Consider the following 64,216-nt stretch of genomic DNA (forward strand, 5'->3'; position numbering starts at 1 on the left):
GTGATGTTAGGTGAGGTTAGGTGAGGTTAGGTGAGGTTTGGATGGTTATGATGGGAGGAGAGGTTAGGTGAGGTTAGGTGAGGTTTGAATGGTTAGGATGAGAGGAGAGGTTAGGTGGTTTTGGATGGTTAGACCCAGGTCATGATCTGCCATTGATCTAACGATTTACGGAAATCGGGTCTCGGAATGGAATCAGGGTCCGGGCTATGAAGTGACCCTAGCTTATTTTGTCCCGATTGATGATCCGTAAAGTCAGATCAAGATATTAATGACCTAAAACATATAAATCAATGATAGAGGGGGTTCTCACATGGATTTAACACACTAATTTATTTGTTGATTAAAACAAAACAAAATGGGGTGTCTACACCGTGCAGCAGGATCTCGCTCAGTTCCTCAGAGCCAATGCAGATGTCTTTGCCTGGACTCCTTCAGACATGCCCGGCATTGACCCGTCGATTAGCACCCACGAGCTCGGTGTCGATCAGACCTGCAAGCCCGTGAAGCAGAAGCGGAGACACTTTGCACCAGAAAGGCGGAGAGCCATCAAAGAAGAGGTGGAGAGGCTTTTGAAGGCCGATTTCATCCGTGAGATCCAGTATCCGGACTGGCTCGCGAATGTGGTGATGGTGAAAAAGTCCAATGGGAAGTGGAGGACCTGTATAGACTTCACAGACCTGAACAAGGCCTGCCCAAAGGACAGCTACCCACTCCCAAAAATAGACCAGCTCATTGACGCTACAGCAGGTCACGAGCTGCTCAGTTTCATGGATGCTTTCTCAGGATACAATCAAATCAGAATGTACGAGTCAGACATCCCGAAGACATCATTCGTTACCGACCAGGGGACTTATTGCTATCGGGTGATGCCTTTCGGACTGAAGAATGCAGGAGCCACTTACCAGCGTCTCGTCAACAAGCTGTTCAGAAATCAGATCGGTCGGAACATGGAGGTCTACGTTGATGATATGCTAGTGAAGAGCAGAAGTGCTTCCAACCACGTCTCCGACCTCGAAGAGGCCTTCCAAGTCTTGAGGGAACACAACATGAAGCTTAATCCGACCAAATGTACGTTTGGCGTCGGAGCAGGCAAATTCCTGGGCTTCATGGTAAGCCAGAGAGGAATAGAGGCGAATCCGGAGAAGATCAAGGCAGTAATGGAGCTGACTCCTCCCAACACTATCAGAGAAGTACAGCGGCTGACCGGGCTGGTGGCAGCTCTGGGGCGGTTTATTTCTAAATCCGCCGAGAGATGCCTCCCGTTCTTCAATGCGATCAAAGGTATAAAAACCGCGCCCTGGACTCCGGAATGTCAAGCAGCGTTCGAGGAGCTGAAGCAGTACTTATCCTCCCCCCCTTGTTGTCCACGCCGGAGCCAGGAGAAGAGCTGATTCTGTACCTCTCAGCGGGACCCTTGGCAGTTGCAGCAGTACTGATCAAAGAAGAGTCTAACCAGCAAAAGCCGATCTACTATGTCAGCAAGGTCCTCCACGATGCAGAGACCAGATATCGGCGAGTAGAGAAGCTCGTGTGCGCCCTCATTATGGCGGCCCGGAAGCTAAGGCCGTACTTCCAGGCGCACACGATCAAGGTCTTGACAGGGCAGCCTCTCAGACAGATCCTCCACCGACCAGACACTTCGGGCCGACTTGTCAAGTGGGCCGTGGAGCTCAGTGAGTTTGATATCAAGTATCTACCCAGGCCGACGATCAAAGCTCATATTCTCGCTGACTTCATAGCCGAGTGCACAGTTCCGGACCCAGACCCCGGGCTGGTAGCAGTTCCGTCTCCAGAAGCAGAGCTGGCTGTACCGGAGCCTCGAGTCGTTTCCAGAGCATCACCGCCCCCCGGGACTGAGTCCGTCATCGTGCACCCAGTTTTCGAAGAGCCGCTCTGGGAAGTTTATGTGGACGGGTCATCGAACAAGACAGGGTGTGGTGCAGGACTAGTTCTCACTGGACCAGAGGACTTCGTCCTGAACTATGCCCTGAGGTTTGGTTTCCGTGCGTCCAACAATGAAGCAGAATATGAAGTGCTCATAGCCGGGATGAATCTCGCTGTGCAGACCCGTGCTCAGAGGCTAAAGGCGTACTGCGATTCACAGCTGGTCGTCTGTCAGATCCAGGGAGTATATGAAGCCCATGAAGAGCGGATGATCAAGTACTTGGGAAGGGTTCGCAGTCTGGCCGGTCATTTCAAGAGCTTTGAGGTCGTCAGAATCCCCCGAGCAGAGAATGTAAAGGCAGATGTGCTATCAAAGCTTGCAGCATCAGGTTACACCGCCCTCAGAGAAATTCGCATGGAGTTTCTGAAGAGGTCCAGTATCGAAGCCCAGTCCGTCGTGGTGATGCAGATTGACGATGAGCCGTGCTGGATGGATGAGATAATCAGGTATCTGCGCAACGGAGAGCTCCCGGGAGAGAGAAAGGAGGCCCGCAAGGTCACGCAGCGGGCAGCGAGGTTTTCACTGGATGGCGGGACTCTATACAAGAGGTCGTATACCCTCCCATATCTAAAGTGTCTTCGCCCCAGTGATGCCTTGTTAGCCCTGCAGGAAACCCATGAAGGAATCTGCGGAGAGCACCTCGGGGGCAAGGCCCTGGCCATTAAAATCCTCCTGAGAGGTCTGTACTGGCCTACATTGAGGAAGGACGCGCTGAGCCTTGTGAAAAAGTGTGAGAAGTGCCAGAAGTTCTCTCCGACCGTCCACCAGCCACCCGTTCCGATGGCCCCGATCATCAGTCCTCTTCCCTTCGCAGTATGGGGAATGGATATTCTGGGCCCCTTTCCGCCGGCTTCGGGAGGCCGTGAGTTCGTCGTTGTCACCATTGATTATTTCACCAAATGGGTAGAAGCAGAGCCTCTGGCCAAGATCACAGAGCAGAATGTACAGAATTTCTTCTGGAAATCAGTGGTGTGCAGGTTCGGAATCCCACGGGTCCTCATAACGGACAATGGCAAGCAGTTCGACTCGAGGAATTTCCGAAAGTTTTGTTCTGACCTGCAGATAGAGCAGAGATTCACATCTGTGGCACATCCTCAGACGAATGGGCAAACAGAGGTGACGAACAGGACCCTCTTGCAGGGGATAAAGAAGAGACTGGATGGCAAGGCCGGGCGTTGGGCAGACGAACTGTATCATGTGCTCTGGGCGTATCGGACTACTCCGCGTACGGCCACAGGCGAGTCACCCTTCAATCTCTCCTTCGGAACAGAAGCAGTGATCCCGGTTGACATCGGCGTCCCCTCCCCAAGGATCGTCCATTTCAGTGAGCAGCTCAACGGGGACGGACTCCGTGCCAACCTTGACTTGCTTGAAGAAGTCCGTGAGGAATCTCAGATCAGGGCGGCGGCATATAAGCAGAAAGTATCCAGATATCATGACGTCAAGATCCGACCAAGAGAATTCTGTGCCGGCCACCTAGTCCTGAGGAAGGCCTCCGTTTCCCAGCCAAGAAGCGTGGGCAAGCTCTCTCCGACCTGGGAAGGACCGTACCGAATCAAAGAAGTCATCCGCCCAGGAAGCTATCGGTTAGAGTCCCTTGACGAACAGATGCTACCACACGCCTGGAATTCTAGAAATCTTCGGATCTACTATCAGTAATTTTGTTTGCCTTCATAGGCTTGTAAAGAACTGCTGTAATCATCCAAGTTCTGGAATGAATAAAATAAGTTTCCCGAACAAGTGTCCCTCTTTGAGTCACTTATATAAACATCAACATACAGTAGTGGTGCACTCCGGCTCATCCTAGTGGCTTGGAGATCAGTTCCAGCCAGGACGCCCGCAGTGGAAACCACCTTCAAATATTTCCTAAGTGTTTGAGTACCAAGCTTCCAGCTCGGTTCTCGCAGACCTAGGACGAGCAGTAGTGGTGCACTCCGGCTCATCCTAGTGGCTTGGAGATCAGTTCCAGCCAGGACGCCCGCAGTGGAAACCACCTTCAAATATTTCCTAAGTGTTTGAGTACCAAGCTTCGAGCTCGGTTCTCGCAGACCTAGGACGAGCAGTAGTGGTGCACTCCGGCTCATCCTAGTGGCTTGGAGATCAGTTCCAGCCAGGACGCCCGCAGTGGAAACCACCTTCAAATATTTCCTAAGTGTTTGAGTACCAAGCTTCTAGCTCGGTTCTCGCAGACCTAGGACGAGCAGTAGTGGTGCACTCCGGCTCATCCTAGTGGCTTGGAGATCAGTTCCAGCCAGGACGCCCGCAGTGGAAACCACCTTCAAATATTTCCTAAGTGTTTGAGTACCAAGCTTCCAGCTCGGTTCTCGCAGACCTAGGACGAGCAGTAGTGGTGCACTCCGGCTCATCCTAGTGGCTTGGAGATCAGTTCCAGCCAAGACGCCCGCAGTGGAAACCACCTTCAAATATTTCCTAAGTGTTTGAGTACCAAGCTTCCAGCTCGGTTCTCGCAGACCTAGGACGAGCAGTAGTGGTGCACTCCGGCTCATCCTAGTGGCTTGGAGATCAGTTCCAGCCAGGACGCCCGCAGTGGAAACCACCTTCAAATATTTCCTAAGTGTTTGAGTACCAAGCTTCCAGCTCGGTTCTCGCAGACTTAGGACGAGCAGTAGTGGTGCACTCCGGTTCATCCTAGTGGCTTGGAGATCAGTTCCAGCCAGGACGCCCGCAGTGGAAACCACTTCTAAAGAATCTATGTGTTTGCATACTTAGTTCCCAGACTCGGTCAACGACGCAGCACAGAAATAATGCGTACAAAAAATAAGAATGCCGTACAGACAGTTGAACAAAAGTGTATTTGTATTCAGTATTCGTATTACAAAATTGCTCTCTTCGCCGAGCTGGCTTACAAAGAATGGGCATTACAAACTGTGCAAAAAAACATATCACCAAAAAGAAAGAAGGCTGCTACTCAGGCCTCCTCGTCGGCCACCACCTCGGTGACGACCTCTGTGGGAGTGAGGGCTGCAAGCTCGCCGCCCTCCGCAGAGGAGACGGCGGCCACAGTCACCTCCGCATCTACCTCAATAGGCCGGGAGGAGTCCGGTTCGTCTTCCTCCTCATCTTCCTCCTCCTCCGGAGGTGCATACGGGACGGTTAGCCCGTCCAAGGAGATGCCGGGGTGAAGCCTCTTCACCTGCTCGGAGCAGAGAAGGAAACCCGCCCTGTAAGCCTGGAGGCCTAAGTCGAAGTGCTGAGCCTCCTTCCTCTCCTCGGTTTCCTTCACGGCCTTCTCCACGGCCGCCTTCTCCTTCCTTCCGGCCCTCTCTGCCGAACTTAGGAAATCCTGCACGGCCTGGTTTGTGACCCTCTGCAGTTCGTCCTGTAAGCTGTTGAGTTCGGCTTCTTTGATCTGGACGGCTTCAGTGAGCTCGCCGTTCTCCTTCTGGAGCTGGGCCTTTTCAGACTCGATCCTTGTGATCGTCTCAGAGAAGAGATATCGCTTCTTAGCCATATCCCTTGAGTAGACCTGGAGTTGATAGAGGGCGGAGCTGATTGCCGCTTCGCAGGTCTCCGGCACCTCTTTTTCGACTTCTAACCGGTCGCGTGGGAGGACGCCCTTGTACATCAACTCTGTGGCCACCCGGGTATCCCCCAGACCGGTGTCCGTTTTCTGCACGGCCCAGTTCGGGCGGAAGACGTTGTCGCCTCCAACCGATGCGGCGGCCGGAATACCTAGTACTGCCCCGCCGTGTTTTGGCCCTGTCGCCGCTCCGGACTTGGAGCTCTGACCCGGGGTATCTGCCCGGCTCGATAGGGCAAGCTTATGCGTCGCCCGGCTGCTTTTCAGAGGCTTAGCCAGTGCGACCATCGGCGGAGTCGACTCCGGCACCTTCCTCTTCTTGCCCTTTGTTTGGGGCTGCTCCTGCGCTGGGGACGCGCCAGAGGTCTGCTTGATTCTGTCCAAAAGGGACATCTGCTTCACCATTTCTGCAAAAGAGAACGGAGTGCAGTCAGAACTATGAAAATTGAAGAACACTTCAGAAAAACAAAATGTTGGCCTAAAAAATCTACGTACGTGCCGGCGTCGCACGACTGACCCCGAGTGCGACCAGCTCGGCCTCCTCTTCGAACTCTGAGCAGTGTATTTGACCTCGCTTGAGCTCTTCTTTGATCAGAGCGAAGGTCATATGGTCATAGTCCTCGAGGGCTGGTTTCTTACTAAGGCGGCGAGTGTCCGGCGTTCTCCATTGTAATGAGAACGGCCAGTGCGAGCCCGGCACGGTGTCCTTTACATAGAAGAACCTGTTCTTCCATGTGTGAATGGAAGAAGGTATCCCAGTGATCATCCTCATTTCAGGCCTCTGGCTAATGTAGATCCAGCCGCCGTCCTTATGCCTCTTCAGGTGCGCACACATCCTGAAGACGGGCACGGTGGGGTTCCTACGGAGCCGGACTTCAAGAAGGTACAAGAAGCCGACCAGCGTTCTCCAAGAGTTTGGGACGACCTGTGTAACTGCCAGCCCGTAATAATTCAGTACGTCCGCAAAAAAGGGGTGGAAGGGGAGCCTAAGCCCGGCCCTTAAGGCCTCTTCATATACGCAGAGGTCTGCACTATCGTTGCTGGCCCGATCCCCTTCGACAGCCGCCCTCAGAATGTACCGGCTAGGAATACAGTATTTGTCCCTGACGATCTGAAGCCTGCTCGGCCACAGATGGTTCACCTCGTATAGGGCCCCGATGTTATACTGTGGGTTGGCTTCCATCTGTGCCTCCGCTATCACCTCGACTGGCATGCGCGACGATCGAGGAACTGCCGCTTCGACGTCCTCATCATCGTCGCTGGTCTCTACCCGGTCCGGTCCGTCCCCACAGGCCGGGATTGTGTCTAAGTCCACACTCATTTCCTCACCGCTCTCCTCGTCTATTACGATTACTAGCTCTTCGCCCTCAATACCAGCCTCCACTATAGGTGAGGCCGGCACCGCCCTCTCCGACGCCCCGGACCCCGTGGTGGTACTGGTCGAACCGGACTCCTTTGAGCTGGAGTCCGTCTCCGAACTAGTGCTAGACATAAAAAAGGGAAGAAAAGAAAAGCTAAAAAAGATTACCGAACTGAAGTGTTGGACGAGGACCTCCGGGCTCACTGATCCGAAGCGGGCAGAAAACTTGAATAGCCGAACAGAAGAGGAGGAGAGTAAAAGATGAAAAGTAAGAAATGAAGAGTAAACTTCAGTATTTATAGAGAGGCTGGGAAGAGCGGGAAAAATCCCGCCCCTTTCCCGCCAGCCGGAGTGCGCCACGTCGCCTATCGCATTAAATACGCCGTTCGCATTAAATGCGCCGTCCGCCCTAAATGCACCGTTTGCATTAAATACAAGGCACAGGTCCCAAAGCGCTAGAAGACAAAAGACCTGTCCGGCTGTCCGGACAGGATATGGCGCATTCAGAAGACAAAAGACCTGTCCGGCTGTCCGGACAGGATATGGCGCGTTCGCTAGACGACAAAAGCGCTAGAAGACAAAAGACCTGTCCGGCTGTCCGGACAGGATATGGCGCGTTCGCTAGACGACAAAAGCGCTAGAAGACAAAAGACCTGTCCGGCTGTCCGGACAGGATATGGCGCGTTCGCTAGACGACAAAAGCGCTAGAAGACAAAAGACCTGTCCGGCTGTCCGGACAGGATATGGCGCGTTCGCTAGACAAAAGACCTGTCCGGCTGTCCAGACAGGATATGGCGCGTTCGCTAGACGACAAAAGCGCTAGAAGACAAAAGACCTGTCCGGCTGTCCGGACAGGATATGGCGCGTCCGCTAGACGACAAAAGCGCTAGAAGACAAAAAACCTGTCCGGCTGTCCGGACAGGATATGGCGCATTCAGAAGACAAAAGACCTGTCCGGCTGTCCGGACAGGATATGGCGCGTTCGCTAGACGACAAAAGCGCTAGAAGACAAAAGACCTGTCCGGCTGTCCGGACAGGATATGGCGCGTTCGCTAGACAAAAGACCTGTCCGGCTGTCCGGACAGGATATGGCGCGTTCGCTAGACGACAAAAGCGCTAGAAGACAAAAGACCTGTCCGGCTGTCCGGACAGGATATGGCGCATTCAGAAGACAAAAGACCTGTCCGGCTGTCCGGACAGGATATGGCGCGTTCGCTAGACGACAAAAGCGCTAGAAGACAAAAGACCTGTCCGGCTGTCCGGACAGGATATGGCGCGTTCGCTAGACGACAAAAGCGCTAGAAGACAAAAGACCTGTCCGGCTGTCCGGACAGGATATGGCGCGTTCGCTAGACGACAAAAGCGCTAGACGACAAAAAGCGCTACAAGCAAAGACCTGCCCGGCTGGCCGTTCACAGCCTTAGCCGAACAGGACCACATAACCTCCTGAACCAAGGACGTCCAGGAAGCCTGGCCGCCCAGACCTCTGGTCAAAAATTTAGCCGTACTGGATAGCCGAAACCCTTCTGCCCGGCCTTACTCCTTCAGGCCAAACTCCAAGGCCAGGCCAGGGCGCCCGGAGTCTCCTGTCCGGCCACTATTTCTCCTAGCTGAGTCTGAGCCCGGCCTAAGCTGCCTGGAGGCCTTAAGGCCGACCCGACGCTGTCTTTACCTTCTCTTTGCTTCTTCTAGCCACTTTCATGGCTTGAAGAACCAGGGGGCAACTGATGGGGTCCGGACTCAGCACTGAGGGAATCCGGACTCAGCACTGAGGGGTCCGAACTCAGCATCCAACTAGCTGCTGGCACGTGGCCCTCACAAGGACCGTTGGAAGGCCAACACCTGTCTCCACTAGGTGTGGCACCTGGACCAATCAGGGACCTCCACCTGCCCTTCTTAGGTATGAGACCTGGTCCATACAGAGCCCACCACCTGTCTTGGACAGGTGGCTCAGAATTACCACCTGTCCTAGACAGGTGGCTCAGAATCACTATAAATAGCCTTCACTTGTACTAAGGTGAGGGTCCTGAAAATCTGAGAACCAAAACTCTAAGCTTTTGCTCTGACATTGCTCTGCACTCCTGCTCATACTGACTTGAGTGTCGAAGCGCCCGTCCGGAGTATCACTCCGGGTTGGTCCTCTGACTCTTTTCTTTCTTGTCTGTACTCTTGTGCAGCGCAGGACTCAACCAGCCCCTCAGTCGTGGCTTGTTAGCTCGGACCACCCAGCCCTACCATAACCTGTTACCGATTTTAGGCCTAACAGTCCCTATATCCTTGAACTGAAAGCATGGAGTGCATAAATGCGAAAGAGTTTATGACAAATGACGTATCGTATCTTATCCATAAATTAACACCGATGAGTAATGTAAGCTTCTTTTTTTCTTTACCTATTTTAAGGATTACTACAAAGTGCTAGATATTGACTATGATGTAACAGAGGAGAATATCACCCACAGAAGATTAATATAATTATTATTTTTTGCTACCCATAGAAGTGGCACCCTGGCAAACCTAAGGGTGACAATGCTGTGACTTCAAAGTTCCAAATGATTAATGAAACTTATAATGGTAATTTTCCTGAATTCTTGACTAATCATGTTGGATGTGAGTTGCTTGATAGATCAGGAATGCACTTGTGAGAAGGATGATGAAGGCATTAAATTATACTAATCTATGGTGGCATCCTGGTTCACCACATTGCAGATCAAGAATCATTTCTCTCGTCCCAGTGTCTTATTCATTTTTATGAGGCATAACTGGTTTATGAGGGATAGAGAATCGAAGACTTGTTATGCAGAGAAGGAAACTTTATCGGTGGACTTCATTATTTCTCGATTTTGATGTTAATGGCAATTGTGAGATTGATAATGCATTAACAAAGTTTCAATCCTCTGGATGGACAGATTCACGATAAAGTAGTTGGAGAGCTTGACATACAATTTCGGTTATTTTGTTATTATTGGCCAACCATTTCCACAAATCATGCTAAGCATGATAGAAACAATATAAACTCTATGGAACTGTTGTAGTTTTTCATTTCATGGAGGAATCTCTACAAATCTTCTAAAAATCTTCTGAGGATCTCTTTTGAAAACCTTGATCTACTATATATTAGATTTTTCTTAAACACCCAGAATGCACTAAGCTATTTCACTTGTGAGATATGTGCATATATCTTTCAATTCCAGCATTGTGAAATTTTGAAACTTAATGGAGTTGTGACAAATAGGAATGTGAAGAAGGTGTTACTTGTCCATTTCAAAAAAGAAGGGTGTTACTTGTCTTGTCACTAGGTCACACAAAAACGTATGGGCTGGGATGAATTTGGAATTAAAGGGTAGTGGAGTGTGACACAATAAAACTGGGGCACTATCCAAGATTGAGGCTGATACACTCATAGAAATTTAAGGATGCTTGCCTGAATTTCATCTCATATTTTCCATGATTGTAGACACCCCATTTTGTTCTGACATAATCTAACATTAGTCATTTGTTGGGGAGTACTTCGATGATGATTACATCTATTTATCAATGAGTTGACCTCTTAATGAGAGATAGATTTTAAGTTTAAAACTCTTTCAAAATAGTTGTGTTCAAATTTCATTTTAAAAATAATTTAAATTTATATTATGAATTATTCTTCTAATCATTCTTCAAATTATTTTCAAAATTTTTTGAGTTTATGAAACATTTCAAAATAGATCTTTTGAAATAGCCTTGAGATATGTTTTATCAAATTTCACTAGAAATACCCCAGAAAATGGTTTGAAAAATCATCATGTTGATAAATTCCTTCTTCTTCTTCTTTGGTTTGACCTGTGGATTGGGGAGTCTTTGGTGTGCCATGCATTCCCGAACCTATTCCATCTAGCGACCGATAGTGGGGTAAGAGTCTGTGATTACATGGAGGGGGATGGAGGAGGTTATTTTGGTCTATAAAACTTAGGAGGAACCTCCTTTTCAAAAAAAAACTTAGGAGGAACCTTAAAGATAGTGAAATCGTCAATTTGTCCCATCTACTAAGTCTCCTAGCATCCCGTTATTGTTATCTTTTTCCCATGATTATCAAGTGTCAGGCCCTTATCATGTCTAGATCCTTCTTTGTTCGCTCTTTTTTCTAAAAGTTGACAGATGAAGTGGGGACAAACAAAAACATCTCAAGAATTTGGCAATCGACAGCGCCCCCTCAGCCTCTAGCATTCACATGGACGGTGGCAAGCAAAAGAATCAACACGCACGACAGTGCGAGTGCCTAAAAAAAGGAAGTTTTCCCTTACCAATAGATGCATTTTCCCTTACCAATAGATGCATACTTTGCAAGAATGAAGAAGAATCAGTTGACCATGTGCTGCTTCATTGCCATTTTACTTTCCGAGTATAGAGGGCGATCACCAAATGTTTTGGTATGTATTGAGTGTTCCATAGATCCATCAAAAAATTGCATTGGGTGCTTCATAGATCCATCAAAAAACAATCTTTTATTGGGGTGGTGGCCCGTTTGGGAAGATGAGGAAAACACTCTGGAGAATGGTGCCATATGCAATATTTTGAGGTATTTGGAGAGAGAGAGGAACATGAACATTTTTTAAGAAAAAGAAAAGAGGATGAGGAGGATAATATTGGAGATCAAAATTCATCTCATATCATGGAGTAGGGATAACTTCACACTATCCTCATCTCCATGGGGACATACTGAGAAATTGGAAGACGATGATATGGGAAAGAGAGGCAAAGCTGAAAATAACACCATAGTGGCACCTGCCTTCACATGGATGGATAAAGTTTAATTTTGAAGGAAGTTCTAAAAGGTAACTCAGGAAAAACTGGAATTGGAAGAGTATTCCGGGACAATAATGGTCATACAATCTTCTCCTTTTCAGAACCGACTAGAATTTGTGATGCTATTGAGGCGAAAGTGAGAGCCCTCCTTTGGGGTGTGATGGAATGTGAAAGAGGCTCCAAGACCCTTGGTCATTGAAGGGGATTCCGCAAATGTGTTGGCATAGGCAAGCAACAAGGCGCTTGGATGGTGGAGCTTGGCCAACATTATCTTAGAAATCCGAGATCTATGACGGTTATTAAAACTGAACTTCTCTTGCATGAGAAGATTGGCAAATGACATTGCAGCCCAGCGTACGAAAGGAGCGGAAAAAAATCGGAAAAAAATCAGATAGCACGGTGTAACACTCGCAGAGTAAGGATCTGTTCAAACACATCCGAGTGACTGGATAGAGCATTTGGGGAGTCTGTACTATGCATAGATTGTTCGGTTATGGGAAGATTATAGCCTGGAAATACATGAGCGAGGACACCTTGTCCACTGTCACTTGATGTAATTTGGTTGCAGAATTCAATAAAGTTACGCGTTACCCTTTTGAGAAAAAAATCTAATAGAAGTATAACTTGGAACATTTATGAAGTCTCTAACTAATGTGTTCTTGAGTAAATTATTGGGTGTTCTTCTTTCTTTTCTTCTTTTTTAAGGAAACTAGCTAATTCATAATTGTTGAGACCTTGAATATCATGTCCGAGTTTGTAGTCTGCCCACTTCCATTTCTTTTTTTAAAGGTTACAAAAACTTTATTAATGAAAGCAGTCCAAATACAGAGAAGGGGACAAGGCGTCCCAATTAGATAAATGCACTATCCCAACCCCTATGGCCCCATCTATGAAACACTGAACATAGGCCACTCATCTCTCCTCACTAATGATTACAAGTCTCTGTTGTCTCTCGTTCCGCCCCCTCCTTGGCCACCCTATCAATAAAATCATTTGCCTACCGCCTTATGTGCAAAAATTCCATGTGTAGATTTGGCATAGATCTCGGATTTCAGAGTCTATATTAGCTAAATTTCACGGTCCAAACGCCTATTGCTGCCCACTTCCATTGGTGGGATCAATGCCACCCCCTTTCTGACATGATTTTAGATTCCCGTTATTCTCGCAGCCCGACCTTGTATTGTCACAGGCCCATTGATTCCATCAATGTATGTAGAGCTTTTTTATTAATCTTTATATTGACCATCCAAACCTATGGTTGCTCTGCCATAATTTAACTTCGAGCTACCGCTTTACAAACATATTTAGATTGCAAGTTTACACACAAATCTCACCAAATATCCAATTGTGTTGCATAAACAAACTATCCGTTAGGGTAATTTCATAATTTTTCACTTTTTACACAGAAAAATTACCTTTGCATCAAATATCCAATTGTGTTGCATAAAAAAACCTAGCCCTTAGAGTAATTTCATAATTTTTCATTTTTTTACACAGCAAAATTACCTGCAAAGCTAATGAGAGCCACAATAAGAATCTTATGTGTGTCTTAACACTACAAGGAACTTTTATAAAGTTTCTCAACAATGTGCTCTCGATTATTCTTCTTCATCATCTTTTTCTTTTAATGAAAGAACTAGCTTTTTTTCAATGCTCTAGCTATTTGTGATGGTCAAGAACTTGAATCTCATCTCTGAGATTCTAGTCTTCCTACTTCCATTGGTGGGAGTAGTTGCACCCTGCCTGACATGATTGTTGATTCCCACTTCAGTATCATAGACCCACCCTCTATTCTCACTGCCCCATTGATTCCATCAATGGGTGTAGGGTTCTCCTTTTTATTATTATATAATATATATAGCACTTATTTACATTGACCACCAGAAGTTTCTCAGATGTACACTAGTGAGTCTCTCTATCTGATTCCGTATCGCCTGGTAGCTCTACCACAGTTATAACTTCTAGCCACCATCTTAGAACCATCTTTAGATTGCAAGTTTACTCGCAAATTGCACCCAAAATCCAGTTGACTTGCACACCCAAACTAACCTTTTAGATAGCAAAATTACCAATCTAACTAGACATGTCTAACTTTAGAAGGAACTTTTATACGTGTCTGAACAAAGTGTTCTCTAGAAAATTTTTGGGTGTCACTTTTCTTCCCTTTTTTGTACACAAGAGCTAGCTAATTCCTGGTCACTGAAACCTTGAATCTCATCTCCAAGATTCTACTCTGCTCACTTCAGTTGGTAGGAGCACTGTCACCCTCCCTGACATGATTGTTTATTCCCCTTTTATTATTATTGCCCCACCCTATATTGTTACAGTACCATTGATTCCATCAATGGGCCTAAGGTTCTCCTTTTTTGTTTACACCTCTTTACTTTCTTGCCCTTAAACCAATGTAAGACTTTCTTTTTCACTTGATGCACCCCACATCTATTATAAGTTACCCCAACTAACTATTTAACTAGAAAATCTTCAAACACTGATTCGACATGCTCGAAATCTCACTTATCTGATTTCATGGTGAGCAGCCTTGGCGTAACTTTCTAACCAGAAAAAGGGGGAGCGCCGATAAGATCAGGTTCCATGCCATAGTGCTCCAATTAGACATGTGACACGTGTACGGTGATTACAGCAGTTGATCTTGGCACCTACATGGATGGGGGATCGCCAAAATTAAAGCAATCAGGGGATCTTATTTGCCTTTCCTATTGATTTCACCCATTTTTAGTTCAGCATTTTCTTGATCATCAATGGGTTGGACTATAAAACGAGTCCTTTCTTTTTTGTTGTGTTTAAGACTACAGAACTAATCTGCTGACTGTTATTTTTGTTGTTGTGATCCAAACAGAGAAGGACCCACTAGGTCAACAGCTTCGATCATTATATTTTTACAGTTTGTGCTTGAGATTATTGGGACAATGCAGCTCTTATAAGTTCTCTTTCATTTTTGCAATGGCTAAAGTAACTACCAAAACAGAATAATATAAAAGTAACAATAATGAAAAAGAAAGGGAATAATTCTAAAATAAATGGGTGATATTTGATTAATTTACACAGTTGGGCGCCTACGGTGTCTGCATGTGAGGATAAGTGGAAGGTGTCTATTGAGTTTATTGGTAATTTATATATAATTATGAAGAAAATGATATGTGGACTCCCTTTGTTTCAATGATGGAATTCCTATGATTTACACTTCTAATTAGCTGTTAAAGGCTGTTCAAGATTCCAAGAAAAGGTATCAGCAGAACAAGTGAGTGTGGATACCACTGTTGTAACTGCATTTATCAAATGTTGGGGAATGCCATGCGGCCTCAAAGGTTTGTACATGCACTCTATGTAAGATCTTTTGTGGGCAATCATTGATCTAACATCGACAGTCTAGATTGAAAAATGAGATTAAGAGAAATGACTGGAGTTACCTATTTACCACAATGGTCAGTAAAGGGTATAAGGCAAATTAGTGCATCGCATCCTCTTGAGACACAGATGGTTTATCACATCCTCTTGAGACATGGATGATTAGCATATCCCTATTCCACTACATCAGCTAAGTTTGGATAGTGCGGTTGGTTAAAGAGAGTAAGGTAAATAGAGTTCTATTGTGAGTAGAACTCTAGGATCCCTTTTTCTATAAATATGGGGTTGGTTCTGCTGTCATATAACCTGACCAAAGGAGATCTTCCCACTAGAGATATTGCAGACCAGAGAGACACTAGAAGATCCAGCCTAGTCAATCACTCGATCACTGCCATGGCAGATTGAAACAAGTCTCCAATCCTTCTTAGAAATTTGCATGGTTAGATTTCTTTTTAATGGTTGCATTCAAAACACATGCAATGCTTTCAGCTTAAAGATGTGTCTACCTATGTTTGAGGTGCATTTGCAGACCTTGCGTATTCGGCTAATATTCCTCTCAAATGTATTTTCCTATGCTCTACTTTCGAACATTATCCTTGACCTTCTTTTAACAGATCATCATTGAGTAATCTTTGGCTTTCTGGCCCATCTTTTCTCCCTTCCCCCCACCTTTTTAAACACTACCAATCTGCCAAGAATGATTTAACAAATTAGTTTATACATACATTGTAAATAACAACTTTTAAAAGTAGGGGGGCACCAAGATAATCCGGATTGCCAAAGGCCTCATGGGCTTGGCAGCCTTTTTCTTAGGTGGGTCTGTTCGGCGCAGGGTATTCTTGCCATTTATCACAAGCAGCCTTCTGTCTTGTGATTGTGATTGTCTTCTGTTTGTCATTGTGATTGTGATTGTGATTGTGATTCCCTCTTTCAAAGCCTCTCGTTCTTTCCAGTTAATGTGTGGCTAATACGTTCTTCAAGTACGATGTGGGGTTGATACTTTGAAAATATATAGACTGACAAGCTTTTTATCCGGGCTTAGGCACATGATATTTGTGCATGATCCATACCTTTTGTTTGATTATATTATACCTAAAGGGGCTCTTTAGTATAGGGACATTTGCCACGAGGATAGCAACCCAGCCCTACACACATGATATTTGTGTATGATCCATTCCTTTTGTTTGATGATATTATACCTAAAGGGGCTCTTTACTATAGGGATATTGGCCACGGGGATAGCAAGCCAGCCGAGGTTTATTTTATTCATGGATAAGCTTTGCTATCCTCATTCGTCGAGAACAGTCCTTATGAGTAGGGCATACTATACAAGCATTGTAGTCAATCTCAAGACATGCTATCCAAGGATTTCTATCTCCTTAGAAAATAGCCAGAATAGCTTCATATTCAATTCCTATGATTGAATGCCTACAAAAGTAAAGTGAATGGAATATATGAATCTTCCTCCCAATCACTACATTGACTTCAAATTATTTATTGGAGCAAGTTGCAAAAAAAAAAAAAAAAAGCAATTAGGCTCAAAGAAAAAAATATGTTCCATATTACACTTTATTGTTCATTAGTGAGATCTGGACGACACAGATATTGAAAAATTGATACCTTCCATTGCCCGAGCTCCGAAGGAATAATTTGCATGCTGTGTTATATGGCCCTTTTCAGCCATATTTACTACGGCTCAATTTCTTTCAGGGTAAAATTGACAAATTTTACAGTCATTTTTACACTTAAAAGAGAGTAAAATTTGTTTTACCCCCATTTTACATTGAAAGAAACGAAACCTAAAATAATAAGGGATTTGCTAAGCAATTTCGCGGAAAGCGATTTGCAACTGATTTTTGCATGAGAGAAGAATCACATCAGATGAATAAAATGAATAAGACAAAACCTGTTAAAAAGTGAGCCCATGTAGCTCTATTCTAATGCAAAAGGCAGCCGCGAAATGGCTTTCCACAAAATTGCCCAGCAAATCCCAAATAATAAAGAACATTTTCATCATTTAAAGGGTAGATTTTCAGTAGGTAGATGCTCTATGGATTTTTATTTTTATTTTCACTACTAATAAGAAAAGACGGGGGCATGAAGTCGTCTTAGACGTGCAGAGGAGAGGGGAGGTAGCGACAGTGTCACAGGTAAGGAGAACATGCAACATGTGAAAAGATTAGAAAGGGTGGGTGACCCACTCATCACTTTCTCTTTACTTTCTTCTTCCCTTATTGGGTTTAGTTGGACATGACATTGGGATTCTTCCTTGTGTCCCCCAACTATAGAAAGATATGTGAAGGAAAATGGACTAGTTTTTAACAAATTTGTTATAAAAATCTTTTTAAATTATTCTTATAATGAATACTAAACCATGTTATAATAAAATTACAAAGATGCCTTTATAATTTGTACTAATACATGCAAAACATGTGAGAGCATTTTGCATTTGTTGGGTCCTAATCGGATTCAAACATGTATGTGGATCTCCAATATGGATCCACATTTTTTCAGATCCTAATGGGATCCTGAAATATGGATCCTTAAAGCATCTATCAGAATAAAATTAGTCTCCAAGATCCGATAGGATCTTCAATCTAAATCCAATTGGGAATGTATTTTGTGATTGACCTTTAATCATAGAACAACAACATCAAAGGATCAGTTCCAGTTACAACCAAATTGCAATCTGTAAGATTGCGAACTGAAAATTACAAAGGGTAATGTTTGCATCCAAAGGTACCTTAATCCCATGTTTGGCAACTATAATTTTTTTTTTTTCATGTAATATTAGCTTACTGAATGGCGAGAGAGAGCAGGAGAGGGAGAGACCTAAAAGGGACTGAAAAACAAGGAAAGGAAAAACTCCACTCTGAATGCGATTTATTTTTTCTCTGTTTTTTAGCCCTTTCTCACCCTCTCTTCACTCATGCCCTCTTAAGTCTCTCCTCGCACCCTCTCCTCCCCTCTCTCACAACTTGATGAAACTAAAATTCCATGTATATAAGCATCATTTTTGCTAAACATGATCTAAGTCCCATTTTGTTTTGGATTTTGAGAACCAATTGTTAAAATCCAAAACAGGGATTTTGGTTCTAGATTTTGAGAATCAATTGTGGGTCTGTTAGAGAATATCAGATCTATTCATATCTGACAGTTGGATCTAGGGAGTTAGATTTGGTAGGTGGAGCAGTTAAGATAGATTAGGCTTAACATCCTCCAAGCTCATCCTTATCTATGCACTATAACCTTATCTGTAGGTTAGTAGAAATCTGAAACTCTTCAGAGTCCAATGTCCAATGTTTGGGAACCTAGTAGAACTCACCCTTAAAAGCCAGCTGTTAATGGGAGGATACCCAAATCCTTATAAGCCCTCCACATCAGTTGCTCACCAACTGATGTGAGATCTTTGCTTTTGAGTGGAACCCCAACAATCTCTTCCTCCACATGGGAGTAACATGGGATCTAAGAGATCTTCATCGAAGGATTTTGTAAGTTGTCAAGGGTAGATCGGAGTTACCCTGGTTTGATACCACTATTGAGACCGCGTAAACCTCACCCTTAAAAGCAAGCTGTGGGAGAGTGCCCAAGTCCTTAAAAGCCCTCCACATCAGTTTCGCATCAACCAATGCCGGATTATTGCCTTTGGACTCAAAATTAAATGTAAATTCGAGTCCAATAATCAGTTTCGGACTCACAATTAGTTCTCAAAATCCAAAACAAACAGGGCCTAAATAATTACTCGATCCAGGCAGCCGAGTTCCATCATTCAGTGTTCATTCATTGGATGTACACTTTTCAGATCGATTAATATTGGCTACTTGATTTTTTTAGACCAAAACTTTCAAGCATGGCCCATGCAAATTAGAAGCCAGAAGCTCTCAGTCTCACATATATTATAGTTTCCTCTTACAAAGTCACTAGAAGTCATCATCCTTCCGTGATGAGGAAAGGAAAAACGCATCTAAACAAAATGAAAAAGTCATCATCACACCATCATGTCTCCTATAATGGAATTTGGCTTTGAATTCAGAGCCCACATACTTCAAAGATAAGTTGGTTCTAGTCAGCCAATAGATGATTCTTTCTTATAGTGTCATCATTTATCAACCCATTATAGATGTTTTTAATATGCAACCCACGCACTTTTATTTTGATAATGGCACTCCTCACTTTCATAAACTTCTTTTCTAATTGGTTGTCAAATGTTGTTAAGTTTTTTGGAACTTTAATAGTATTTAACAACTAAATAGAAGAGTATAACCATAGTTAACGGAAACTTCCTAGGTTGATTGGAAGTTCGTTTCCCTGGAACTCACTTTGAAAGCAAAGTCTTCTTTCCCAAATTTAAGGGAAGACGTGTTTTCTCTTAGGGCTCGTTTAGATACCTCCCATTCTGTATTTGGATTTGGAATTGAGTTTTGAATACAAATTGAATAGATCCCGCAACTCATGTAGAGGGACATAGAGAGGCAAGGGGGTACTTCCTAGTGGAGGGGAGAGGTTGAGGAGCAAAGAGGTTGAAGAAAACTGCTAGATTTCCAATTTCTTATTTCCACATCTTATTTAGAAATCTGATTTTTTTTTTCCAGTGTCAGCTTCGGAATTAGAAATCCAAGAATTTGCCCCGATCCAAATTACAATGCAAAAAGGGCTGCAAATGTGAGAAATCCAAATCAAAATCTTCTCGGCATCCAAACGGAAGTAAGAGTAGGATTCCTATTTAGTAGGTGATTGTTTCTTCTGCAAAGAATATCTTATGCGGCTGATAATGCTAACCGAGCATATTAAAAAAGGAGTGCATTTAAAACTTGAAAACTCATCTCAAGTTTCCAATGAAAATTAAATAATACTCAACGCATACATGAATAAAACATATAAAATTGTAAATTCGTAAAACTTGTAGTTCTAATTAATCATTACGTCTTCTTTTGTACTTGTAATCCTTACCTCCTATTTACCCTTTCACGATCTACTCCTCTTATGTTAGCTTTCAAGGAGGTACATTACATGATACATGTTGACGACTTTTAAATTATTTTCAGAGCTTCTCGCACTCCTTCCTAATAAACAACGACGACTATAACTGAAGAGAGGAGTGTCATCATCAAAACAAAAGGGTGCCAATAAAGAATCCTCCTAGATTTCAATGCAATGCAATAACTCAATAAGGCACATATAGGGGTGCAAAATTTCTGTAAATTGCATCTTACAAAGGCTGAAATTGAAGCAAAAATTAACTCATTTTACGTGTAAAATTCCAACGTAAAGAGCCCAAATTCCAATCTGGGTGTACACCCAAAACGCACCCTGAATAATTTTGTATTAAATGAAATAGATTAGATAGTAATCAAATACTTACAAAAAAAAAAAAAAAAAAAAAAAGATAAAGATACGAAAAAGTTTCGTCTCTTTCCTTCAACCCCGAGACAAGGGCGACTGTTCGTGAACGATCTTCGAAGAAGATTTCCGAAAAACCTTAATTGGGCTCGGAAAATACCACCCTCTCTTTTCATGCATGTGAAATTTGTTACGAACACTCCCTTTCAAACTAAAATTCCCTCCAGAAATCTTGGCGGGATCTGAATTACAACCAAACCCAACGGATCTCGATCTTACCATCTTCTTTACATTCTTCTCTTCCTCTACCTTCTTCTCTTCCTCTACCTTCTTCTTCGCCTTTTCAGCCTTAAATAACGACCAGAAAAATGACGAAAATGTCCTTCTTCTTTGGTTTTCCGGCAAGGGTGGCCGGAATTTGGCGCTTTTCTCTCGCCGGAGGGAAGGTAATGCGGCAGATCTCGACCGTCGGAAGGCCGGCTCGCTATCGATGAGAGAGGAGATCAGTCCGATGGCACCGATTCCGGTGCCGGAGATAGAGGAGAGAGAGGAAGAGGAGGGGCGCACGTTAGTGAAGTCAGTGCAACATTGGCAGGGGCGCACGTTAGCGCAGTCAGTGCAGAGAAGACTGAGTCGGTTCTTGAGGCAGATGGGGCAGACTCCGTTTCTCGATTCGGAAGGGTGTTTTCGACATTTCCCATATTCGTCATCGTCTAGAAAAGACTCCATTACTTTTCCGTTCTCTACTCTCTGTTATCTTCCGTTTTCTGGGAATTGGGCTTAAGTGTGGGTTGGGTTGGGCTTTAAATAGGAAGAGGGGAGTGGAGATTGTTTTGGGATGAGCGCCGTTAACTAGGGTTAGGTTTAGTTTAACTGCGGTTAAGGGATTTGGGTTAAGATGGTTCGGGGCCTGGTAAGAGTCGGTAGCTGGAGAGGCGCACGCCTTTTGGGTTTTCACAACATAATTTACGGAACTGCCACTGGTACTCGTTTTGTTCGTGTTTTTTAGAGCGAGTTTGCCGGGTAATTTCCCACATGAGTGTTAGCTGCTGCTTTGCCAGTTGCCACAGTTAAAACTTGCCATTTCCACTCTTTCTATTTTGCCCATTTAGCAAAGGTAAATCAAACATGGGACATGGGTGAGTTTGCTTGTCATAATTTTAAACAAACAGGGCCTTAATACGAGAAGCATTAGTAAGGTTCATTAATCATCCTCTATGATTAAGGAGAGTGGGAGAATCAAAACCTTCTCCCACGAGAATGAAGTGTGGCAGGAGTGAGTGGAAAGATCAATTTAAGAAAGAGCTGGAGAGTTAGGACGTTGAGACAGATGATGATAGATGCCCTTGATTATTATTGGTTCTTGAGATTTCTTGTACTTCCACTTTTCTTTAGACATAGCTTCTAAGGGTAGGTCTTGTCTTTGATCTTTTGGTCTGTATCCTTATTCTTGTGATAGGGTTAGTGATTTGTATGCTGATTGTATTACCTTTCTCGTTCTAATAAACCAGTAGGAGGCTCCACCAAAACCCAGCTTATCTATCCAAAAAAAAAAAAAAATGATTCATCAAGTCATAGCTTTCAATTATGGTTGGAAACAAAGGAACATGGAAACGTTGGAGTCATACCCCATTTTCCAATCACTCTACCATTTGAGCTTTTTTTTTATAAAACACTTCCAAAACGGGATTTTGTTTTCAAAAGATTTGGTCATTTCCACTTTGTATTTTGCATTTCGTGGGAATTCAAGGTCACTTCCATTTGCATGTGTCAAGGCATAGGGTTTCGTCGTTTATTTTCCAAATGAAAGCCCGTTTTGCAAGCATCTCTCACACACACACACCATTTGAGCTAAAGATACACCATTTGTATGAATCTTAATCGTATAGAATCCAACATAATAACATATTCTACCACATTTTAAGTTATAACCCAACAAAAAAAGTCACATCCAAGATGCAAATAAAAAGACATGGATTAAGGAGCACAAGCACATTGTCAATCCCTTGACGAGACAAGAGGAAGAAATTTTGAATGTATAAAACTTTTAAGTTATCACAGCCAACAAAAAACCGCCACGTCCAAGATGCAAATAAAAAGACATGATTAAGGAGCACAGCCACATTGTCAATCCCTTGGACAAGAGGAAGAAATTATGAATGTATAAAACAAAAGGGACAATATAGGCTAAATCTGACTAGTAACATGAAAAAATGAAAATCCAAAGGGGGAAGAAAAATGGTGTGGTAAGACTAGATTCCATCAAACGTGAGATGACTTTGCCCCCTCTTCCCCAAACGAATTCCCACCTTTCCTCCTTCCCTTCTTTTATGTCATGTGAAACCCTGGTTGAGTCTCTTCCATCCGGTTGGCTAAGGTCCTTTTTGTTTTGGATTTTGAGAACGATTGAGAGTCCAAACCTGATTATTTGACTCAAAATTAGATGATAATTTGAGTCCAATAATCAGTTTTATACTCACAATCGGATCGTTTAACTTAGAGTTCAATAACTAGTTTTGGAATTGATTTTGAGTCCAAAACTAATTATTGAACTCGAAATTGTGTTTAATTTTGAGTCCAATAATCAGTTTTCGACTCAAAATCCAAGACCAACAGGGCCTCAAAATCCAAGGTCAAATAATTACTTTTGGAATCAAAATCAATTCTTGAAATCCAAAACGACCATTTGTTTTGGAATTTGAGAATTGATTTTGAATCCAAAACTGATTAGTTGACTACAAGTTGTGTTAAAAAACAATTGCCCAATTGTGTTTTCTACTAAAAACTGATCGTTGGAGTTTTCCCCATGTTTTTCTATTAAATTTAATTCTATACCATTCAATAATAAAAAAAACTCTACAATTGTACAATTTATTTTTGGTAGCGAAGGGTGTCCCCACCCCCTCAAGGGTAGGACTATTTCCCTACAGATGAGCGCAATCACCCGGAAACCACGCGCATCAGGTAAGCAAGGGGGTATTCGAACGCTCGTCACTAGGGAGCAAACCCATGACTTTACTCCAAAAAGCCACACCCTTCCGGGTTCATAATCTTAAATAAGAGCGGTTTCCTAGTAATGAAATGGTACAATTGTACAATTTTGAGTGCTAAAAATGGTTCATGTTGGATTTTGAGAATTGATTTTGAACCCAAGACTGATTATTTGACTAAAATTGAACTGCACACTCAAAATGATTGGAATCCAGAACAGAACTGATCATTTTGAGTTCAAAAATTGAATTGCACACTCAAAATGATTACTGGAATTTTAACATTTCTAACAATTTGATCATTGAACATGGGAATTATTGCTTATTTCCACGCAGCTATCCTTTTGAAAACCATTGATTAGAAAGTCGATATAATCTTAAATAAGAGCGGTTTCCTAGTAATGAAATCTCCATGACAGGCACTACCAACTGGGTCATGCTAACTGCATGTGGGTGGGCCCAGACTGGTCTTATTCTGTGACTTTCTCGGAGTAAACAGTGCCATTTACAAAATAAAAAATAGAAAAAGTGGGTGGGAAGTAGCGTACAAATGTGACTATCTTGGTGGTGCATTTTACACGAGAGAGCCTGAAATTGGTTATTTTAACAGTGTTTCATTAAATTAATTTGTTCACTGAGATGGGTGACTTCATGTCTCTGTCTTATTGATATGGAATTCCCGACCTCAAAATACACATGGCCTTCAGAAATCGTGAAGGTCATCTCTCCTCTGACTACACGTTTGCTACCGTCACTTTTTCATATTACTAAAATGCCCTTGTATGATCTTAGATGACGAGTGTTCTTTTAACGAGTAGCTGCTAGGATTGGGCCATATCGATCATCTCCAGGGGATAATCCTAACCCTCCGATGTACGGGGTACAACTCATTTACGGGTTAGGATCATCCTATTGGAGATGATCTACGGGTACAACTCATTTACGTTGGGGCCCAACAAATGGCTAGTTTAGATCATCCTGTGAAGTGGGCCACAATGTACTTTCTGAAACATACCAGATAAACTTCATGGGCACCCATTAAATAAAATCTCCTAATTTGCATTAGAAGACTGATGACAAATCTCTTTCAGAGATTTTATATGCTATCCACACCTTACCTTAAGTCCGATATTTTTTCAGAAAGTACAGTGGGCCCCACTTCATAGGATGATGCAAACCTTTCATTTGTTGGGCCACAACGTAAACAGGTTGTACCACATAAATAATTTCCATAGAATGCTCCTAACCTTCCAATCGATAGAGATTTCTTTAACGTACAGTCTAAAAACAGCGAGTGTTAGAGCATCCTATGGAGATAATTAATGGGTACAGCCTATTTGCGCTGTGGCCAAACAAATGAATGATTTAGATCATCCTATGAAGCTGTCCCACTACTTTTCTAAAATAACTGGACTTGAGGCGCACAAAACATAAAAATCTCTTTCACCAAATATTTCTTTTATTTCTTACTGATACAAGATCTGGAGAGTTCATCTACTGTAGATGGATCTCCCGACATGTCTAAGATACTTATATCTGTGGTAGTGCATAATTCATGAGTGGTGATACAAGCGTAATGGAAAAATCTATAATCAAAAGGGAAATGATATCCACATTCTTCAATAATAGCACTTCAATCTTCTTTTTTGGAGGCAAGTTGGGTCAAGCATAGCCCTACTGGATTAAAAGGCAAAGTTATAATCTTACATAGATGCTTCTCATACAATCCTCTTGAACAATAAAGTTCTTGAGGAAAAGAGGAGATGGGACTATCAGCTCCTTAGGGGCAATCTACCTTGTAAAGATAGGCGGCAGTGGAGTTTGCTTCTCTCCAGGCATGAAAAAAATTTCCAATGTATGAATCAATCCAATGAAGATTTGATTTTTTTTTTCTTCCCTCCTCAAAACGTGAGAGAATTTCTAATACAGCTTAAAATCTTTCTTTTATTAATGTGTTTCTTTAACATAAGATATATTCCTTAGACGGAAACAATTATTCAGGTATAAATTAGATAGGCCACTCAATACAAATTTTTAGCAACTAGAAAAAACCAAATTTCGAAAGCAAATTCACCTAGGATACATTTGGTTTTCATCGAAATAGTGTTTATCGGGGGAAGGAAATTAAAATAAGGTTATTTTCATTCTCTCCAAATGAGTGGCCAAATGATAAAATAATATCATTCTCTCAAATGATTTTGGCACTCATTTTTCAATGGCATATGTATGAAGCATAAGCAGAGAAAGCTTATCTTTTTTAAATAGCCATTGATTATCCTAATCCTTTCATTTGTGGATAATTTGGGCCATGCCACAAACAAACCATCCTTTTTAAATAGCATTGGTTATGCTAATCCTTTGATCACCACCTTCTATTTTCTAACCATTTATTTAAAGAGTGCAAATTAAAGGGTTAATATCATTTGACTGCTCATGATACTTAATTTAGAGGGGGACTCCCTTAACGTAATCATATGGCTAGATGGATCGCACACTCCCCCTTAGAGATTCCTAGAGAGGTTAGACAAGAGTCACTAGAGAGGGCCACTCGGTAATCATGTGGCTCGTTGGATCGCACACTCCCCCTTAGAGATTCCTAGAGAGGTTAGACAAGAGACACTAGAGAGGGCCACTCGGTTCGATTTCATCATACTTGGAGGTTCGCAAATAGGGAGGCGGATGGACACTGTCCTGAAGTCATTTTACCTTACTTTTGTCCCCATTATTTTTTTATCCGAGACAATCTTATCCCTCATAGGTGAGATCCCCCGGTGTCATCTAAAATTCCAGTTGCTCCCATTCTCTAGTTTAAAGAGTTAAGCTAGGGTCGATTAGTAGGGACACCTAGCGCCACTGTAATGTACGTGGAAATCAGGCCCATTGAATTCTTCTGACATCAAGTACATCAGCCCCACTTTAGTCATTGTTACAGAGGCTTTGGGTGTCCTTGGTAATCCAAAAGGGCGGATATGATCATCATCCAACGACCCGACTAGTCCACTACAGCTGTAGTGGGTCCCACCATTTGACGGAAGCTGCTTGGGTTCTCTAATATCCCGACTAGTCCACTACAGCTGTAGTGGGTCGCACCATTTGACGGAAGCTGCTTGGGTTCCCTAATATCCATGAAATTATCCCAAGGGTGATAATATTTTCACTCCCCCTGCAGTACTTGCACACCCCTCTTATAACATGAATTGACGTGCTGCATTACGTGCACACTCCCTTATAACCTGATTTGAAGTGAAAGTGGGCTACTTTATGTCAAATCAGGTTATAAGAGGGGTGTGCAAGTACTGCAGAGGGAGTGAAAATATCATCACCCTTATCCTAAACATGAATAAATAATGTGTATTTTTTGTGGTTGAGCGTGGAAGGTCAAAACCTACGTATAAGTTAACAATCAACGACAAAAAAATGCACATTATTGATATCTTTTGCATGCATGATTAGCGGAATCCTAGCCCCACCGTAGACCCAAAACAAAAAGTCTGTCAAAGAACGGTTTGGATCAACCGAGGTGGGTCCTACTACAAGGCCAGGGCTTATATTTCGTTCTCGTGTTCTTGAAATTGTTATTGCCACCTACGTTTCGGTACCCATCTCTTAAATTAAGACCATTTTCATTGACTCATACAAATCTTCGAAAGCTCTATCGACCCTTTTGACTTGTCAAAGACTCAAAAATGGATTCCTTTTCCCCCATTTTCTTTCATCCATACCACAAATCCCTCCACTTTCCGACCACTGATCTCCCAACCAGGTAAAACTTTTTCCCTTCAACATTCCAAAATCCTGCAAAAAATTCCGTCCTATTCATGCTCTATCCTCGAAAATTTTATTTCTCCTTTCTCTCCACTCATGATTTTTTCATTCTGTTTTTATTTCTAGGGTTTATTTTCCTTCATTTGATGGATGCTCTTCTTCTTTCTGAATTGTTTCGGAAAATTCAGGTTATTATTTCATACATCTCTGAAAATTCGTGGCTGAAATAACCTAATGTAATGGTTTATAGACTATGTACGAATATGCAATATTTTAGTGTAGAGATCCCTATCTAAGACTTAAATACTGACATTTCCATGTGTAGAAGAGAGATGATTTGTTACAAAGATTGTTTTATATAACACTAGGTTTCTTATTGAATAGGATGGACCCCACTGTGACCACTACTTTTGTTTCGCATGTATATTCATTTTTTTTTTTCGTTTCCATGAAATGTGCTAATGATGTTTCATGCTGTCTCCAGTGCTTGGGAATGGATTAATAGAATATAAAAGCATGATAGATTGATGTGTTTAAAGGAAGCATGATTCTTCCCTGGGAGCCTTCGATTCTTCCATGGGAGCCTTCGATTCCCGTTTCGATTCCCGATCTGGCAACCACTTTAAGCAATGCCAGTATCAGAATTAACTATTCAAGACATGTTAATTGTGCACTATGAAAAAAATAGAGGTTAGAACTGTGTTATCAGGTCTACAACATAAATGGAAATATGCAACTTATTACTTCATCTATAGAGTGAGCTGAATCGAGACATAATAAAAAAAGAATAAATGAAATGAGAAGATCTGTCCATTAATGGTTTGATTTTCTAAATGTGCACTTAATCCAATCCCATCATACACCCACATGGAAAAGCTGCATGGCTTTAAATGTAGCATACATGTAATCACTTGACTATCCTTCTAGATTAGTCAACTTGGGTGAGTTAATCTGTAGCTGAGCAGACATGATTTTAACATTTTCATGTTTTCATACACAAGTGTACCTAGAGGAACTTGTAAATGAACCAGGAGATGAAAGCTATGATCATTAGTAGAAGACAGGGGGTCCCTTCAACATCCTTTGGTTTGTATCTCCTTAAATTACACTGAAACAGAACCTAACTACATTCTGTAGCATTTCTCTCATCTTTTCTTGGTCAATGCTAGGTCCCAGGAGTTTTTTTTTTTTTTTTTTTTTCATATTCACGGATTTGATCGTGTCATTTCTATGTTTATTTTGTTGGATTTTGGATGTGGTCAGGCGATATATCAATCACCTCTCACTCGACTAACCTTCTGGCTTAGTCGGCTTAGGTAAGATAATCTGGAGCTGAGCAGACATGAATTTAACAATTTTCATGTACAAGTATGCCAAGTGGAACTTTTAAATGAATTAGGAGTTGAATGCTATCCTCAAAAAGGAGAATTGGAAATTTTCTAATAGGAGATAATAGTGTTTTCCCCTGGAGATAGAAAATTCGTCCACTGGGTTTCTTCAATTTTCAAATTCTTCCTCGGCTAGTTAAAAGAATGAAATTGTCTGATATCATGTTGATACTAGGCGGTATAGATATCATTTTGGTAGAAGTTGATCGTTGAAATGATAATCGATATGACAAACGTAAAAGCTATTGATTCTTTTTAAAATCTGAGTCTTTAAAAGAGAATGTGGTCTGAAATTCTTATGCGTAAATTGAGCTATCAATCCCTTATCCATAACTGGACAGAAGTACAAGGTATCAATTCCTTATGCATAACCTGAGATCGGAGAAGGAAGAGATAAGAGGGCCCTATGGAGAATGTGGTCAGAAACCCATAACAGAGCCCGACCATAATGACCGAATTGATTCTCTTCATGCATAAGGACAATAGATTACCTAGTAGAATTTTTTTTTAATTAAATCATCACAAACCTGCTCATCAGTGGAAGATAGGGGATCTCATTATACTGAAATTGAACCTAACCACATTCTCTAGCATTTGTCTCTCATCTTCTCTTGTTCATTGCGAGGGCTGAGGGGTATTGTTTCATATTCATGGATTTGATTGTGTCATTTCTATGAGCATTTTGTTTGGGTTTGGATGTGGTTAGGTAATATACCAATCACCTCTTTGTTCTTGCTAATTATACTTTTACAATTATGAGTGAAACATCATTGCAGTAATAACCATTTATTTTGTATGTTCAATTCATTGAAAATGTGTTCATCATCCTTAACCTTTTTTGTTCGTTTTGTACATTGTACTTTATAATACCAGTTTAACTAGGTTCTCCTCAAATCTAATGGTTGAAATTATTGTCTGGTAGGCTCTACCTAGTTACAACATTTGGGAGCGATTTGAATCTTCTCATGATTAAGTTGCCAGCTAAATTGTTCCTAGGAATTTTGTTCTGGGAAAACTCAAGACAAATGCACGATCTTTTTAACGGCGGGCTGGAATATTCTCAGGTGGTTATGCAGAATTTGTCTTCAAGCAAACCGACACCGCCAATATAATGCCATCTGCTACAAGCTCTATGCGCAGAAATAGTGATGATGGGGTTCAGTCTCCAACTTCTAATTATTTATATAGGTAATACTCAAATCAGGCCTTTAGGTATTTCACGCAAATTTATGCCTTATATTCGCATGTGGTTTGTGATTTTGAAGTATTAAGTGGAACACCATTATTTTCTCTAGGAATCACACTGAAAGGAACTATGGTCCTAGAGATTTAAGAGGAGATGAATACTTAAATTATTTTCTGGATCGGGAATCTGGGGTAATTGATCTTCACACTTGTATCCAGGATTTATGCTTTACACTAATATTTAATGAGTGCTGCTATGGAGACCAAGAGTGGAACCAAATAATTCCCTACATGCCACATGGCATGGGAAGGGTAGATTTGCCATTTCAAGGTATAAAAAGCCAAAAATCAAGGAACAAGATTGCTAACGTGCGAATAGGCTATTTGTTCGGTTCCACTCTAGGTCCCCTACTCGGTTACCATATCATTATTCATATTTTATCCTTTAATCAGCAGCAAGCTCATACAAAAGCTTGGATTGGGTTACGGTCTTTCATTTGAGTTTATGGCCAGGAGCTTTTCACACGAGCCAAGACACAAAAAGAGGAGATCCTGCTACTTCGCGAACAAATTACTGATGCCTACAGTAAGGTATGAAGTTCACTGGATCTATTCACTGACACTCATAACCATGGTTTTAAATTTCGGCCGAAGTACCGAAATTCCGGTTTTCGGCCAGGACCAAAATTTAAACCGGAACCGGAATTTAAAAATTTCGGCTGAAATTATAAGATTTTCACCGAAATTGCCACAGAAATTTCGTTTTCGGGTGAGGCCGAAACCAAAACCGAAATTTCAATCCTTGCTCATAATGCTTTTGGCAGAGATGGTCAAATGTCTGCTTCTCACTTGCATGGAATAATGTGCTATTTTTGGCTTTTAGGAGCTGGAGTTACTGAATGAGAAACATGCTCTGGAAAGGAAATTTTCTGATTTACGAATGGTATGTATACATCTTGGAAAATCTTCATATATGTAAAAAAAATTGTGGCTTCACATATGAGGAGTTCGTAAATAAATATTATTTTAAGCAACAGGCACTTGATGAGAAGCAGAATGAAGCCACAACTTTGGCCCTAAAGGAACTGACTCAGAGAAAAGGTTACCTCGAGGAGAATTTAAAATTGGCAAATGACTTAAAGGTAATATATTGCTTTGTAACCCTAGGGTTCTTAATCTAAAAGATCTATGCATTTCAGGCTCCAGCTTATACATAGATGTCTGGATCTCCTTTATGGTCAATGAAGTCTTGTCAATATGTAGCCTATATGTACTTACAACTCTTTTTGAACCAATCAATCAGAAATCAATCATAATGGGGAGCATTCCAAAAATGATAATAACCAAGACAAATAATCAGTATTAGCATCAAATTATTGAAAATTATGAATTCTTGAATACATGTTGGAGGAGATAGGAACTGTGCGTAGTGGATAATTGATGCAATGACAATTATGCACCAAGTGATGAACTGATGAACATATTAAGCTCCTTTTTAGAGAATGTCGGTGTTGCAAGTGCTTGAAAAATGAAACAATTTTCACTGAAGCCAACATATAAAAGACCAATAGGCTTAAATGACGATTTTTCTACTAAATCAGACATATAAATAACATACAGATTAACAAAAATGCTGCAAAAGTCAAGTTGGATGAGAGGGATGCTATAAATAACATACAGATGGACATGTGCCTAATGATAATTTTATTGTTCTCCAGGCTGTAGAGGATGAGAGGCATATCTTTACCTCATCAATGCTCAGCTTGTTGGCTGAGTATGGTAAACGGCCACGTGCAATAAATGCTTCTGCTATTTCCAGTGGTGCAAAGGTATCAATTCATAAATTAAGCTTTGCTGTTAGTTATTAACTCCCTGAGTGTGCTCATTTTTCTACATTCAGATGCCTTTGATCTGGTATTTATATTTGAAACTCATGTTGGTATATACATTTTTTAGTCTTTAAAATGTTGTTTTTTGTGTCATTCTTTTGAAATTTGAATTTCAGTAGGGAATAGATTGAAAGATCTTGATTCCATGGTACCTGGTCTAGTTATTGAGGAAGACATTAATTTTTGAATCAAATCTAACTTTCAGTTTTATTAATTGTTATCAGATTTTATATCAACAATTGCAATGGAAGATTAGAAGTTCTCATGTAAGTGTCCTCTCCGGTAATTACATGTTATCATTCTTCTCCCTAAGTTACCTGAAAAGAAATAGAACGAATTTTCCCATGTAAACTTACTCCCTAGTCACTCATTCTTGAGTGTAATAGACGTTCATATGTACTTAGGCACATGCTTATTTCCATACATGGCACAAGTCAAAAGTCAAACACTTGGTCTCTTTGTCTGTGCCCTCCTTATGTCAAGAGGTCTTCAGTTTTATGACCACATAATATTTATGCATTTGGAAAGCTTCATTTCTTATTACTATTACTCACAATATCCTATAGTTAGGATTTTTTCTTCCGTGAAATTAAAATGTAAATGACACTGAGGCTTTTTGTATCTTCCTTTGGTCCTTGATTGTTCCGTGTGTTTGTTAGAATAATTTGCAATTTATCATCATGTAAGGAATTTAAAAGTAATTTTTTTGGCTGTAAGAATTCTTTCTATTGTAGATCTTAAGAAACCACTTATGGTCACATGCAGTGGCTCATAGTATCTTTTCTAACTAAGGAGTTAAAGTATTTATATTAATAATTACCGCATGTGAGCATGCTAGCCAATGAAAATCTCCTGTGCATGGGCTCCCAAGAACGCTAGGCTTTTTGTATCTTCCTCCTGTACTTGATTGTTCCATTTGTCTATTAGAATAATTTGCAATTGTTCATCCAATACAACACTTCCACTGCATCCACCTTGTTTTCGCTTGCCGCCTGAACCCTTCACATCCTATGCAACCCTTCCCATTACCTATCAGCTCTTCCTCATTGCACCTTTACCTTGATTTCTCCTACTTCCTCGCTTGTTGCAAAATGCCTTTTTGTCCATCCTTGGGATTTATTTTGCAGAGGGCTTATATTCCACTTTTTCAAAGGCACTTATACTAGACTATATTCCATGTAACTTATTTCCCTCTTTTCAAAGGCACTTATAACTTATCCTTGATGAATTTATTACCCTATGTGTTTTTTTTTTGAAATGGTATTACCCTATGTGTACTCACTGTCTTCCATTGGAATCTAGCCATTAGAGATCACCTTCTAATCATGAGCCCATCTTTCATGATACATCCCTAGATTTCTAAGAAGATGACTAACTACTATCAATGGATTTCTGGCATACCTCATCATGGGGCAATCATTCTTCACTGCCAATGCTTATTAACGTTTTGCTACGAAGGATGGTTGATGCAGGGAAGATAATTTCCCACAAATATAATATTCAATGCCAGTAAAATTTCCCTCTCTTCCACCAATATCTTCCTATTAAATCCTCTGTAAAGTCCAATGATTTAGTCACAAACATTAAAATAATATAAAATCTCAGAATGAATTCTTGATGATTACAGTAAAATTAAAAGAAATAGAAGACAAGGATGTTAATAATTATTTTATCATTCAAAAAAAAGAAAAGAAAAAGAAGACAAGGACGTGCAACTCCCTTCACTGTGATCTTAAAATGCCCAACTTATAGAAGTAAAGTATAAAAATGCAAGATAAGTATCCCTAAAATAATAGAAAATACCTCTTAAACTTCACAATATCCGCTAACCCCTCTCTTTTCAAGCCAGTGGATAGATATCAACAGTGCTTTGAAAATCTTACGATTTACGATTCAAATCTTACGTTTCAAATCAAATTTTATGGATTTTGATTTGAATACCATGATTGAATTTTAATTTGTATTAATCTTGCGATTTCGGATCGAATCTTATGATTTGATATTAAATCGTACGATTTTTGAGATTTATCCTAATTAAGTTTTGTATAAAAGAAAATAAGACTTTCTTTTGAAAGACCACTTTTTCCTTCTGCGTTAGAAGAATGCTTCGAAAACCCTCCTGTGAGAATGAAAAAACAAAAACAGAGGAGAGGTTCTTCTATCCATGTTTATCTCAATTTTGAAGTCTAAATGACCCTTGCTAAAATATGTTAAGCATTGTATATCATCACTTTAAAAATTACGAATATCGATAGATACTGATTTGTCATAACTTGAACCCCAAGTAATAACTTAATTAAGTGAAGATTTGTCACACTTAATTGCTAGTACCCAATCAATAAGAATATTGTATAAGGATGTCCCATATTTCAATGTGGGAAAAAGATTGGTAGTACATGCTAGTCAGAAGTGAGATGGGTCCTCTGTGAAATGATAAGGAACCCCCTGTATTGGTATTGGTCCCAACTATTGCATCAAATGCGAGTATAGTTGTTGCAAGAAGAGTGGCAAATGGGAGTATAGTTGTTGCAACAAGAGTGCACTACAAAAGTCGACCTCTTCTAATAGTATAATTCAACATATTTCAATTGTACTCAAGTTGATTATAGTGCACTTTAAATAAGGCCCTAAGTTGCACACTTAATTAGCGATAAACAACTAATATTGTTCCCTTGTGCAGCATTGTTATATGCATAAGTTGCATCTAGGGATCCCAACATGGATGCTTGTCACTCCCATTTCCAAAATTTTAAAAAAAAAAAAAGGATGCTCGTCACTCAACCTACATTCCATATATGAAGATTCTTCTGCATTTGACTCATCAAAAAACTTTTGTCTTGAGTTGCTAAAATTTGGTAACTGTCACTAACTCTCACTTAAACCTTTTAAAAAAAAAAAAGGTAACAGGATAACTTTATTAAGATATCAAAATAGGGGGACAAGATGTCCCACAACATACAACCCATTACAGACTGCCATCACAGACAGTAGAATACACCGAAATGGTTTAAAAATCACTATAATATCTCATCCGTAAAGGGATAAACAATCCTTGGCTCTGATAAATGGACACCCTCTTTGGCCAAAGCATCCACAGTTGAGTTTGCGGATCGGCGCTTATGATTAAGCTGAGGATGCAAGACCCGTATTAAGTTTCCCTTAAACCTTTCTAAGTTGCTATTTTTTTAAAAATCACATCATTCAATTGATATTGATTGATATAAATGCATAGTGTTTTTGTCCACAAGTGATTATATATTATTGGGATGTGGAAAATTGTAAGAATTGATATTTAACCATCTAAGCAGTCTGGTATGTATGCGTTATATATTTCTTTACCAATTGGATGAGAAGCTTATCTTAATTAAATAAATCTTTAAATCCTTTATTTGAATTGACGCATTTGAATGTGCTATCTCTGCTGGACTTGAACTTTAAAAGGTTGAGGTGATTTCTTGCCAAATTCTTGGTTTCGCACAAACGGTAGTCAAAAGAAGCTTTAGAATAAAATTGATTTGCTTTTACTACAGGACAGCATTATAGATATGAACGATCAACTGGGAAATCAACTTGGGGGCATATCCCTTAGTAAAGACCATCAGCCTTCAAGTGCCTTGAAAAGTCAACCTCCTCAGCCATCCATGGTATTATTGGACATGATTTAATGCTATTAATTTATAATATGCTTATATCCATTAGCTTAATTTTATAAAAAAATAAATTGTCCTTTGTGTAGGCCTCCCATGCCTTCGAATTTTATCCCCATCACTCTCCGCATGAACAGCGTTTGGAATCAACCTTTAGCTTGCCAAGATTTGTTCAAGACTATAATCCAATGGATAAAGAAGTAAATAATTTGCTAGGTGTTGAGACGTCCCATCCATTTACTAAAGAAAATCTCAGGGAGTTGTCGTCCACTGCTCACAAGTTAGTATTCTAGTCATCTTTTAATTGTTGTCTGCCCTCAATTTGATTTGTTTATAAATGTTATCTTTTTTGGAAACTATTTGTCTGTACCACACCTTATCATTCCGAAACAAACTATCTCTCTTTTCTATCATGCATATTATGGCTAGAATACAAATGCATGATTGGTGTCACATGCCCCCATGAAAACACCTGAGGGTAGGAGAGCGATAAGGCACATTGATGCGATGTCTTGGGAGCTCCTCGTCTTCACGGAAGCAAGCTCGTTGAAGCGTGGATTGATTCTTGGTGTTTCATGTCAATGTGACTCTAGTAGAAGCTTCTGGGAAGTTGGAGTACTTTGGCTAGGAGGATGGGAAGTGAGTGAGGAATAAAGAAAATTAAAAACACAGAAGAAAAAAAAAGAAAAATTAAATAGAAGAAGAGTGAAGGATCTAGATAGAAAGCAATAAGAGGAGAATCGGTTTCTTTCCTTTTCTTCTCTATTCTCCGTACACCAAAATATTCGCCTACCTCTATCCTTGGGTTTCTTTATTTCAGATTCCCTTCCCCACCCCCCACCCCTCCTTCCTTTCCTTGCATTTGTCGCATAGAGAAATGGAATTGCTTGCTCCTTCATAATTCGTTGCCTATTTCTTCTATTTGAGAGCAAGGAGGATATGCCTCACTTTCATTCCACACAGATTATCTCGTCCCATTTATATATCTGGTCACATCCCATCCCATCCTTCCCCAAAGCGCACACACTGATACGCATTGATCCTTATCGATGTGGTGAGGAAGGGGACTTAGCCAAATGACCTATAAATAATCACTGAAAACAGTGTGGCTCTCAAGAATTGACTCTAACCCTATAAGATCATTTTCCCATGAAAGATTTCGCTAGTCTTATGTATTTATTTGGAATATAAGTTAGTTCCACACCACATGGTTATGTACACACTAAACAAAAATATGTTGTAAATCTATTGACTTAAGCCTGCCACTCATGAAATGATAGTAGGTATGTTGCTTGAACTCAATGCCAAGCTGTTCACTAGTACAAGAGATCCAATTTTTTTAATTCAACTATGTTTTGACAAGACTATTGGAGAACTAATATACCTGATTATTAGATTATGGAAAAGGTGATAGTTAGATAAATTGAGTTTAATTAGCTTTCACAAAGTCCTTTTTTCAAATGGCTCAAAACCTCACACGTATAGTCGTACTATCTCAGCAGGTTTACTGTTTTCTTCGTCAAACCTTGTCTTTTTCATCTACTTTGACTATGATTTGTCTGTATCACCAACTGATTGAAAATCTTGCTCATTTACGGTACAGAAGTTGAGTATAGAGAAGTTCTACTACATGTAGCAAGATAGTGTGACTCCAATTAAATTAACGTGACTCGTCTTTTTATGAAATGCGGGATTCGTTACAACATTAATGATAAAACTTTCAGATAAAGAGGAGTAGGTGAATTAATGTGTTGCCCAACTGATTGAAAATCTTGCTCATTTGCTCATTAATGTTGTAACGAATCCCGCATTTCATAAAAAGACGAGTCACGTTAATTTAATTGGAGAAAAACTAAAAGCAACAGCCACCTTGAAACATGTTTTCTCTTTCCTTCAAAATCTGTAGTCTATGAACTGGTGGCATGTAAATTACCAGAAAGTGGTACCATAAATGAGGAGAGAAACCTTTGATCCTAGATAGCCCTAATTCGGTGATGTGATCCAGCCATGAGAGTTTCTGTTTTTAGGATAATTTCTATTTTTTGTCCTGTTTTTATTTTTTGGACCAGTTTTTATTTTTTGCATGTTGCTATCCTAGATGTAGGGGCTGTTCACATCAGCTAGGGTCTACACCTCATCTATTGACTTGTCAACCTTTTACCCCTTACCCATGCCATGACCCACATGTACCCACTTAAGTCACTAGGTGGCTTTGTTTTCTCATTGGTGGCCTCATAGGGCAGCTAGGGTCTACACCTCTCTCTCTCTCTCCATAGCTGTCGGGGAGCACGGCCCCTAGGCTGCATCCAAAGGCCATCTCTCCTTCCTGCCCCCTTAAGATCACTCCCATACTGATTTGTCTCCTTTTTCCCCTCCACAACAGTCAGATTTGCTGTTCCCTCTTATATTACTGCTGTATTTCAGCTAGTTACAGAAGATCCCGTCCTTATGTCCCCCTTCTTTTCAGTCTCTTTGCTGTCCTCATCTCCCTTGCTGCCCCTTCTGTCACTCCATTTTTATCACCTTTTCTCATCATTATACGAGGCACCGGTGGCTGGTATGGTTCCTGGACGGATTGAGGCTACTATCTCTCCAACTCCTCTTGGGTTATCCTACACTTCGGGATTCAAAGCCGAGGCACGCACGATCGGGTGAGATCAGTCCTACTTGCTTCATCTGCCTTATTGACACTCATACTGCTGCAGTGCTGCCTTTTCCCTTTTGAATAGACCTCCCCCTACGCATATCCTTATTGTGATTAACCTACCCTAGTTTAGTTTCTTCTGGGTTATTTTTTTATCTTTTCACATTGTGGACAGATTGGTCCTATTATTTTATCTCATTTATTGATCTGATTCCCTTTGGCATGACTATGTGTTTGCAAACTATACTTGTGCAAATTTAACCTATTAATGAATTAACTCAAAAACTTTAAATCTTTGCAAACCCTAGCTGCTAGTTGATTAATTTTTAGATGTTTAAACCTGTTTATGGAATGAATGTGTGGCTTTAATTGAAAGTGTAGACACTTTATGCTCCAAAAGTTCTATAAAAGACCCCGCGAGCCCTAATTTATGTAATGAATGTGCAGCTTTAATCCGAAAGTTCTCTAAAAGAACCCACGAGTGCTAGGTTTGCACCATGATACAAAAAGGAAAAAAATGTTCATGATAATGTTTATTATGGTGTGTGGAGGTCTTGGAGTGAACATTGCCTGCTGGTTAGAACATGAAAATTATCACGGAAAATGGAGTGAATGTGGAGTGGAAACAAGATGTTGTGGAAACAAAAAGAAGAAAGTATGGAGTTAAGCAAGGTTAATTAGGCAATTGCAGTGCTTACAACAAACTCTACAGTGCATATTTTAGGTTTTTGGATTTAAAGGAATAAGCATCTTGTGAGCATGAAAACGAGTATTTTCTTTATAATGGTCATTTTCTTCATCTTAGAAACATTATGAGGGGTTATGTATTAATTAATTTACCGTTACAAGGGATTAAACATGGTATAAGCAAAAATCAGGTCTATACATTTGGATTTGGATCTTGGAGCATGTCTTATTATTCCAAATATATGCAATTCTAGTTATTGACTGATACTGGGAACATAAAATTCTTGTTAACGTAGTATTCCGTGTCTTCACAGAGAGGTTGAAGGCCCTACTGGATTCAATTTGGAGGGTAGGCTTGGCAAGACTGAAAATGTTACCAACGATATGCACTTTCAAACGGCTAGTATGCATGAAGAACATGCATCTTCTGCCATAGAAGGTAATTATGTATTTATGTGGTAATGCGTGAATGAGTTCTCACCTGGAAATAGATTGACTTATTTGTTTCTGGTAGGAGAAGGCCTCTTGCCAGGTATAGAAGGGTTCCAAATCATTGGTGATGCCAAACCAGGAAATACCCTACAAGCATGTGGCTATCCCATTCATGGGACTTCTCTTTGTATCTTTCAGGTATTTGATTTCCCCACGTGTTGCCTTGACCACTAGTGGAATCAGGTCTTTTCATTTTAAGTAATTTCAGTTGGTATTTTGTGTAAAAGTGTTTTTTTTCCCATGAGTTATGATGAAATGAATGTTTTGTTTTGTGTGAATGACACGGGATCGTGTATCTAGTGGGTCCATCATCTTCAGAATGGCACTAGACAGTACATTGAGGGTATGCATTGAAATGAACGGTCATCGATCAGATTTATATTGATAATGTTTTGAGAGCACATGTTAATTAAATTTTTTTTTACTTTTGTCCATTTTCTGAACCAGGAGCCACCAATCCAAATTATGTAGTAACTGCTGATGATGTCAATAAACTTATTGCTGTTGAGTGTATACCGATGGATGACGGCGGGCATCAGGTTTTTCACTAGCTCCATATGCAAGTACTTTGGTGGCTACTAGTTGCTTCCTTCTAATATTTTCTTTGATTTTATTATTATCTTTATTCAACACCAGCTGAAATATATTGGAGTTATGGAGCCTTATATCACTCAATATATTTTTGCATGTTCACGTATTGGACTTTGGAAATGGCAGAAACCTAGCTTAGGCGGTATTTGGTCAGTCCATGCTTGCCAATGTCTTCTCGTATTTTTATGATGCAGCCATTCTTCCACTTTACTTGTAATTGATCTGTTAGAATATGTGGGATCTCATAGTCATATTGTGTTGAATTCACACCATTGGATCATCATGGGGCTAGATTAGGCAAGTGGGTTGAATGGAGTAACCTAGCTAGAATAGGTAGCTAGCATAAATTACCAATTAGGCTAATCTTAGTAGGTAGGTTTTCTAGAATTATCTCTTGCCTTGTTATGTTTATCTCTTTCTATGTTTAACCCTTTTGACTGTTCTATATAATCACTCATTAGGGCTAATTGTATTGTATCAAAGTTTAGTGAAATATTCTCTAAATTTATCATGGTATCATCGCTTATCAATCGAACCTCGGACTGACTACAACATCAGAGATCTCATTCTCCGGCGGACAGCCGATCTAACCATGGTTGTCCGCCCGGCAAGTAATCCTAGTTTTTTTTCTTTTTTTTTTTTTCTATGAGCATAGCAATTTTATTCATTCTCAACCATTGACCATTGTTGCCTCGCTCGCTGTTTCCTACCAGATCTGCCCAGTCCTCATTGATCCCACTACTACAAATCCAAACCTAAAACTTGTCAACGAGCATCTCCCTCATGCTATTTTTTTTTTCTAGACCTTGAATCCACTGTCATCAATGAAGCAGGAGGGATTTTCCATGTGATTTTCATTTGAACTACTCAGTCACCGTAATTCGTTTCATCTCATGTGATTTTCCATGTCATCATGTGCATCCAATTGATGTTCTTTGCTATCCAATCCAATGTGAGTTTTATTCATTGCGATGTTATCTGCCTTTTATTCATTGCCATCTTGTGCATCCATTTGAGTATAAAAGGGAAAAAGAAAAGAAAAGCAGCAGTGATAAATAGTTGTTGAGGCACCCTCTCATCATCTTTTCTAAATACTCATGTCCAAGAGTTCCAAGAGTTGATAAGTGCACTCCTATCTTTTCATTGTTTTGAAATTCCAAGATGATGGCACCCCAAGATGATGGCACTGTTCCATTTTAAGAGTTCTCACGTTTTAGAATCTCCTTTGCACCCTTACATCTTGTCCCCAAATTTGATATTCTCACCCTCTGAATAAAAATTCACAAGTCTAATAATGTCACGCCCTTTTCAATATAGCCGCTAATTGCCGTCCATCTCTTCGTTTTTTTTCTCATCTTTGTTGCCCATTCTGGCATTGGTCCATCATAGCCGATTTCTTGCCCATTCCGGCATTGGTCCAGGACCCTTTTGTTGCCCATTCCGGCATTGGTCCATAGTGACCCTTTTGTTGCCCATTTCGGCAAAGGTCCATAAATGACCCTTTTGTTGCCCATTCCTGCATTGGTCTACAATGGCCCTTTTGTTGCCCATTCCGGCATTGGTCCATAGTGACCCATTATCATGATCTTATCTTTTTATCCATTCATATCACCCTTCAGTAAAGAGTAGGGACTTCACATAATCTATGTTGAAGGAAACAAAGTGTGCATTCAAACTGTTTCTTGATAAAATATTGAATTTAGGGAAATCTTCCACCATGTCCATTTTAGAGTTTACTTTCAACTAAATCAATCATTTACTGTTTATTTTTATTCACATAATCGTGAATCGCCATTTTTGGTGATGGCGATCCGGGTCGCAAAAGAACCATGTTTGGGATCGTGTGACCCCGGATCGTGGGCCGGAAGGTGGGATGGGGACCCTGGTAACATTGAGCTAGATTCCTACTTTTTATCCCCCTCTCCCATCATTTTCTAGCACATCTTGTTCAATACAACAAGGATGTTGTTCTTGGAGTAGTTCTTGTGTCTCCTTGCTTGAAGACACATGCAAGACGTTATCCCTTACAAAAAGACCAAAAAAATAAGAAAAGACTCAAGATCTGTAAGTTTCCTTTCAGATCTGTATTTTCTTGTCATATTGCAATTCAATTACTGCTGGAATTTCAATTTTTGAGAGGGAAAAAAAACAAGAAAAGATCAGATCTAGCTCAGATCTGATCCGAATTCACCAAACCAGTCCAAACTAGTTTCATTACTGCGCCTAAAAGGTCTGATCTCCAAGATCGTCGTAGAAAACTTCTGAATCCGCTGCATCGGAATCCGTCAAAACAAGAGCCTAAAAGCAGCCAAACTGCTGGAGTAAAAATATGTCACCATAGCACTCTGATGTTGGCAAGGGGGCCCTCACATAGTCAGATGCATCTCAAAATTTCCAATCCATGTCATTTTACATGCTGATAATTATGGTGGATTTTCTAGAATTTAGGAGATCATTAACTGAAATTTGAAAGACACCCTTTTAGGAAAGGAAGGTCCAGTCAGCACCATTTCATCTGGAAAGAAGTTTGCAGACAAAAGAGATTCTATATCTGATTCCGAGGATTTTGGTTGGATTTAGACTTCTATTTTCACGGGTTACAAGTTGATAGGATGACTTTTCCATGGATTATCAACATTCGTAGTGGACGACTTCCATGTAGTGGAGTTTTCTTTCAGCTTTGCTGTTTTCAGTACTTTCTACATTACCTTCTATGTATTTGTTCCCTAGTTTGTCAATGTGCCCTCTTTTTCTTCTTAGTGTGATTGATATTGGTGTGCTGAAACACTTCCAGTTTGAAAATTTTGACCCAGAAATTTCTACATCTGAACTTTTTGTCCTATTTATACTTGGACTTTCAAATCTTGATGTAGGATTTTTTTCCTGGGAATATATATATCATCGATTACCGTGTTTTGAACTTTCTCGAAGATGATGTTGTTTCACTGATTTACAATGTTCTAAACTCTTCTCATAAACTGTCTGATTACTGGTTTGTTTTTCCTACTCAGTCTTACTCTTTATTGTTCAGACGAAGTTTTGATCTGAAATTTAAACAAAAAATTTCAGCCGTGTAATTTTTCATGGGTTTAATAGTGAGGTTGTGACTGTAAATCTATTATACGCTCATTTGCATCTGCCTTCCTGCATATTGGTTTCCATGTTTGATTTTATGTTACTTGTTTCATATTTCATATTTGTCATTGGAAACATTTATACATAAGCTACTCTAATTTCATAATGTTTATTTCAAATGCAGTGCAAGTGCTTTATTTTCTACTAATCACACACATCTAATGCTAATATGTTCACTTTTTTGTAGGGGGAATTGGTGAGGATTTTTGCAAACAATCAGGAGAAAATAGCATGTGGTATGTCGTTTACATTGAAAGTTATTTTTTTCTGTCTAGTCTCTCACACACACACACACACACACACGTGCAAACCAAAATCGATGCAGGACCCACATGAATGGATGATCTAAGCTGTTCATTTTTTATGCCCAATGTGTAGGCTGTCCTCTCAAAAAGGGGGCCATTATGATCCTAACCCTTCATTTGTGATCCCCATTTTTGGACGGTATTGTATAGAGAAATTCCACAGTTTGAAGGGTTTGAATCATCCTATGGTCCTCATATTTGGCGGGCAGCCTATCTATGGCGGGGACCGAAAACTGAATGGTTTAGACTTTAGACCATCCATTCATGTGAGCCGTACTTGGATTTGAGCTACCTTGCGTGTGCACCATATACAAACCCATTATATTTGTATATGTACTCCATCTATTCTCCTACAAAAAGTCTTTCAAGTGACGTTGTCAAGTTTTCTGGAAATGATTCTTCTTTAGCCTTGTTCCATGTCACTAATTTTGAAAAGCTATACAGTATGCTACGGCTGCAACACACTTAAGCATTTGGCATTTTTTTCAGAGAAGTTCACTTACAGTAAACTAAAATTGAATGAATTGTTGAATTACTCATTCAGATATCCTATCATTGTAATCGCAATGGGTAGTGCCTTTAATATATGGTGTCTAATCAGTGTTTATCAACCAACTATTCTTTTGAAAGCTAATTATCCCCATTGACTTCAGATATGACCATGATGTGATAGATTTATAAACTTATTTGTTCCTATGCTCACAATTGAATTCAGTACCTAAAAACCAAAATGCATACACTTTCACATATTTCACCTAGTTTTGGCTGTCAAGTCTTTCTAATATGAATGGTTCTTCTTTCTTTTGCATTGGTGACTATGTTTGCATCACAAATCAATCTGTATATAATAGGACCGTTTAAATTATTTTACAGGCTTAAATATACTTTAACTATCTTTTGAATGGGCCTTTTTTTTACTCTTTACATGGGAAATGATATCCACACTCCATTGTTTTGATAACGGTACTCATTTTTTACACTTTTTTTTTTTTTTGGCTATTGATAGCTTTTTGCCAATTGTAACTTCTTTTAACATGTAATTAAATGTGTAAAATGAAGAGAAGAATTCCATTAATAAAACAAGTGAGAGCAGATATCATTTCCTTTTCATATACTTCTGAAATAACTGTGAGTACACACTTCTGGTATATACTTGTTGCCCTCCCCAGACCCCGCAATGGCAGGAGCCTCGTGCACTGGGGTGCCTTTTTTTTTTATACTTCTGGTATAACTGTGAGTACACACTTATGCAGATCCAGATATGCAGCACGAGATTGAAACCCATTTCTCTGCAGGCCGAGCTACATTTAATGTCCTACTTCTGGTAGGTTTTGGTTTAGTTTTAACTCTTGCTTATTTTACAATCTGAATATTTTATTTTCCTTTTCCTATTTTCTGTATGGCTTCAACATCATCCAACAATTATTTAAAATGCTAGCATTAGTTAAACTGCTACATGGTGGCAGGGAATTCGTTGTAGGTAAAAATATAATGGATCCCACATAGTTTTATGATCCAAACTATTCATTTGCTGGACCACGATTTAGATAAGCCTTGCCCCAAAAATTATCTCCTTGATGTGATCCTAGGAGGAGAAATAGAAGAAAGAGGGGGAAAGAGAAGAAGAGGAGGAAGAGAAGAAGAATAGATGAAGGGAAAGAGAAGAGTCGAGGAGAAAGTGGTGAAGAAAGGAGAAAGAGTGAAGGAAGAAGAAGAACAGAAAGGGAAGAAGAGGAGAAATAGTGGAGAATCTGTATTCTCAATTCATCAGAGTTCCAAAATCTCTAATACATGAGGGCCTTATATATGCAATTGAATAAAATTCCATAGAAATAAATGAAAATCCCTAGCTCTGAATAAGATGGAAAATAAAATCCCTATAACTAAAACATGAAAATAAAAATCCTAGAAACTAAATAAAATGAAAATAAATTCCTAAAAGTCCTAATGGGCACATATGCCGCTTATGGGGCCTACAATATGTATCATTCTCCCCTTATTGAAAAGAACTCGCCTCGAGTTCTAGTCCACCTGGATCAAATATGTGAATGACCCACTCTTGCAGTCAGTGTAGAAGGTCGTCAAAGTCACCTTTGATATGGGCCATCAAAAGCGGTCCATCCCGGGTAAGTGCGACAGACTGGAAAGTGGCAACCCGGCTGAGGCCAATCATAGACTATAAATGGTCACTCGTGGTAAACGCATAAAAGATCTCGGCCGAGTCAAATGTAAAATCCATATGCAACACCATATCCACATGAACAACGTCTACCAAAATCTCCTCTGTAACAGTGGGACCATCTACAGCATTGGTATCCTCATGCACAATGCTCCTCTGCTAAGGGAGAGTTAGAGGATCATCTACACTAGTAGACGCCCTCCCGGTCGGCCCTAATATGATGTTATGAAGGAGAGCTCGCGGCGATTCTATTCTGTTAAGGAAGGGCGCCAACAATTGAATCCTTCTTCCTGGCCATGATTCCCAAATAAGCAAAACCTCACTGGATCGAGGCTCATTGCTATGGGGACTGCATGGCCTCTGTATCTGCAATCTCTATAATAGGATCAGACTCAGTATGCTCAGCAATTGGATCATTAGTGTCAGCCTCATTGCTAAGAACATTCGGCCCATCACTAGCATCATCTGCTTCTGGCATGTCATGGGGGTCAGTAATATCGGTCGTGGCATCTTCCTCCCCTTCTTGAGATGTAGCCTCATCAACAGGGAAAGAAGGAGACATGTAGGCTAAGCATGAATTCCTAGTAGTCGTAGCCTCCTTGGGAGCCTTAAGCTCAAGATGCATATTAATGCGATTCAAGGTTACTTTAATATTAGCTACCATGTTTGAGTGCTGATCCAAGTAGCTTGAGTGTGTTGTTCCCAGGCTCTTCGAGATTATACTTGTCTTTGCCTCTGATGATATCGATAAGCCGTTCGAGCATAGACCTTCGCGAACTCATCACGACCATCTTCCCATCGACTAAAATGAGGCAAGCCTATGTCACCGTGATCTAGCAAGAAGTGTCTCCATTTTGACTTGGCGTCTCTACATACTGCATCCTTGACTCGACGAATGGTCATTTGATGATCATAACCATAGTACATATGGTATGTATCAAGAGCCTTGATCCATTGTAGACACTCAATCCCGCAATCTCCATAGGGGTAGTAGCAGGCATCGTAACCGTAGAAATATGGAACCCATGGCCCCGGATGGAATCTGTGGAAAATCAGCCGTTAGATCTGTCCGTGGTGCTGAAAGGAACAAAATGCCTTCCACAGATCTCAAATCGGGCTCCCGGATGATCTGGATCAACGATCAGACCAAAATCGACTACTTGATGCTCTCACTATGGACGGCAGAGAATAGACTGGGTATACTCGTCACGTCATTATGAACAACTCTTGTGTTGACGACAAGGCCACATTTCGAGCAGAAATGGCCCATGTGAAGAGAGAGAAAGTGTAGAGAGAGAGAGAGAGAGAGAGAGAGAGAGAGAGAGAGAAGAGTAGAAAGAGAGGGTATAATAGAGAAAGAGGGGATATAGAGCGAGGAGAGAACGAGACCAAGAGATGAGAAAGAAGGAAAATGAGAGAGAGAGAGAGTAAAGAGAGTGGGTGAATCGAGAAGAGAGAACTATTACTGTTTCAAGGACCATATTACCCTGTGGGGGCGTGCTAGACCTATTATTTTTTATTACTGGTTTTTGTATTTGTGAGTATCTAGGTGTAGTTTATAATTTTTATCTTTGTTTCTTGTAAGATCTTTAATTGGTTTTAACCTATGGGCTTCATTTTCTGTGGAATACAAAAGCATTTTTCTCTCTCTTGCTTTTCTCTTGTTTCCGTCCGTACAATACATACTAAAGTTGGATATAGTTATATGATATGAAAGTGCATATGCATACTGTATAAATATTTTTAATATAAAAAAAAAAACTAGTTTTAAAGCTGAAGGTGTAAATATATTAGATAGTGCTCCCTACCTAAACAGACAATGTTTTTGTTTGGTTGTGTACACTAATTTTAATACTACACTTTAATTCTAAAGAGTAGAGACTACTATTTTAAATATATTAATATTTGATTTATATACTCTCTTTTTTAAAGATCTATTTGATTTATATACTGACACTTCCTAATATGATTTTTACTCCAATTCTTTGCTCTCACCTGTTACTCTCCAAAGTTGCTAAAGTTATTTTATTTGCTGACCATTTTCATTTAAAAATATGATCATTTATACTATCTATCCTGCTTTTGCATATGTGACCTCTTGGTATTCTATGTATGATATCTTAACAAAATTTATCATATCCAACCTTTTATTTTTATTGTAAAGTCTGTTAGAAGAAAAAAAATTCACCTTCTTCATGAAATTTTTCTAAAGGATTCATTTAGCCGACCCCAACTAGTTTGGGACAAAGGCTTTGTTGAGTTGAGTTGAGTATTCTGTTAGAAAATTGTTTAACATCACATGTTCAACAGATGGATTCTTTTGAGGGCTGGGAACCAACACGTCTGATTTTGAAACAATCCAGCTACCAAATTCAGAGCAAAAATATGGATGTGCTAATTGAAGAGAAATATTCACCTGACCTATCTGTATGTTGTTCTCTACTTGCGATGTTCCTTTCATACTGTCTTTAAGAAGACATTTTCAGATTTGGTTAGATTTGCAAACTGGTAATTTTTAAGTTGGTAATTCTTATGTTGCTTAGGACTTAAAAATTCATGACATGATTTTCTTCTTGGTTGATCTTGCAGATCAAAATTCCAAGCGGGCTCTCAACACAGTTTGTTTTAACATGTTCTGATGGCACTTCTCACCCCTTTAGCACAAACAATGACGTTCGGTAATATATGTCAATCATATTCACCAGTTATTTGTAGCTACTAACTTTAATATTCTACCTTTTTCTTTCCTGTAATTGTATATCTTTTAGTATAAAACATAACAAATGAAGAGAAAACTCCTTAGAACCCCTTCTGATTAACTTGAAGCCTTTTTATTTATTTATTATTATTATTTTTTTGGAGGGGGGGAGTCGGTAAGTTGGGATCGGACCTGCGACCTCAAGGTTGAGAAACAAAGCCTCAACCATTGAGCGACAGGCCCTACCCCATAACTTAGGAGTCTTTTCTGCTTGAACTTGACACTTTACTTTGGTATAGCTAGCTCTGATGAACAGACCGTTATTTGCCTTCTTAGGAAAGGAATGTTTTGAGATACTACTTTACCAAACAAAGGATGGATTAAAGGGCAGGATATAACATATATGCCCTAACTACTGCTTAAGAACTCCCTAACTCGACCATCGACTTGCCCAAGGCAAATCAATTTTACCTTGGCTGAGTGATGGTCCGAGTTTGAGTGTTGTCCTATTGATGCAGATGTGGATGTAGGAGCAATCTAAGATCTGGCTCTCAAATCATGAAATCAAAGATTAATACAAGAATTCAAGAAGGTGTTGTTTCTCTACTTTTATTCAAAACAAGGTGTATAAACCCAATATTCATCTAAAAAATTCCCAAAACCCGCCTATGTGCTTGTTTTTATAGTAGCAGCACTTACATATAGCTAAAATCCTTAACCGACACAAGTTCTCCTCAAAAAGAAAGAAAACATAAAGAAAATATGCCAAAAATTACATCCATAACTTCTTGCGGCCTCTGACCTGTCAAACCCTCGATCAATTGCCAATTTCATCGATCGATGCGAAGACCCAACGATCGATGGATTGGATCATTGATTGACACCAAAACCCCTCAATCAATGGAATGGATCATCAATTGATGGGACTCACTCCCAGCTTTGGTAAATCAAGGTTTTTCCTCCAACCCTTAATGAGTTTCTTCTTGGGTTGATCATGTGTGTCCATATATTCCTATGTTATCTTATCTACATCATTCTTCTAGGGTTGGAGAGAACTCAACCTCGATAAGTTTGCAATGTCGAGAGTTTGTAGGCAGCAAATTTATAGTATAAGTTTGCAATGCCTATTATGCCCAACTATATCATGTAATTTTTTTTGCTGTTTTTCCATTTTATTTTTAATAAAGTGCAATCTTTCTTCAATAAAATCTTAAGGTCTAGGGCATACTTTAGGAGGCATTAAAGGATAATTTTTTGTATCTGCTATAAAATCTAATAATTCCAAAGCCCACCTATGACTGAAAAAAATTGGGTTTATCACTATTTGTTGCCAAAATGGTCTCCTATTCAATTAAAAAGATGCATGTTGTTGGAGATAAAATCTAATAATTCCAAAGCCCACCTATGACTGAAAAAAATTGGGTTTATCACTATTTGTTGCCAAAATGGTCTGCTATTCAATTAAAAAGATGCATTTTGTTGGAGATAATGTGGCTAAGCGTAGAGATTAACCAACAACAAAATAATTCCCATCAGGTGAATATGCTATAAACATTAGCTCCTAAAACTTCAAATTTGGTTCCTATTCTGTGCTAGATTTCCATTTTAATGCAAACTTTGTACTGAAATAAAATTAATATTTTCTGTCATTGACAGAAAATATTTCCATTAATGTTTTCTGTGTTAGTCAATGGGTCACCAAAAGGTTTTTTTCAAGTCTTCCAGAGGTTTTAGACAAAGTGATCCCCTCTTTCCTTTCCCCTTTATGTTGGTAGCAGAAACTTTAAGTAGATTATTGGAAAAAGGAAAGCAAGAAGGTCTTATCAGGGGATTTAAAGTGGGTGTGGGTTAGTTAGAGATCTCTCATTTGCAATTTGCAGATGATGATACTTTATTGCTCAGTTCCTCGGATCTTATCAAAGTGGTGAATCTTAAAGCGATAATTAGGTGCTACGAAATGATTACATGTCAAAGAACTAATTTCCATAAATCTAAAGTGTTTGGCATTAACATATCAGATGAGAAACTAATGGGGTTGGCAGGTATAATGGGGTGCTCGGTGGACTCTTTACCCTCTACTTATCTTGGGCTATCGCTGGGGGTAGGCAAACGAAAGAAGGAAAGCTGGGAACCTATTGTTGACAGAGTGGCGAAGTGGCTTGAAACTTGGAAGAGGAATATGATGTCAAAGTGGGGTAAAATTACCTTGCTTAACGTGGTGTTGGCGAACATCCCAATTTATCATTTATCGGTCTTCAAATGTCCAATGAGCATCATTTTAAGAATTGAAAAGATTCAAAGGCGGTTCCTATGGGGAGGGGGCAAATGATAAAAAATGAATCCCTTTGGTAAGTTGGGAGGAAATATGCAAACTCATTAAGGCGGGGGCCTTGGTATTAGGCGCATTAAGGAGACTAACCAAGCTAGGTAAGTGGCTATGGAGATATGGAGAGGAGGGCCATAACTTGTGGGCGAAAGTTATTGCGAGCAAATATGGGTCTTGTAATGGTCATTAGGACATGGAAGATAAATTCAGAAAACCAGGGAGGAACTATTTGGAGGGATGTGATGTGATGTGATCGGAAGGTGTTAAATTCAAAGTTTATGCCGGGGGTAAAGAGTCAGATTTTTGTCGGACAAGGGGTGCACAGAAGATCCAAAGATTTATTTCCACAACTGTTTCTGTTAGCATTGGACAAAGGAGGTTATGGTTAAAGATTGCTTCAGCAGGTTAGACTTCAGTGTGGTGTGGTCTCTAGCTTTCAGAAGAAACTTTTTTGATACGGAGCCGGAGGCAGTAGGGAGATTTCTTCAGACTTTGGAAAAGTGTTACATCAAGTTAGATGGGGAAGATAAAAGAATTTGGGTCTGGAACACATATGGGGATTTCTCGATAAAATCTTTCTATCACCATCTCCTACCTTGCCTTGGTACGTCTAAAGTAGCCAAAGTGTGGGACATTTCGGCGCTGCCAAGGGTATGTCTATTTGGTTGGACGGCGATTCTTGAGAGAATTCTGACCATCAACTTCCTTAGACAGTAGAATATGTGGTTCATCGATTATTGTGCTCAATGTCATAAGGCGGACAGCAAATGGAGAGGCGAACAAGCTTGCTAGAGAGGGGGTACATAGGGATAGAGTGGAGCTTTTCGATTTTCTCCCTCCATAACTACTATCGTCTGTCTTCATTTCTTCTGTATTTTTTCGGCTCTATTTGCCCTTCCCTTGCATCCTTCGGGACCTTCTCGGTCTTCGATTTTTCAATGAATTTATCGTTACCATTAAAAAAAAATATTTCCTCTCATTGAATATCTCAGGTCTATTATGCTTGAACATTACAGATAATATATTAGGCAGACTTTTATGGTCGCTAACATGATAGGCAGACCTTTATTTCTACATTTCCACTGCTTTCTCCTTCATGAGCATCAAGTGAATATGTACCATGTTGTTGGAATCTGGTATTATTTCTGAACGCAAACTCTTGAAACACTTAAAAGAAGTTTTTATATGATGTCTAATATTATTCACTTTTTTTATTTTGTAGAATGCGTGATACTCTTGTGTTGACCATGAGAATCTTCCAAAGCAAGGTATTTCTCCTTTATTTTGTTATAATATCATTTTTATTGGAAAATTTATGATGCAAACGATCTTGTGTACTTGCATACATTTTTTTTTTGAAAATTGACAATTTCATTAATACTATGGAGATTACATTGGGGACCAAGGGTCCATACTTGCATTACATAGGATCAATTAAAGGTGGCCAGGAGCATACTCCTGGGCCAGTGAACACCAAAAGAAGTGATCTTCTGGGTCAACCACTACAGCGAGGTCCACTCTCCCATACGCTACCACCATTCTAAATACTATTTCACTTCCCTTTCGAAATCTTCAGCTACTACCACTGCCGAGAGCTCCTAATGGCAACCCCTTAAAAGGCCTTTAGAAACCTCATCATAGCCCTTTATTTCTTGAGGTCCTATTCCCCTCTTTTGCAGATAGGGAAAAGGCAAGGCATTCATCAAAACAGACTTGTCATCACCATCTACATAGTCATTCAGTTTGTACTATTGGACAAGTCACCAAAACCGAGCACTTTTTTTCTTTTTCCTCCACCTCCATGATATACTGGATATGGAACTCCGGCATGATAAGGAAGTCCTCCGAGATCCTATCCAGGAATCCCTGACGTCTTTTACTCGAAAGCCTTTCTTCCACTAGCCGGAAGGAATACTTAAGAGCCTACAACCGTCACAGGCCAAAACTTTTGAATTAACCATAAGCGGGGCCCAGCCTACCAGATTTAGAATAGAATTTTAGGAGGTTCACCAATCTGCTGTTTATCTTTTTTACCCTAAATTTGTGACCAAAATATTCTCCAAAATATTCATGAGATGCTTTCATTAAGGTCTCGGCCTCTTGGCCAAGGGGTTTGAACCATCATAATAGCCGCCAAGGGCTCGGTATTCAAAGCTCTTCCTTGCTCTTGGGTGGAGGCCAATAGACTTGATATTCTTAGAGGGTGCACCCAGGTATGCAATTTTCCCCCTAGGGGCAAGGCATTTTGGCTTAGGAGATTTGGAACCCACCAACGGTAAACCTAATTGAATCTTCTTTTCCTGTCCCACCGCACCTATTTCGAGGCAAGCCAAGGGCACTTGGGCGGCAAAACCTTCAATAGGTTAGATTTGAAATTTGAATTCCAAACAGGATCTAGAAGCTTTCTAAGGAAACACCCCTGACTCACCGGAGAATGTTCCGCCGGCGAGTGAAAGCCCGATCCTGGGAAGCCCAGGGAGGTAGAGGGATCAGGCTCCCCCCTAAGCTCAACCCCAATGGTATAGGTCTGGTCAAGAATTCTGATTTTAAAACATGATCTAGGGAAGTGCCAACGGGGGGCTAGAATTTTAGCCGAGAAATAACTCATACAATTCCGATGATTGCCTTCCATCTTAGTTTGTACAACCCTACCAAAAAGGCTCCCTATAGCCTTCACCGTTGAGACCACCCAAGCGTGTAGAGAGATGCCATAAAAGTGAACCCAGTGGGCTTCCTCACCTTGAATAAACTCCTTTTTCCATGGTAAGAGGGAGAGAAGATGATCACCGAAGGCCTCAGGTCCCTTAGCAAGGATCTGTGACGCCTGTAATTCTGTTTCAACATAAAGAGGAATTCATTCTTCGCCAATATAGCAGGACAATGTAAAGAAGGAATATTCCAGGATTTTTGTGCCCATTTCCAGAGCCAATATAGCAGGACAATGTAAAGATGGAATATCCCAGGATTTTTGTGCCCATTTCTAGAGCTCCTGCAAGGTCTCATTATGATTTTTCTTTTTCCCTATTGGGCAAGCTCTTAGGGAACCCATTCGGGTGTCAACTTCCCTCCCCGAGATAGATATAGATGGACTCCATGAACTTTTGTGATGATAAATTTTGCCCGAATCAGGTCAACGATCATCCTCATCACCATTGGAGTCTACCCTGGAGGATGAGCTAGCGCGAGGAACCCATTTTGAGGGGATTCTGGCCTGCTGGCATCAGCGGCATTCACCCCGCCATCTGAAATTAAGATATTGATAGGGAGAGCAGAACCATATTCCCGGTCTATTACCTTGATCTGGCTTGAAACTCCCTATAGCACACCCCCCCCCCCCCCCGACCCCCGGCCCCACACACACACAGAGGCGTGCTAGGTGAGGGGATCGATTTTGCTTTAGCTTTCGAACACCTTCCGCATCTATTCCGCCAACCAAAGTTATGGTAGAGACGATAGGGGCATTGCCAATCCTCCGCATTTTTTCGTTTTGCTTCCATAGAACCGAATATTGTTTTCAAATGTTTTTACTCGTCTTTTTGCTCATTCTTAATTGTGTACTTGCATACATCGACAAAGTAGTCCAGAATCTCTAGATGTTCTATTTTGATTCCAAGAGCTCTATCGAGTAGACGTGAGGAAACTAATGTTTTTTGCTCCTTTTTATTGTGTACTACAAAAAGAGAAACATTTTAGTTTGTAATACCTCTTTCTATAATATCTGAAGGCATCACAAATTTCTGGATGCCTGACAAAAATCTTTTCAAGCAATTTAAATTTTTTGAGACATGTAAATTTTACTGGTTGTTTTATAAGTTTTAACCAATAACCATTTTACTTTCCAAACAACTAAAATCTATCCTTTGAATGGAAAAATCACTTATTTGCTGTTGTAGAAAAAATGTGCACTACAGTTTGTACCCTTCCTATACACCTCAGACCATGTTCAACAAATTTGGATTTCTCTAATCTTTATGCTCTCTATTTCCTCTCACTTTCATTGATCAAATAAAAAAAGAGTAAAATTTTCATAAATCCCCAAACCTAGTAGAGAAAAGATATTTCCAACTTTCTTAGTAAAGTTATATAACCGGACCAAAAGACCAAAGCGAACAATGATCAATCTCCCTCCTAATAGCAGGAGTCATATCTGATTGCTAGAAGAAGAGCCCAATTCACTCAGGAACATGACCGCAGTGGAACTCCCACCATACGTCTGTACAAGACAAAACCGAAAACATCATAAACCTGTGATCTCAATGGAAGTGAGAAGCGAGTATTGAGTCAGGCTCTGGAGGAGGAGGATCAGGATCAGAGCAGAGTCCCTGTTGAGGACTCAAAACAGATTTACCTCTAGGACTCAGAAAAAATGGATCTAAGGTCAGAAACTTACGGACGGAGACCCAATTCAATTGGTCTATAGGCATTCTGGTCATTAAATTGTGTTCTTTGCACCCCGAACACTACAATGACCATTGAAACTTAATCATGTAAGGCCTTAATTCTGAAACCAGTACTTTCATTATGTTTTTTTCATATTTTTATACCCAAGTTTGTACTTGAAAATCTTGTCAATTTCTTGATTGCATGACTTTTCCTTCACTTGAGTGAGTGTTTGCTATCTGTTTTGCCAAAAGATCGACCAGAACTCGAAGACAGGATTTTTTTAGTCCCATTCTTTTTTCATGTTTTAGAGGGCAAGCCTTGGCGCAACGGTAAGGTTGCTCCATTGTGACCTGGTGGTCACGGGTTCGAATCACGGAAACAGCCTCTCTGCAAAGCAGGGGTAAGGCTGCATACATCTGGCCCTCCCCAGACCCCGCAATGTTGGGAGCCTCGTGCACTGGGCCGCCCTTTTTATTCTTTTCTCAGGTTTTGAGATTGGCATGTATGAGACCTGAACCCCACACCACTTTGAACCCTTTCTATCTTTTTTTTGCTGTCAAATCCTTAGATTTACTGATATCTGTTCAATTGTCATAACTTCTAGTGAATAAATATTCCATTGTAGGGATAGCATTCAAAAAAAAAAAATTCCATTTTAGGAAAATTATTCCCAATGTCCACGCATTGAAGGATACATTTTGTGGTCATTTTTTTAGAGTTCTAAGGTGAAGGAGTTTGTGATTATGAACACATACCTTGTCCTATCTGGTGAAGGAGGATCTGACTCATGTGAGTAATCTATTAAGATTTATGGTTTCTCACTTAATCTTTGAAGTATAACTCCACACATGCCATTATCATTAGAATGCCGGAGGAAAAATATGGGAATATGGCATGCCCATATGATACTAATTTCAGGTCGAAGCTGTAAAAAATTTAGATGTGATTTTTTTTAAGTTGGTTATTTAAGAGTGGGATATACCAAATTAAAATTCATTTAGTTCAGTCCAAGTTCTATCAAAATTGCAGAACTGTCAATTTGACCACAACTTCTTGGTGTTAATACTTAATACATACACTCACCCTTCAGCCACATGCTTAATTGTAGAATATTTGAATACTTGTATATATATACTTATAAGTAATAGGCTACGGATATTGGCACTACCATGTTTTAATAATTGCACAAACTCATCTTGTTTTTTCCTTTTGGGATCCGTAACAAACTTCTGACAGCTGTTTAAAATGAATTAGTGCAATTATAAAAACATGGTACCCAAGTCATATTGCCTTATACCTAAAACAAATAATATTAATTTATTAAAGCTGTAAGTAAAAGTTATTATACTGCCTTGGAAAATGTAAAAAATGTTCTAAAAATATGTACATTCCAATGAAATTATAAAAAAGTTTCAGTTTAGAGGAATGATTCGATGTCTTGGAAATCTGGATGGTCGGATCCTCAATCTGGATTGTCCATTTGTCTAGGCTCCATCATAGATTGGCCCTCATGCCAAAATCACAGAGATAATTTATTTTTCTCTCGACTGGAAAAAAACAAACCTTTTTTAATGGCAAAACAAACCTAATGTTTGCATTCTAATGCTCAATTATCTCCTATGCTCAACTATGTTCTAGCTAATTACTCTGCTCTTCCTATTTAATTTTTATTTGCATTTCTTTATGGAATTGTTATATTTCAATGCAGGCTTTAGATGATAAGAGGAAAGGAAAAGCATAAGACTTCATTCTCCGCTCTGAACTCTTTACAAAATTTCATGATAATTCTTTGTTGTAAAATTGAATATCAAATAAGACATGCACTGCTATTTGGAAGAATACATGTTATTTTTCTCTCCCTCATTTGTAAGTTTAAATTTATATCATTATAATATATGATGATCGATGATTACAATGGGTCATTAGGATACTTGTAATATATAATCTGAGGCAGATTTTTGGATATCTACTTCCGTTTAATTCCTTTTTCAAGATATTGTTATCCATTCTATAATCATTAATCAGAAATTGATGGTCTTCAGACACCAAGGGCACGTTTAGATATCCACAAGATTTAGATTTGGATTTCAATGGGCCTAATGATCTGTTTGGGTGCCTCTATCCAGGGATTATTCACCTGGATTGTTTGGGGCATTTGAGGTGCCACATAAGCCTAATCCCAGCTTGGTTGCCATTTCAACCAAGAAATCCGCAGCAAACACAAGAGTTCTATCAGGCGTCTGTCATCTGATGTGGCATCCCCACTGTCTCTGCAGAAAAATCTGCAAAAACTGAGATGAAGAGCGGGTAACTCTCTCTCTCTCTCTCTCTCTCTCTCTCTCTCCTAAAATTTTATATTCTCATTGCTTTGTTTACGTTTGCTGAAAGAGGGAATGGAGAGGAGCACAAGCATTATGTCCTTGGGTGACTGGTCGACTTATGTTGTCGGAGAATTTTAAGGTCAAAATATTTGGAGAGGTTTAGAATTTTAGACTGTACAGATCAAAAAATATTAGATGGGGTGCACTTTGGGTTGCATACCATAAGTCCCAAAGATGAGAAAGAATTTAGGCCATGTTTGGATACCCACAAGAATTAGATTTGGATTTCTCACATTTGGCAGTTGAGATTTGGAACTGGACCAGATCCTTAGACTTCCAATTCAGCTACAACAGTGAAAAAAATCTGATTTTCAAATCTGTACGTTCTGCAGGGAATCAATATTTGTGGCAATTACCTTCACCCTCGCTGCTCCTCGACCTTGCAGCAGCAGCAGCAGCGAGACGTCCCTCAACATGAGTTGACTCTAGGTATCTCAGGTATTCATTTGCAGGTGGAGCATAAAAGTCACAAGTGGCTTTAGGATTCTAAGGAAAGGAGGTTAGTATAATGGTCTTTATCATCTGGTGGGGAACACAGTGACAGATAGTGTTCAAAGTACCTCGATGGATGATTGGACATGGAATGATATAGCACGCATTGGGTCTCTTTGAAATTGGTTCGGAGATGGAGTTTCAAGCTACAAACGATGATGGGATTAAAGTTCTTATTGGTAAAACGGATGGGTCAAAGTCCTTCCTTAAAGTTGAGTAAGAAAATTGAATCAGGACAAACTAGACGTGTATTGACCGTGTTACACAGGTGCATTGTTCATTTGTTCTTGTTGATCAAGCTAGGTGGAGTCAAAATCGAGTTGAACGGATGGTGTATTTTACTAGTAATTACAGAAGGCCAAAAATGCTTGTGGTGATGGCAAATACAGGATGCTAACATAAAAAAAAAAACTTTGTGCGTTTGGATACCAGGAATCAAGAATGGGTATGGAAATCAAATTCCATTTCCCATGGTAAAGGGAATGTGGATTCCAATTCTTGTGTTTGGTTACCCATTAACGAAGAATTTTCAGGAAAAAATAACAGGTTTAGGGTCTCACGTATGAGACGAAGCATTTCCCATATATATATATATATATATATATATATATATATATATATATATATATATAGAGAGAGAGAGAGAGAGAGAGAGAGAGAGAGAGAGAGAGAGAGAGAGAGAGAGATTTTCTCCCTTAAATCATGGAGATTTTTTCTCCCTAATTTTGTCAACAAAATCATGTCTTCTTTGTGTTGGGAATCAGAATACCACATACGGTTGGGCATTAGTAAAATCACCCAAACGCAAGAATCGTGGGGATAGAATCAAATACCGATTCTTTAATTCCGATTCCATCAATCCAAACGCACCCGGGTGATTGAAAAAATAAGCAAGGTAGATATTGTTGAGATTTGTGTCTTGTTTCACGCACGTCAAATATATATATATATATATATATATATATATATATATATATATATATATATATATATATATGTTTTTGATATGGTTGAAAATATCCTCGCTCTCTCACACTGCGAGATGATTGGATTTTATATTCCTATTGCTTTGTTTAGAATTTTAAGATCAAAATATTTGGAGAGGTCTAGAATTTTAGACTGTACAGATCAAAATATTAGATGGGGTGGGGGTGCACTTTGTGTTGCATGCCATAAGTCCCAAAGATGAGAAAGAATTTAGGCACGTTTGGATACCCACAAGATTTAGATTTGGATTTCTCACATTTGGCAGTTTAGATTTGGAACTGAATCAGATCCTTAGATTTCCAATTCAGCTACAACAGTGGAAAAAAAATCTGATTTTCAAATCTGTTCTGGAAGACATTATTTGAAATCAATATTTGTGGCAATTACCTTCACCCTCGCTGCTCGTTGACCTTGCAGCAGCAGCAGCGAGACGCCCCCCCCCCCCCCCTTCCCTCTCTCTCTCTCTCACACACACACACACGAGCATGATGATGATTGGTGTATTTTGTATCCAAAACTCAAATCCAAATACAAATACAAAAACATGAGGTATTCAAACGTGGCTTTAGTTTGGCCAGTTGGACTCAGTATCTCATGTATTCATTTGCAGGTGGAGCATAAAAGTCACAAGCGTCTTTAGGATTCTAAGGAAAGGAGAGAAGTATAATGTTCTTTATCATCTGGTAGGGAACACAGCAACAAATAGTGTTCCAAGTACCTCGATGGATGATTGGAAATGGAATGATATATGCACCCATTGGGTCTCTTTGAAGTTGGTTTAGAGATGGAATTTCAAGCTACAAACGATGGTGGGATTAAAGTTCTCTCCGGTAAAACGGATAGGTCAAAGTCCTTCCCTAAAGTTGAGTAAGAAAATTGAGTTGGGAGAAACTACACATGTCTGTTGGCCGTGTTACACATGTGCATTGTCCGTGTTGATCAAGCTAGGTGGAGTCAAAATCGAGTTGGACGGATGGCGTATGTTACTAGTAATTACATAGAGACTCTAACATAAAAAAAAACTTTAGTGTGATTTAAAAACTAAGCAAGGTAGATATTATTGAGATTCGTGTCTTGTTTCACGCACGACCTGAAGGGACAATTCATGTGCAACTTAAAGGACTAAGAATCAGTGATTTAGCACTGTTCTTGCTGGAACCCAACACCAGGCTTGATGGATCAAGGGCTTAGAATCATCGGATCAAGTTGATCTCAACTGTATTTGGCTGAACTTATGATTGTGATTTGAATCAACCGATCTGATCAGGTAAAGGAGGTAGAAGTGGGGCCCAAATATTATCTTTTATGAAGTAGAATAAAAGTGACTTTCTTAGGAACCCCTACACTGTCCCGGAATACCCTATAATATTATCACATCTCATTTATTGCACCAATGAACAGATGAGACATAGTTTTGAATGGGATTTCCCAACTTCTAAAAGATCACGGTTAGACACATAGTAAGAAGTTGATCTGCATTAATGACCAAATTTACACAATGTCGTAGAGTTAGGTGATCTCAACCGTTAATCTTAATCATTTAATCAATTGCCTTCAAGGAAATAGTCAACGACAATATGGATGATGGTCCATAATTATACTACCAATAACTCTTGGGTCCGATAGTGGCCGCAAGTACAGCCCATTGTCATTGATGGAACCTTGATCTTATGATCTTAGCCCTTGATCCGTCAAAACCTCGGTTAGGATTTCACTAAGAAAGGTAAAACTATTGATTTTTGTAAGTCATTATCTTACGGATTGGATGTGTGTTCAGCCTTGAACAAGGACCCTGTGGGTCCTCTCATGATGGTCCACAAAATCAACGGGCCTCGGTTGCACATGTCATCGATGGGTCCCAAAAGTTGTGAGCATCAATCTCAATAGTGACTTGTTTGCCTAGTGGCTCTTAGGCTATGTTTGTCAAACATGATTTTTTTTTTCATGGAATACTACTTTAGCAAGTGGTTAGAGATGGACAGGTATGGTGAGAGAAGGAGAGAGTTGAGATGGCAAAAGTGAGAAGATTGTGTGAAGTGACTGAAAAATAGGAGAAAAAACTCTAATACTTTTCCCTGTTCGTAGCTACTCCTCACCTTCTTAGTCATGCCCTCTTAATTCTCCCTCTCCCACCCTCCTTTCCCCTCTCTCACCAGGTGATAGACTAATATCCCATGGAAAAAAATTCCATGGCTGCCCAACATTGCCTTAATGGAAATGGATTAGGATTATATAGCTAGTAGTTTAGATAAGAATTATCTATTGCTGTCGCAGTTCCCTATTTTATTGTTCTTGGAGTCTTAGTTTACTAGTCCTAGAGACATTAGTTAAAAGAAATCTTGAGTTTATAAGATTTTAATTAACTTTGTGGGCCACTCAATTTTCCTCATTATGTATAGTACAAGAAAACAGTACACGCTATGTGTGTGTAGGCGTGTAGATAACATAAAGATGGGAGCTTAAATTCATGACTTCACCAATGAAACAAATCATTGTGAAGATAAGATCTTAATGATCAAGACCATTAAACAACCTGTATTATCATAGTCCCCTGCTATAGGCACAGCCTATTGGTATGATCATCACTAACAAAAAATTAATGGTTTAGCATTTTTTGAAAGACTAGTTCTTTTTTCTATGATCACTCACTTGTTCTTCTCTCTTGTTGTTTTGTACCTTCATGCGTAGACTCATAGTGATGGCTACCTGCTCCCGATGGTAAACCTCCACTCACAAGCTTCACTCTCTTTGTACTTTCAATTTACCTCTCCATGTTTCCTAATTGTACTTCTCTTAATGGCATGACGCTATGACCCTAACCTTCTTTCAAACAACATGATTAATAACGATTTAGTCGTGGATTAGCGTTTTGAATCAACGTAGTAATAGATTTTCCGTGTTCCTCTCTTCGTCAACATAGAGAGATTTGGAAAAACAAAATAGAATTGGAATTGCATAGAGAGGGGCCAGGAAATTTCATTCATAGAGCCTCGAGTCATTCATTTTTTTTGCTCCGGGTCCTATTAGTATTAGTTCAGAAAGGCAAGTCTCCCCGATTCAATACAATATGAGTCTACGCATAGGCCGGTATTAGTTCAGAAAGAACTATGATAGAATGGGCCAAATCTTGTAATAGGCCGGTATGGATCAATCCTGATTAGGGAAGTGAAATATTGCCCTTTTTTTTTTACCTGGGACAACCTCCTCTAGGTTATTTTTTACCATGGTTTTAAATTTCGGTTTCGGCACAATTTTCAGCCTAAATCCGGTAAAAAACTATGAAATGTCATTTCTTTGGTTCGGTAATTTCAGACGAAATTCGGTAAAATAATGAAAAATTAATATTTTAATAAAATTTCAACTGAAATTTCCCAAAATAACTTTCGGGGATTTTGGTTTCGGTGCATTTTGATTTCGGAATAATTTCGGATTTCGGTCGAAATTTAAAACCATGAGTACGAACTCTTTTACACTAGAGGGGGCTGTCCTAAGTAAAACAAGCGGACTAATATATCATTTCCCCATTAAGTCCATCACAATTCACAAACCCCATCTCTGGGAGTGAGTGCAAATCTGACTCTTCCTGACTGTAACGTCGCAACCAGACAACAGGAAAAGTAGAGAACAGAAAGTCCGGGATTCCCACTTTCTTGCGGGGAAAACCAAACAAACAGTCCGAACATGTATTGTAGCAACTAAAGATAATCAATTTGCCGTTGGCATTGGGGGTGGCGTACAAAATGGAGTATTGGCGCCCTACGAAGGCTCTCCCAATTTTCCACGGAAAAAAAAAACGCAAACGGACAAAAAAGACTCAAAAAGTATTCCGCGTTTCGAGTTACGCACGCCGTGACGTGAGAAAACCGTGGGGGTACGTATGACTCGCTATCTTTCCTGGAGGTTTCTGAGTCAACCGTGGCGGCCCCCTTCAACGCCTACTTTTTGACTCAAAAACCGAGTCAACACCCACTTTTCCAACATTTACTTCATAGGATTGAATTGAAAAGTTTTGAAAGGAAAATTTTTCATGAATTTTTGAACCATTCTTCTTCAATTTTTACTCAAAACCTTAGATTAATGTTGATATCCCTCTAAATTAAACATCACTTTTTCATTTCCGCAAAAAAATTCCTCTAGATGTTTTTGTTTTCCATTTAAAACTTAAAGTACTATTCACTTGTTTTCCCGGGAAAGGAAAAGAAAAGGTTTCTCGGGATTCTGACGTGGCATTAGGAAAAGAAATCCAGGAAAACTGTGTAGGAAAAGGTTTCCCGCGCCTGTTCACGTGCGCAGGATCTATGTAGGAAAATGTTTCCCGAGAAACTGCTTGCCCACCTTTTATCACTAGTTTTCCCGGGAAAGCAAATCCGACCAAAATAATGGGATTTGGTTTCCCACAGTAGTGAGAAAAGAGACATTTCCACGTCATTTTTGGCAATTCCATGTCATTATTTGACATATTCCACCCAGGCTTGTTATTTTCTCAAGAAAAAAGGAGTCTGTTTCCAAGGATTTGCTTTCCCGGGAACGCAAGTGAACAGAGCCTTAAGAGTAATTCCTTTCCCATCTGTTTGGATTGCAGGTTATGGAAAAGTTTGGAAAGGGAAATCATTTTCAAAGTTAGCTGATTTATTTAAAGATGAAAATTGATTACTTGAACAATCCTATTCAATTTTTACTTAAGAGGGACCTTCAATTTATAATTAGATCCCTCTAAATTGTGAGAGGAAGAAATTTTCCACTGAAAATTTTTTGTCAGAAATATTTTTCTTGCAATCAAAACAGCAGTTTGAATTGCGGAAATTTTTTTCTTTCCACTATTTAGAAGAAAATTATATGATTATGATTCATTTAGGGAAATGATATATTCCCCTCCCGTTTTACTTGGGATAGCCTCTTATAGTGTAAAAGAGTAGTCTCATAACTCACGTAGAGGGGGCCGTCCCAAGTAAAAAAGGAGGGCAAATATATCGGGATATTATCATAGGGATAGATTGATGTTCCCTCTAATTAAAAATCGGATAAGTTGGTTTCAAATTATTATTTTTCTCCTCTGTTAAAAACTAAGGAAATTTTAGAAATATTTTTCCTTTCCAAACTTTTCCTAAAAATTCGAATAATCCAAAAATAATATTTACAGAAGACTGACACGGTCCCACTCACATAACTAAAGCATTATTAGGAATCAGGGGTTCAGAGTTCACATTTAAGTCATCTGATCTAAAGTTTGGAAATGATCGCTCATTGTTTCATCCACTTGTAGAAGGTTCTGTGATGAAAGATTCAAGTGATAGTGATATGAAGTGCCTGTGATGAAAGATTCAAGTCGTGGTGATATCAAGTGGGTGAGCAAATTGATGATTAGAGGTTCTCAATCCACATTTAAGTCATCTGATCTAACGGTTAGAAATCTTCTCTCATTGTTTCATCAACGTGTAGGAGGCCCTGTGATGAAAGATTCAAGTCATATTAATATAAAGTGGGTGGCCCCGATATAATCTCCTCATGGCAACAATATCTTCTTCTCCTTTCATTTTCCTTTTCTTTACTGCCATTAAGAACCATATCAAAAAAGAAAGAATTGGCTTCTCTCCATAACGCATACGTCCCCCATTGACCCGGATATAAAATTTAATTCGAGTTCTACATTTCATCATCATATCGTGTCCGATAGTGATATGATTGTTCGCATTATTCATTTAATAGGGGCTTATGAAG

At 39.9% G+C, this 64,216-nt stretch overlaps 1 protein-coding gene across 13 annotated transcripts; it reads left to right on the forward strand.

The window, feature by feature from the left end:
- The first annotated feature begins 26,909 nt into the window (after positions 1–26,909).
- Positions 26,910–57,872, forward strand: LOC143884876 (uncharacterized). Of its 13 annotated transcripts, none has more exons than XM_077388708.1 (22): positions 26,912–27,087; positions 27,216–27,277; positions 29,400–29,665; positions 29,773–29,854; positions 30,176–30,253; positions 30,546–30,605; positions 30,700–30,804; positions 31,381–31,491; positions 31,776–31,817; positions 35,082–35,195; positions 35,288–35,478; positions 38,844–38,968; positions 39,044–39,159; positions 39,322–39,364; positions 39,469–39,560; positions 42,935–42,983; positions 44,306–44,376; positions 47,542–47,658; positions 47,821–47,909; positions 51,478–51,523; positions 55,355–55,427; positions 56,347–56,603. In XM_077388708.1, the coding sequence occupies exons 3-22, from the start codon at positions 29,589–29,591 to the stop codon at positions 56,355–56,357; spliced, it is 1,692 nt and encodes a 563-aa protein (XP_077244823.1). In that variant the 5' UTR covers positions 26,912–27,087; positions 27,216–27,277; positions 29,400–29,588; the 3' UTR covers positions 56,358–56,603. The 13 variants fall into 13 exon arrangements, 12 of the variants coding, with proteins under 12 accessions (XP_077244829.1, XP_077244823.1, XP_077244824.1 ...); XM_077388709.1 differs by having other exon boundaries at positions 29,542–29,665; XM_077388714.1 differs by lacking the exon at positions 27,216–27,277 and having other exon boundaries at positions 26,910–27,087; positions 35,336–35,478.
- Positions 57,873–64,216: the final 6,344 nt, after the last annotated feature.

This window comes from Tasmannia lanceolata, unplaced genomic scaffold, assembly GCF_043159265.1.
Source record: "Tasmannia lanceolata isolate RefF3 unplaced genomic scaffold, GAP_Taslan_0.1 ptg000008l, whole genome shotgun sequence".
Lineage (NCBI taxonomy): Eukaryota > Viridiplantae > Streptophyta > Magnoliopsida > Canellales > Winteraceae > Tasmannia > Tasmannia lanceolata.

Excerpts from the sequence above, each read along its gene's own strand:
- LOC143884876 (XM_077388708.1), top strand. The coding sequence starts at position 29,589 with ATGCCATCTGCTACAAGCTCTATGCGCAGAAATAGTGATGATGGGGTT. Across the intron at positions 31,818-35,081 it reads GGAAGATTAGAAGTTCTCAT|GACAGCATTATAGATATGAA; the intron begins GTAAGTGTCCTC and ends CTTTTACTACAG. Across the intron at positions 42,984-44,305 it reads TCAGGAGAAAATAGCATGTG|ATCCAGATATGCAGCACGAG; the intron begins GTATGTCGTTTA and ends ACACTTATGCAG.